The sequence below is a fragment of the Scardinius erythrophthalmus genome (genome assembly GCF_964197995.2).
Source record: "Scardinius erythrophthalmus genome assembly, chromosome: 1".
NCBI lineage: Eukaryota > Metazoa > Chordata > Actinopteri > Cypriniformes > Leuciscidae > Scardinius > Scardinius erythrophthalmus.
In genome coordinates this window covers 36869346-36941434 of record NC_138221.1, presented here as the reverse complement: position 1 = coordinate 36941434, position 72089 = coordinate 36869346, and positions in this window count along the sequence as shown.

Genomic DNA, 72089 nt, shown 5'->3' with positions numbered 1-72089 from the left:
AACAACCAAAAAAAAAACATGCTTTGCTTTTGCCTGATGTTTATAAGGTAGTTCACTCATGGCGTTGTGAAATGAACTGTCCTAAGCATGTCAGTCAGCCAGGAGATGATCTTTGTGGTCGTAATCAATTTAAGGTTAATCCCGGCATGACACCTATTTGGCCTCGGCTGTGCCAATGCAGCAACTGACAGCATTAGCAGCATTGGCACTGCTGCCAGGCTCTTTTCCAGGGCATCAGGGCAATGTGAAGTGTGACCGTAAACAGCACCTTCCCAGGGGCTCACAATACCAAGTCACCAAGCCACCCAGCCACCCGAGTGGGGAAGTAATCGCCTCCATTATGCTCTAGGTGCTTCGGAAAAAAAGCGAAAGAGGAAAAAAGGCAAACAGCCCTGCAGTTGTGTTGCCGCGGATCAGAATCCAATTAAACACTGTTTAGTTCTACATAAGCCGCCAGTCATAGCCTGTTGACTCATGAAATTAATGCATTATTGTGGCACAAAAGAAACCAGTGCACTAGAATGCACAGCATTTCCTCAGGCTGCATTTCAGACAAATTGACATAGCGTACATACCTGGCAGATGTTCACACCAAAGTGCACACAAAAACAAAAAAACATTGTTTGTCACAATGACAATAAACAACACCAGGATATCGATAATCCTAATCACGTGGCAGAATTGACTTTTTCTTTCTCATTTTTTTGTCCCTCAATTGTCTAGTCCTCTACAAAAGAAGGTCAGTATGCTTACTGGTTCTTTTTTTTATGTTTGATGGAATCCATCCCACTATGTTGGGATGCATCCCTGTGCTCCTTCCACACTGCAGCCTGTCAATGTAAATAATGACCACTGCAGTGCCCCTGTGCATCTTGAAGGCAATTTATGAATGCGTAAAAACTATTAAAGGTTAAGGGTTGCAAACTTCTACGGTTGTTCCTATAATGGACATGGGAGATGCCCTGCGGAGGTGACAAATGAAGGTCCTAAAGTTAAACGCACTGTGAAATCACAAAAAGGAAAGCTTTAAATGAGTAAACAGCATTCATGAACCTCGTCTTCTTAACAACAGTAGATAAAATTCCAATGCAAGGCCTATTTTCTTTTCTACAAACTCATTTCCTGAGAACGTGAAAAATTTATAACAAAGAATAGAAGAATAGTGCAGTAAATGATAAAACTATTTGTCAAGTCAAGGCGTCACCTTTTTAGTGCTTTATACAATACAGATTGTTTCAAAGCAGCTTTATAGTGATAACAGGAAAATTATGCAAACAGTGGCAGTTCTCTTCTGGCCAACGAACAAACAACGTTGTGATTATGATTCATTCATGAAATTCACAGGGCTGTGTTGTAGTTGTGTCTAGGCGCAGGCCTACCATCTACAGGCTGACTATGATATCCTCGGGATAAGGATGAGACAGACAGACTAATATTAACGTAGATGCCATTCTTCTTACAATGTACCAAGTAAATTGTGTGTTATGGAAAGTGTTCCCAGTTCCAGTTGACCCAATTTATGCAATTTATAACAACATCAAGCAGCATAACAGATAAGCGGATGGCGCCCGCGCTTGCGTTAAAAATAAGGTGGATAAACCAAGATTTGTTGGGTAGCATTAGCAGTTCGCCCATGCTGGTAGATGTTGTATTTATAATTATGGGGCAAAAGTAGTTTTTCCATGGAAAATGCTGGAGACCGGAAATGCAAGCTCATGTAAAGAAGTTTTGCCAGATGGTCTTATTTCTGCGAGATACGAGGGTCCGTGCCTCTACCATTGGAAATAAGCATAATGACTAACATGGATCATGTGTGCCTTGATATACAGCCTTAACGTCACTGAATTTCATTCAGAGTTGTGCGACAGCCAATCACTGTTTGCGGATACCATAGAAATGAATGAAAAGTGCCGTAAACCGAATCACACCTGTTGCGCAATTTTCCGTGACTTCTCTTAAACAGAATTTTTTTCAATCCAGAACGAATTTTTAAGAGCAAACATGTTTAAGATTAGCCGATGGGATGTCGATTTATTAAATGATAAGCTACTTCCTCACAAAAGCGGTTTATTCAGCATAGTGAAGCCTCTCCTCCATTGACATCCATTAAAAAAACAGACTCTTGTCTCCTTCCCTGTGTAGCAGGCGTTACGCTTTTTTCGGCTTAAGTTGCAGGCTTGCCTTCAAGTGGCTTTGGTTTTGCATTTCGGCGCATTCCAGTGTTTAAGTTTTGTGAAATCTGACCTGTGTATTCATATTTTATGTTTAGGGGTGGACCTTCATGCTTACTTTTTTTTTTTTCTAAAAATTGTCTGTTCTTATGATTCACATTGTACGAATCCATGCAAAATTGCCACCTTGTAACATAGTTACGGTTTCTCTCATATGTATGCTGAAATGTGAATTTCTATGATTACTGTTGGTTTACATCACATGACATTAATTTGAAACTTTTCTAAGTACATAAAAATTTCGGAACCAAAATGAACACATTGTTTTTACACTAGATTGGGTCTCCTGTTGCTAATGCAACTACCATTGAGATAAATAGGAATGCTAACAGATAGCTCTCTCCAGAACTCCTTGGTAAACATGCTTCTCCTTCTCCATAACTCACTAAACCGTGTCCCAAGGGTCAGTGTTTTAGGATTGAGGCTTCTTTTTGCTGTTGCATGGGGCACTTTTGCAAATCCAGCTAAGCAGGTGCTCAGTTTCAGTAGCCTAATGTGTGTTGAGTGTCTGAATGCCACACCGGAGCTCAGGCAGCCCTGTCTGAATCACTTTGGATCAAATTAATTCAACCAGGTGTGCCCCCACACTGCTGGGGTGCAGGTGACACCTGCTACATTCCTTTAATTAGAGGTAAAACAGCTGTTTCTGGATAGACCTATGGAATAAACCCCATCCACCCGCGCTCCCATCGGAACATCTCCTTTGAATCAAGATGCAAAGAGTATAAGCGACATTTGACTCGCCATCGTGAGAGGGACACGCGCAGGACGTAGAGGAGACTCATGCATAATAAGGGAAGATCTAGGACATTTCCAAGTGGTAAATGTTTTCACTGTTCAGGAGACTTGGGTTCTCAGTTCTACTGAAGTCTCAGTTGTCATATCAGATGTGTCAGGTTTTGAAATAGGCTACTTCAGAGAAGGACAATGATTCAGATGATTCGGCTCTGAATAAACGTGGAGATTGAGAGTGATAGTTTGACAGCTTGTATCTGTAGCAGTTGCTGACTGCATAGAGAAATTCACGAATAGCCACTGACTCAGAGTTACTGGACTGTGGCCAGTCCTAATGGCAGAGCAACAGGGGGATTTCATTCACACTCCGAGTAACAGCAGGGGAAATCCCATGAGACACTGGGGGGAAGGAATGGTTTAAGAGAGCTTGGATGGTGTTTCGCAGTGACAGAGTGCTCTCTGTATGGAGTCCAGGTCTCTTGTGAGGGTCAGTAAGCTTTAATGGGCGACTTAAGGCCTGTTCACACCAAAACAAATGTTTGGTGTGAAAATTCGGGGTGATAAACATTTTCATTTGAATGAACGGTTGTTGATGTGTCTTTTTTTTAAAGTAGAAATGTTCTATTTTATTTTCCATTGCCCTGCGAATAAAGCTGGCCAACTTAACATTTCATGATTTAGGTCACATGGACAGACCGCTGTTACTATATGACTTGGTGGCGTTCAAGAACATTATTTTGCTAAGCGACTGAATATCAGAGGGAAGGGCTCTATTTTGTCCCTCCTCTTGTATTTGGTGTTGTTTGATAAACACCATAGCGAATGCAAATATCTGAATGCAGAGGGGCAAAATTAAAACCATAATTATGACCGCCGCTAGCGTAGCTAGCAAAAGCGGTCATATAGGGATTGTCAAAGTTTTTTTTTTTTTTTTTTTTCGTCAATCTACTGAATTTTCCATCAACGATACCAGGGACACCAAAACACTGGGGAACATAAAATTTGGTGGGCATGTAGCCCCACTAGACTTTTATGGAAAAATTTCGTTTGGTCCCCGGGGGCCACTCCCCCCCCGCGCTGGGCCCCCCCAAACCCCAAAAATGAAGTTTTTCCTAAATAACTACTTGAACCGTGGAACCGAGGATGAAGAAATTTTTATGGTATGTTGGTCTTAAGGGCCCACATCAACCTAGCCCATAATCACTCATTTGTGATTTGCGCCCCTCCCATAAAAAATGAAAATGCAATATTATTCTGCTTTAATCGCCCCTATCTTCAGTGGAGATGTTCAGAACTGCACCATATTTCATGTGTATGATTAACTTGACATCCTCTGGGGGTATCCTCTGCTAAGTTTCGTAGAATTTCATCCATGGGGGGGGGTAAAAAAATAAGGGCACATTTAGTGACTGTACACTCATCGGCCTGTAGATGGTGCTGTTGAGCGAAGGGTTGCTGGTTTAGGATGATACTGTCACACACACACATGCAGGAATACAAACAAACGCAAGCATGCACACACACTGACATCCACACGCACAGACACACACCCATACACACACATACAAATCCACATGCACAGACACACACACACAAACACACATGCGCACACACAAACACACACACACACACACACACACACACACACACACACACACACACACACACACACACACACACACACGCACATACTACTACTTTTTTTAGGTATATAGGCTACATAAACATGCAATACAGCCAAATTGCTCCACGTCATTTATTTTTGTGGAAAGCCAGTGCAGGCCTGAGCGGCGGTCATATTTTGTACCGCCATGCGGTACATCTAGTTCACTCTCTGACAGTATTTGGCGGTATTTGAAAACATCCTTTTTTTTACAGTCTATGGTAAATAATACGGTTTGAATGAATTTTTTCTCAGTGTAAAGCAGGTGTCAGAAATAGAAAATTGTGCAGCGTGTACCGGGGGAAACAAGTTATTTTTGCTTTTATTTTTGTAAGCGCCACCTGCTGTCAGAGAGTGAAAATGCATTTGAAATTGTGACAAATTGCATGTGAAAATCGGACCGAACTTTTGTGTTGGTGTCAACAGGCCTTAGTTTAGACAGTAGAACTGGGTAGTTTATAGGGCATCACCGAGCTGTTACTTGCCATTATTGTGGTTAGAATGAGTTTTAAGCTTTGAACTCTTCTTCTATCATTATGTAGCCTACCAGCCAGTTATGGGACCTAATATGCTCTCTCTAGAAATTAATTGTCTTCAGCAGCACAGCTACATGCACTGTTATTTCCTAGCAGTGAGATTACAATAGGCTACAGCCTGTTTCTAATAAGTCAGTTATTTTTCCTGTTTTCAATTTTGGTGGGAATGTAATGATCTGCTTTCATTTTCATTGTGGTAAATGAACTGATTCTTTGCTGTGGAATGCAATATGATATCAATAATGAGAAACAAAAACAAAGCTGTTCTGATTTTTTTCTCTTTTTTTTTCAAAGGGTGGATTTAGGACAAAACTGTTAATGGAGTTTGGTGCAACTCTCAACACGATACACACACGTGACCAGCAGAGGGCAGTAGTGTGGCAGCTATGCCACCAGACCCTGTGGCTCAGCACTGCATTAGCAAATGTGAGCAGAATGGAAAATGATCTCCCATTTTACCCACATGCTCATGGCTTGTAGGTCCTTATCATCTTTACATGTATGAAGTCTATTTTCAAATATTTAATTTCTTGTCACACTGAATCCTGTGACACTGAACATCACCCACTGATTTATACTAGCTTTGCCACGTAAAAATACAAAATGGCATGTGAGGTTCAATAAGCCTCTTTCAATAGAATAACTTAGAGAAATTCAGACAAAACATGGCAAAATAAAATTGCATAGGATATGTGTAGCGACCTGAAAATGAACATCTTCTCTCTTAGAACAACATCACTACAACTAATATGTCATTCCATGTATTTCCAAACAATCAAAATGGTTGTATATAATGCATTGCACATTATATCACAAAACAATATACAGCATTATTTGTTCTTTGCTATTGTGTCCATCTATCTGTCGTGAATGCAAACATATGGTTAGCACGATTAACACGCAACACAATCTATCACGTTTTCCATGCATCTTTTTTCCTTCTACTCGATCAGAACATACTGTACATGAAATCGACTACAAAATCTGACAGCAGACTGATCACATGACCTCCACTTCGCTAGCTGCTGCATCACGTCGCTCCACATTTGCTTAACGTTTTTAAATTTGCATAAACTTTTCTAAACTTTAGTTGCCAGCTCTCGATAAAATGAGCATGCTTAGGGCGTTCTGTCCCTGCCTTGTGAACGAGTCTTTATGCTGTAGTTTTCTCTGCACATTAAGCTGCAAAAGATGTAACATAATATAACATAGAAAAAAACGACATGTGATTGTTAAAGTCGGCATGAATCGGAAGTTGCTATCGACTTTTTTCCCTTTTGTAGCATATATCTGAGTGAAACGGCTTTTTGAACAAAAAAAAAAAAAAAAAAAATGGCGGGACTTGATTTTATCCATGGGGAATTGATTGGATGGTTGTGGTTTGCTACTGCTGTGATGTCATGTGAGTGACAGGTTGTCCTGCCCTCACGCCAGTAAAAAACGTCATCAGAGAAGAGAAGCAATGTCGCTGCAAGACGGAGAGGGAAGTTATTCTGGTGAAAGATTACATTAAGGGGTGGAGATGGGTAGGTTTAGGTATATGTAAGGTGGATTTCATGTTCCGCAGTGAGGACCATCTCATTTTATCTCTACTTCCGAAGCATGAAGTTAAAATAATGATGTGCAATAAAAACTGCAGTATTAAGAATTGTCAATTTTGATCTTACAGTGACTTTAACAGAGACATTATTAACAGAGGGTATTAGCGTAGTGCGTCACACCGTTGCTCCACTTCAGTTCAACAGAATTCACAAATGACGGCAACATTCATTATACGTGCATATGTCCCACAAGGCTTTGTTATGTAACTCCGACTGAGCCAGCATTGCCTACGTTCCCTCACAGAGAACTCCCTTTCTAGTGAACACCTGGCATAAGGGCTGCTAAAGATGGCTTGTGGCAGTTTGCGAACAAACAAAACCTTTTGGGTGTGTGGGCGTATGACCTTGGGACAAATGCCCATTTTCCAACTGGGTCAGCAGTTACCTTCACTCTTCAGCGCAAGAATCACATGCCCTGGGTGGATGCCTTTCCCGTCTTCAGGCTGCACGTGGGAGGGGAAGCGTTTGTGCTTGTTTGCCGTGGGAGTGAGAGATTGATAATTCTTCTGGCACCTGTGACCTGCCTCGCTTTCTGCCGCTGCCAGCTGCCTGGTCACATCACGGCCACATGAGGAAGATTCTCTGTGACAGAACAGTCAAGTTTTACAGCAAACACTGTTCTAGGCCACTTATTCTACTCAGTGTTTCTGAAAACCTCTTCAGTCGTGCGACGTTATTGTGTACGTAGGTGCAATTCCGGCTGTCATGAGTTCTGCCGGATGAAGCCGAGTCTCGTTTGGACCCCAAGCGCAGTTGAATCTTATTAGTTGTGCTTGACTCATGTGTCAGAAGACTGCGGAATAATGGCGCTGAATCCCACTAGATCATTTGAATGCTGCTCATAGTGTCGTACGCCCAAGTACGCCTCTCTGTATCATGTTCTCATTTGAGTATATCTAGAACAAGGATTAGCATGGTTGGTTGATTGATTGATTTGATTGATTGCACACAGTGGTATAGTTGTTTGAATCACATTACAGGCTTTGTGTTGTGCGGAATTGTAATGTTCAATGTGTAACTTTCATTCAAACATGGTTTAAAATTTTATGATGTCAAAAAAAGTAGTTGATATTGATGAGTATTGTAGTACTTATTCACTGATTCTCTTTCTAGAATGGGGAAGCTAAACCCCAACAAGTGAAGGTAGGCTAACTCAGATGAGCAGTGTTTTTGAGGAAACTGATTGCCTTAAGTAGAATAATTTCACAGATCTCATAAGTATTGTTTTTTAAACTTAAATGGTTTGGCTTCTGGAGGGCACATAGGTCTGAAGTAGGTATAGGGGTGCAGAGCCAGTGGTTGCTCTGTAGGCAAACATCAGTGCCTTGAATTTGATGCGAGCAGCGATTGGCAAGAACCCCTAAGGGGACATAAAAAAAAAAAAAGGAAATCATTAATACAAACAGTTGCATTTAAAAAAATCTTTTTAAATGTTACATACAAAACAAAGTAACAATATATTGCTTTTAAGTATAATTTCAACCTGCTATAAGCAAAATGCTGAGGAGATATGGATTTTAACAAATCAAAACGACCATTAATGATAATGCAAACATTAGCCATTAAATACTTTATTAATAACTAATTGGTACAGCAAACAAGTGTCTCTGGAACTGTGTATAATGGATTATGAGCATGCACATTGAAAAATCAAATGCATGACTGATAAAAAAATAATATAATTGCAACTAAAAATAATATTGTTATGTGGTTGAAGGATGAACCCAATCGCAGACAGATTGCAGGACACACAAGGTTTATTTCATACAAATAACGGGGAAAACAAAGCCCACGAGGGGGCAAAACAAGACAAGACAGGACTACGAGTGACTAAACTGAACTATGACTTGACAAAACTTGACTACAAATAAACAGCTAATACAGAAACAGAACTCTCTCTTGACAGGGTACTCACAGTGAACAAAGTCTCATAATGAATGATAGTAGATAACATGAAACACTCAGGTTGGAATCACAATGATTAACAATGAACCGGCCCGGGACAGCAAACACAAGGGGATTAAATAGGGAGAAACTAATGAGGGAAACAGGTGACAAGGGTAAAGCAATGATGACAAAACGAGGATAACAAGGGGGCGGGGTACATGACGAGACAACGCAAGCACATGGCCAAACAAATGGCCATGTGCTGCACATGAAACATGGGCCTGTCATGATTCTGCCGCAAGACAAGAGAAAATCAAAGACAAGAAGGCAGAATCATGACAAATATAGGTCTTAACAAGTCTTTATAAATATATTTACAGAATAGTAATACTTACTTATAAATAAGTATAAATGGAGCTAAAATTATAAGCATGGTCTTAGAAAGTGTTACCAAAAAGGGTTCTGAAAGTGATTCCAATGATTTCTGTGTTGTTATCATTATAGCTTTAGACTTCACTGTTCTCATAAAATGTAGTTATAATTATCGTTATAGTTGTGTTCCTTGTTGTGTATGGGCCTTTAAAGTTAAAATAGACTGGGGAAAAATTGCAATCAATTCCATTAGCAAATTGCCCAGGTTTTGCCAATATACAAATTCCATCTTATTTAGTAGTAAACTGCTCCACTGTTCTTGATATTCATGAACTGACAAACAGTTGCAGTTTTGATTGCTTAAATAAAACTCAAAATAGTAGACAGATTTTTCTGGGGCAAGTTTTGAATTGGATCATTTACATTCTATAGAATCACAATAAAACTAAAACTAACTATTTTTTGGGATTAGATTATATGAACAAGTCTGAAGGTGAAAGTGATTCATTTATAATGATTTTAACCATACATATATTTATATTTAGTAGTTTTATAAATGTAGTATGTTAATTTTGTGGTAATTATATGCTAATGTATAAGCTACAAATGTGAATACCTTGAGCTTTGCACAGGGACAGACACATACATTTGACGCTTCAGTCTTTTTTTAACAACCATAACTGCTTGTGTACTAGTGTTTTGAATCCCAGAAGCATTGTGCCGATAGATCATTTATTCTGAACTAACATTCGCGGGCATTGGGTGTCTTTATGCTTGAAGTCCACTGCAAGCAGTCAAACTTTTCTACTTCTACAAATACCATTGTGTTTCAGGCTATGGGAATAAGGGAAAGTCAGAAATTAAGCTGAAGAACTATAAGTGAACTGGCTGAAGGATCACATTTCCCCATAAGCTTCTTTATACCTTCAACCTCACAGCTCTGGCATTTAATTGTTTTCTATTATCTGCTGAGGAAAGTTCCCATGGGCACTGTGTGCTGTCAGTCAATGGAATAGTTTAGCTGATTGATTCTTTGACATCACTGGTGTGACAGATTTATTCTTTCTTTCATGCTAATAGTGTGTTTTAAGATCTAAAATGATGGAATTGCTTAAGTTTAAACTGAACTATTTTTTCTCCTGGAAACACGGGAATGGTCTTAAATGTCAGCTAGCTCATGGATCAGACCAGTTTAGAGTGTGTTCGTGATCCCCTTATAGTTAATTGGTATTCGTATGTAAAGTGTGGTTTTAGCACACATACGTACATTTTTCAAATACGTTTGCAAAACATACACCATTAACATACTGACATCTAAAATGTAAGCATTTTATGTAAGAAAATCTTTAGATGTTTTCAAATCCCTTTAGGTTCATATTACATTCATGGAATTAATGTGTAGATTTTATTGGGCTTAATTAATAAGATGATTTAAATGTGTTATTTAACATATTTACAGTTATTTAACGTGTTTAAAAAGTTTTAAAGATTGAACTTTAAAATGTTAAAAATGTATTCAAGACATAATCATCTGGATGCATAAACCAGTGTTATTTCCGTTCACTAAAATAAAAACCATGAAAACATTTTCATTACTTGAAATAACTTAAACATTGACTGAAATAAATTAAAACGGTTTTATTTTATCTTGACAAAATGTCAATGTTTTGTTTCGTCTAAACTGAAATACTAAAATAACAGAAAATAAAAAAATAAAACTTAATCAAAATGATATAGTCATATTTTTAAAAGAAATTATAGAAATTACTCAAAACTACCAAAACTAATTTTAAAAACTATATATATATTTTTTTTCAGTCAGCGTATAATTATTTCAAATAACAGAAATAATACTGGTTTATACATCCAGATGATTGTGTCATTGTGTTTCCTCTAGCTCCAACAGTAGAGTGCTGGTGCTTGCAGTGCCATGGTCATGGGTTTGATTCCCAGGGAAAGCAAGAACTGATAAGAAAAATGTGTACTTTAAAAAATACAATGTAAGGTGCTTTGGATAAAAACATCTGCCAAATGCATAAATGTAAATGTAAAACCGAATTCAAAATATGAACAAAAACTACAATAGTAGGCTATATCGATGGTACTAAAATAAGACCGGTATAAACAACATTCACTGCACATTTATACACTCCATAAAAGTAATGCCTCACCAGCCACGTCATCTCAAGTGAACCGGTTTTTGATGATGCATGAACCTTGTCATTTCTCCCATTGTCGATATACTGTTAAACTGGAACATGAGCCTGAAAACTGTCACGATCAAACCCCTCCAGCTATTCTGAATGCAGACAATGTCTTTTACTTTCGACAGCTACTGAAAACAAAACAGCAGTGCTTTACAATGCTCTACTTGGACAGTTACTATCATCTGGATCTACAGCCGCCGTCTCAGTGCGTGCCAAAGACTATTGTCTTTAAACCTCGACGACAGCACATCTCAAAAAGAAAGATGACTCCATTCTGTCTTTGCAAGCACATCAAAGACACTTATCAAAGGAACTCTTGCGCACCTTCTCAGAGAAACAATGGAAATTAGGCAACAGGCACCAGGAGAATTACAGCGAATACTTAAGAATCTGTGTCAGTCCCCCCCATAAATAGGAGAGGAAGCAGTTAAATTTGCAAATGACTGTCTTTTTTTATTACAACATCAATTCAATTCTGGCAAAGACGCAAATAATATTATATTACTGATTAATAATTCTTGTTCGTTGCGAAGTGCATTTGGCTTGTCAGATGTTTTTCTGTACAGTAATGCCGCATTAAAACCGATTCAATTCCACAGTGGATGAACTCCATGTTCCCATTTCACACCCTGTTTGACGGTGCTAATGGCAGACTAGGTTTCCTGAACTTTGTGTACCATCTCATCTTGTCCTCAGGCATCAGAATGCCGTCACACACTCAGGGACACGATAACTGCCCTACCTGTGCAATGGAGACGCTTCCTTAGTGGCTGACTCTCCCTTCTTGCCTTCATTAAAGCACAGTCATACATCTTCCACGCGCATCTGTGGTGTACAGGGAGCTATGCCTTCATCCAGAGAAGCTCTCTGACATATACACTGTATCATCTATGGCAAGCTATCAGCACTGGGCTAACCTTTCTAATGCTGATTTAGAGGGAGATGTAAGGGGCTGGGGAAAGGTGTGGATGATGCGTCCCCCTGCTGAACAAAAGAGCCCGTTGAGATCCCTTGTTCTCTGTGAGATGCACTGCGAACCGTCAATGACAAGACTCCTCCACCTTCCCTGCACTGTTGCCATAAGAAATCCAGCCTCTAAGGGCCTTGATCAATTAGTCAATTTATCAACTGTGCCCTGCAATTAGTGCCGTGATTCTCTATGCTGCTGCTTACTGTCAGGATATGCTTATGTAATGGTTCAAAGTAGAGGAATCATCAAAGTAATGCGTTCATTTACTTGTATTTTATATAAAAATATATAAACCCCATAACGTTTTCATGAGATATTGGTTTATAAAATACAATTTGAAAAGTAGTCAGATTTAAATTATAATTACAATACATTATCATATTTCCATAAGAGTGCTTCATTTGATCACTAAATTAATGTCAGACATTTTTTAAAGACCAAGGAGAAGTTGTTTTCATGGTGAAACCTCCAAACATTTGGTATCTCTGAAAAGTCCTGAATGGGCTCTTTATAGGACACCCAGGTTGTGACATGTGACATGTATGGTGTCAGAGAAATTCACTAAGATATAATGTCCACTACAGTGGACAAAAGTCTATTCCTGGGTCCCAGGAGGATGTATATTGCAAATGAATGAATATATTTGGAATAGAAATGTTAATGCATCCTTACTAAATAAAGATAAAAAAGGACTGACCCCAAGCTTTTGAATGGTAGAGTATACCCAAAATTTGAACAAAATGCACATTTAATTAAAATGTCCAAGCAGTACACATATGATGACTTCATTAGAAATGTCCAGATAAAACTAAAGCTCCTGCTTATTTTATTTGCCATAAAAATAAATGCATTTCAGTGTGTATGTGTTTAAATCCAATTGAAGGTTACAAAAATGTAAAAGTCAACATCTTGAGGCTTTAAGATATCCATACTTATCTTCTAGCAGTCCATTCCATGCCTATGAAGTTGAAAATAAGAGCAAATCTATTTAGCAAATTCGGATTTATGTGTAGCTCCCTGGCTTAAAAAAAGGTGGACTCTTCGACTGACGATTCATAATAAACTTTAATTAAACATCCGTCACCATGGATTTGCTGTGAGACATCATGAATCATTGTAAGAGCTTGTATAAAAGAAAAACAAAACACCACGTAAATAAACCTTGAAACAAACATACATCAAATCAATTACAAATTAATAAAGATGCATCAACGATTTAACACACCTAACATCACACAAAATTGCAACAAAAAAATAAGCATATCTTATTACATGAAGAAACACATCCAAACAATACAGATAACAAAGTCAGTATTTTTCCTTGTTCTCCATTTAAACCAGGAGTTAAATCCTTGAAGTTCTCTTTGACCATAAAACCTTGAATGAACTGATCATGTGATGTAGGTTAAGATGTAGGTGATGTGCAGATCTTGGTGAATCGATTTCAATATACATTTGAGAGGATGTCCCAACCGCACAAATCGGTGCTTATGGACAGACGTTTGATCTAAGGAAAATCTGAGAGTCTTGACTGAGTCTGAGGAGAATCTTGGTTCAAACAGAATGGTGTAGGAAAGTGTTGGCCCACAGTGTTCTGGTGCCACATGTTGCTTCCCAAATCCCTTTCTAGTGCATGGATGCACTCGGTATCTGGGGGGATTTCAGTACGTGAGGATTGAGGTAACTGAAGCAATCTTGTTCCCACGGCCTGCGATGGACGGGGGTTCCTGGGCTGGCAGTGTGTTTGAGGTCAGAGCTCAGGCTGGATATCTTCTGTTTCTTTGAGCCCTATTATAGAACTGCAGGCCTCTGTCTGATGAGCTGAAGTCCTGGTCTGGTTGACTCTTGGTCTACTTGAGATTCCACTACTATCATGAGAAAACCTCTCTCAAATCGACAATGCTCTTTCAACATTATTTCATCGTAGAAATTAAGTCATGTAGATTCAATACTCTCTGTCAATGGTTGGACTGGGAATCAATGGAGTATTTTTGATGAGCATTTTTAGCAATGACATGTCAAAATCAAAACCACAGTGAATCTTGATACAGTAATACATCACAGTTTTCACTAAGGATGTAATTTGGAAGTCTTTGGGATCCAGGTAACTTCCTAGTTTGCTAGTTACCTCTACTAAAGTTTAAGGGGTTAGTTCACCCAAAAATTAAAATTCTGTCATTAATTACTCACCCTTGTGTCGTTCCACATCCGTAAGAACTTCGTTCATCTTCGGAACACAAATGAAGATATTTTTATGAAATCCAAGAGCTTTCTGTCCTTCCATAGAGATCCAATGCAACTACTGATTTCAAGGCCCAGAACAATAGGAAAGACATCGTTAAAGTACTCCATGACTTCAGTGGTTTAACCTCAATTTTATGAAGCAACGCAAGTGCTTAGCGTGCATACCGTTCTGGACCTTGAATGTGCAATGTTGGATCTCTAGAGGGACAGAAACCTCTCAGATTTCATTAAAATATCTTCATTTGTATTCCAAACATGAACAAAGTTCTTACGGATGCCTAATTAATAACATATTTTTTTAAATTATTTTTGGGTGAACTAATACTTTAAACAAATGTTTCCCCGTTTGCATTACAAGCACAGACTTTTTTTGCGACCTCTGAAAACAGAAAAACTTTAAAAATCTTAAAATCGTTAACCTCTGCACATCATTTACATTTATTAATTTGTCTTGCTTAGATTTAAAATAAACACAAGTCAATGTTAAGTTTCACTGCTGTGGAAAAAGAAAAACAAACAAATGTCTTCATTTTCTTTCAGCATTGTTTTTTTTTTCTTGAAGAATAAGGATTTTAGGCCTACTTGTTCTGTTATTTTCTGTGTTGCCAAAAATACCTATCAATCAGATAGGGTCCAACAGGGCTAAAGGCATATCTTAAGAAAAATATGCTTTTCACTACTCTCATAGTGTATGATTGCAGAAAAATATATATAGCCTATATACAGTATGGTTTTATTGAACATTGATGGAGCAACAGATTTTGTGTGAAAATAAATCATAAAAGTGGTTTATTTAGTTTAAAAAGTCTAATAAATGAGGTGCGCTTATTTCAGCTCAAGTATAAATAATGTGTGCCTTTTACCCCGTGTATGGGGTAAAAGGCACACATTATTTTTACTTGAGCTGAAATAATGTTTTGCATAAGGTCTATGTTAATACGTGTTCAAAACAATCACTTTAGCAAAGTTTGTAGTATTTTCTGTTTATTTTGATAAATAAAAGAATTAATTTTGTTCAATGAATATACGGTCATTAAAGAGGTCCTATTATGCCCTTTTACGAAGTCTTTATTTTGTTTTTATGATGTACTAGAATGTACTTTTCATGCTTGATTGTTAAAAAAAAAAAAACATTATTTTTCACATACATTATTACAGCTCCTCTCTCCCCAGTCTGCATAGTTTTCGAAGAAGCCCCTCCTTCTGAAATATGAAATGTGTTGTGATTGGTTAGCTGGCCCAGTGTGTTGTGATTGGCAGCGCTTAGTGTGTTCGGGAAATGTCACGCCGCTTTATAACCTCCAGCTTTAATCAGATGTAAATATTAATGATGGCGTCAATTTGAAACCTTACAAAAGCAAGAGCTTACAAAAGCTAAAGTAAACCACATCAATACTGTAATGTTAGCAGGCTAGCGGAGGCAAAGCTTTGCCCTTCAATTACATAACAGCAATCATAGCAACTAAATAAAGCTTTTAATTGGAACTGTTAATAGAAAACACAACTACAAATACAGTAATAAGACATACTTTGTGATCTATAAACAACAGATTGTCCCGACTACATCTTTCAGGAGAAGCTTTTGTGCGTATAGCAAGCATTGTACTCTCATCTGGAAGCTATTCTCCGTAAAATGTGTGTTTTTTGTTGTTGCTTCAATTCAAAGTTTGTAATGTGCACCATGTAGCTGGTTGCATTGGTTCATTGTAAATCTTTAACAAAGACTTTTAAAAATCCCTGTGTGAAAGTGAATGGAAAAAAATATTCTGGAACCCAGACTGCTGAAAAAGTGAACTTGTAGCACTCTATAGCCCATCAGTGATTGTGTTATGTATGAGTGCTGCATCATTTAAAATCTATACCTGTTGTGACCAGCAGGAGCTGAAACTAGAGACTGTCAGTGCACAGTATTTTCATAGTAAACCTTGACTTTGAAGCCTAGTTAAACCTTCCACTCTTTCGCACACAGTGAATCTGAACTTGCTCAGTCTGTCACTCTGATCATGCTTGTCCCCCAAAGGTGCTTCTTCTCTTTAATATATGATTCTGTATCCCCAGCATTTTCATATACAATTATAGTAGCTGAACGAAACTACCTCGATAAACTTCTTTCAAACGTTTTTCACCTAACATATTACTTGTTTAAAAGTACCTCTCTGCTCAGGGTTTAAGTGTCTTTTTGTCACCCATATTAGAATATGGTGTTAGCGTAAGGCCTTCCTCCAGTGCATTGTCTGATAATCCTTAACCTGCCAGTGTCTATCTGATTTAAATTGCCATGGATAATGTGATCATCTTGTCAGGGAGAAATCAGGCATTCAGCACTCCAGAGCAGAGGAGTAGGAGTGAGCACGGGGGAAGGGAAACGTCAGGCAGGTCTCAGGTGATCTCCGCAGAAGTGTTAACTCATGTAATAGAACAGGGCCATGCTCCTTCAGCCGTAACGCAGCATACATAAATGGCCACATAAATCCTGCATTCATCAGAGTCAATGGACTCCCATCAAAGAGGCTTGGGCAGATGCATTACATTTTCCGGCTCATTTAAACATTTTGCTCTTTTTTTTTTCCCCTTTCCGAATTAGACATGCTTTGTTGCCGGAGACACGTCCACATAGGAGGACTAAGTGTGATGGGTCTAATTTGAGCTGCTGAGATAGGTGTGATCATGTTGTGAAACAGTCCATCTGTCTCCCTCTGTATACTCATTGATTGTTTTGGGGAGGAAGTGCTTCATTATAGTGTTGCGGCTAATGCTGTCCATGAGTTTGGTGGGGAAAAGTTAATAAATATAATGCTTCTACCCCTCCCCCCTAAAAAAAGTTCAGTTTAAGAGACCGTTAAATATGATTTGCCCCTGCTTGCCATAAATGAATTGCTGAGCCATAAACAGAAATCCAAACCATTATCTTGCCTCAATGACAATTGAAGGAGGCTTCCTCATCAAAGCTTTTTAATTGGATCAAATTACGGGCAGTGAGAGCCTGAGCCCTTCTTGAGTTCATGAAGCCTAACTTTCAAATCACTTCTAATAAGACCTCCGTCCTGCTTGACAAAGGCAAAATACAGTGACTTTGCCAACACTGGAACTGAGAAAATGAATTCAAAGATTTGATGTCAATATTTGTTCCAGGTTTTATCCAAATCTGAACATAGTTGATCACAAGACAGATTATAGTCTACAGCTACATTCAGAGGGGACTGGTTTTAAATGGGGAGGTGGAGTATGCAATAATTACCAGAGTTTCTCTGTGTGTTCTTCAAGACCCTGCGTTCCCTTACTCGTAAAGATCGCAGTGTCTTCCTTCACCTGTAAAACGCAATACTGCTCCTGTGTGAATTTACTTTGCCATTAATAAATGCAAAGTACTCAAAATATATTATGTTTTTTTTCTTTCTATCAAGGCACTTAAGGTTTTGGTTTTCTTTCCCTGCACCCAAATCCATTGTGTGTTACCATAAAGTTGCAATGAAACTGAAATAGTGACAGATCTTTTATTATTATTATAATTTGTTTTACTGTGCCACAGAAGAAAGAGTCATACAGGTTTGAAACAACATGAGGGTGAGAAAATGACATGACTTCACTCATAACTCAATTTTGACAAAATGTAGTTACTTTTGCAAGGCTAGCACATGCTTGAATAAACAGCATAACTGCGAAATCCACTGGAGGCGAGATGTAGAGAACCCAAATGCAACTTTAATTATCAAACATAAAACAAAGGCTGGAAACTGGTAACTCAAACCAAGAACAAGTACCTGAACAAGAAACATTCATAACTTGAAACATTAATACAATACTCAACAAAGACACAGGGCAAACATGAGGGCTTAAATACACAGACTAATTACTAGACAAGGGACACCTGTGAACAATGAACCAGACGATTAACCAATGACAAGACACATGACAGGATCACATGACAAACAGGGAATCACATGACAAGACACGCAAACATGACAATGACAAGAACAAGAAAACAAAACCCAAACCGTGACAGTAACAGAGTAAAAAACAAGTTGCATGAGTTAAAATATGTGGCGTGTTTGACCCATGTAAAGTCCTAAACTTCCACATATGGGTAACGGCGGGAGTATTGCTGCAGATGGTGTAGTGCTTTGTCATTCAGAATAAAAAACTGCACGTGTGGCGACATGCTGTCATTGGATCTGTGCTGCTTTTGTGGTGAGCAATGGTACAGGGAGTTGAAAAGGAAGCCAGCATCCAAATGAGGCCAGTGCTCTGGTATCTCAGAGCTCAGCGGAGGGGACAGAGCCAGGGGTGAAGGAGATGTTCCTAAGCCGAGCGCCGCTGTGGTCATCATTCACACTTACCCTGCTGACAGTACACCACGGCAGGGCTACTTATCTCGTCCTTGCCACAGAGAGAAAGCGCGCTCTGCTAATGTCCTGCACAATTATCACATGCCACAAGTATTAAGGATGCGCTTTTCTTGCCAGTCCTTTGGGTGTAATTGCTGTTTAAAACCGGCAGTCACGTATCTGTTTATGCTGAAGTGCCTTAAATGTGCTGTCTTTTTTCTTCATTTAAGCGTTTGGTTTAGAGATGATGATTAGGAAGTAATCTGCCTATGCAAAATGCAAGGAAGACCCATGCTGAGGTTGCTTCAAAAGCCTTGCCAATGGATCTGTGGAAGGGATGAAGTCCTCCATCTGTACTGGGAAGATATATCTGGAGTGACATTAGGCCTCTCCCAGAAAACCCTGGGATGCCTTCTTAACTGAATTGCCTGGTGCTACTCGACTCACTCGACGCAGCATGTATTATAATGAAAGCCAAGACACTGCACTTCCCATCTCGGGTAATGAAATTCAAAGGTTTCCATGGTTCTGTCTGGTGCCTTTCAATACGCTCCTACGACTTTTTCCCGCATCAGTCAGGGAGCATTTACGTAAGTCTCTGAAATATTAATTTCTGATATAACTTTAATGATAATGATTGGATAAAGATGGCAAATGGGAAGAAGAATTTTGGGACTCACTTGCAGAAGTGTTAAAGAGAGGGCAGTGCAGTCTGCTGCTATACAGTACACCCGGCCTCTGTGGGATCTGAAGACAATCAAGGAGAGCTGGAAGACTAGCTTCATTGTAATATTAATGAAAACCCATAGACAGTGGGCTGTCATCAATTATAAATCATCGGGCTCATTCAACTTGGTAGTTTGGAGAGGCGGAGTTAGTAGAAATGAAAGAGAATGCACTTAATCATTTCTTCCCCAGCCCATTACATAGCATGAGCGCATTGCCGAAAGTTATTAGTGCACTGACACAAAGATATGCTCTGTTTATGGAAGACGAGTCACTGCATTTTATATCATAAAGTCCATTCTCCCAGCTGTGCCGTGGATTTGAGTGTTTCAAAACGCTCATCTAGCGTGAAGGGTCATTCCAGTGATATTAGAAGAAAGCTTATTACATTCCCACTGTTCTGAGCCATACAAATATAATTGTTAGATCAATCAAGAAGGGGAAAGTTGTAGTCCATGCATACAATTTTACAGCCTATATAGCCAGCGTGACTTGAATTAATTCTTTAATTGAATTGATTTTTTTTTTTTTTCTGGAAACACTATATTCCTCTTCCAATACAATCTCTGCTGAACACATCAGGAGCAATTTCACCATGTATATTTACTTTCTGTGAGGAAAAACCAACGGAGTGAAATTGGATATTTGACCTCCCCTTCTTACAGCTGCTCCGAGGAAACAAATCAATTCCTGTCATTTTCTTTCGTCACTCAGTCATTTGGTAATAGTTGATCAAACAGCAGGTTTGAAATTCAGAGACTAAAGTGTACTTACAGTATTTGGAGAGAACAGATGATGTGTGCGGCTAGTGTGACCTTTGAAATCGGTTTCATTAGTGCTAACAAGACATTGGAGCAGTCTAGGGTAAGCAGGGTAATCCGTTTGGCCCTTATTCGCCACCTCTGCTCTGAATCTCAGGGTTTGTTCCAATGAACTTTTGATTCCCCGCAGTCAGAATGTGTCTGTGAAAATAGATTTACATTCACACCAGCCGACCATAAGCAGAGTTTGTCAGCTTTGTTCAAGGAAAGCTGTTATTTCGCCGGCAAAGAGCTCTGAAACAAAAGGGGAACAGCAGGCTGGTGAGAGCTACTGGTTTCAATCCATGAAATGAACAGGTCACGTTGTGTTCTGCTGCTGAAATTCAGCTTGTCAGTGTGATCCTTGATCCTTCGGTGCCATAAACATGTTGGAGTGCCGCTGTTGGTCTTTCATATGCAGTAACTGTTATCCCATTGACAAAATGAGCATAGGCAGTTAGCCGCAGGAACAAAGTCCTGTAATGCTCAAAAGCACGGTCTGTAATCTCTGTAAAATAGAAGAGAGAACAACACACATAATGCAAATAATTATAAACAGCAAATTAACCCATGCTGAGCGTGCTCTTTTTAAAATTATGCATCAATTAAGAAAAAATAAAATGGAAAATTCTGCAAAAAAAATAAATAAAAATAAATAAATAAAAATCCCAATAATTAGGGTTTGCAACAATTGTTCTTTTTTCCCCCAGAACAAAACCTCAGCAATACAAATATAGAGCTCTGGTAAGCTTGTTGTTGTGTTGCAGTTCAAAAAGAGAAGCAGGCGATATTCAAACTCTTTAGGGGGATGGGAGGGGGGTGCACTGAGACTTTCAGCGGCTTTGAAGTTGCAAAGCAAACGCTCACATGTTTATTGTTGACACTCACCGCATAGCAGTTCTGTGCAGTAGCTACAGGTCATGCGTCTACCCAAACAACAAGCGTGAATAATAACACAGAGCACCATCTGGGGCACTTCAAAGCATGCTTTTCAGATAGACGTTAACAATGGAGGTGTTTTGGGGTCACCTGTTGACGTTTTGTCTCAGTGAATTAACTGCCATATATCCAGGTGTGGAATTGTGCTTTTGATCGAAGGAAACTTGCGTCCCTGTATTGGTACAAGTGTGTGTAGCCACCGATGTGTCATCTTGGTGTGATTTGCAACAGTTATTCTATTTTCCTGCAATGCTCTTTTGTATGCTGCAGACGAGCATTGCTTTGTGCCCTCGGTGGAATGAGAAGACATAAGGTGGCTTGCATTAGTATGATCTAGGCACTGACACATTCTGTTCCCACCGACTCTACCTGGGGGCTGATGCTCTCCTAGAGGCGAGCAAGTGACTGGTAAGCTCTCCAGTCAAAGTTGCCCCGTCTTGTGATTGTGAAAGCACAAAGTATCCCTTAGAAACCATCTTGCTTGCTGCTGCTTCAGGGAAAGGCAGACTTTGGAGGTGGCTGTTGTTACAAGTGCAGACAAGTGCTGTCTTTCTGAGTCGCGGTGTCCTTGAGAGCAAGGTTTGTTCTTCTGCTGCCTTCATTGGCATGAATAGAGAATATAGAAATTTGGAAAAAGAAGTTTTTAAGTAGAAATGTGGTTCCAAACATTCAGTATCTCATGCCTCTTTGTGTTTTAAAGCTTGATATACTGTGTCATTTTTTATTGTAGAAAAAAATGTTATTGTGTAAGAAATGTGTTGGGGATTGTTACTTTTTAAAGTAATGCATTAAAATATCCCGTAGCACATTAAAAATAGTATTATTTTTGTATTATTTTGTCTGCTGCACCAGAAAACTCTTCCTTTGTTAGTATTTTCCAGGTATTAAAGGGATAGTTCACCCAAAAATGTGAATTTATTCACCCTCATGTCGTTCCAAACCCGTAAAACTTGATCTTTTACCTCCGTAGACAGCTACACAGCTGAAACTTTGACACTTCAAAAAGTTCATAAAGAGATCATAAAACTAATCCATATAAATTGAGTGGTTTAGTTAAAATATTTTTAAAGGGGTCATCGGATGCAAAATTCACTTTTATATGGTGTTTGCATATAAATGTGTCTTTGCAGTGTGTGGACACAACCACCATACAATAATAATAATAAAAAACATTCACTCCTTTTTTTTAATCCTCAAAAAGCCTAATCATATTGCTCATGCTCCGCCCCCAACCACTGACGGACTGACCCGTATTAGCATATTTCGGCCCTCAGCCATTTGTATACTGTCAGCCAAGGCATCACTTTACGTGTCTTGTGTCAACACGCCCCACGGAAGAGAGGGGTGGGGGTGAGCAGTTGCTCATTATCATTTAAAGAGACATGCATCGAAACGGGTCACTGTGAACAGAGCTGTTTTTGAGGAGCTAAAAGGGTGTTGCTTTACACAAGAATTTTAACCAAAGTATGTTACAAACTTTACACGAAGACCATAAAGAATCATACCAACTTGTGGAAAATGGGCATCCGATGACCCCTTTAAGGGACTTGATCACTTTATATGATGAACAGATTTCATTTAGGCTTTTATTCACAAGTAAACATTGTTAAGCGAACATAAACAGAAGCTCAACTGAATCTGCTTGATGCACGAGAACAAACCTCTTGCGGAAACTCAAACTTGCTGCGTAACACGAGAATGAACCTCAGTGGTTCTTGTAGAAGCTCAAACATGCATGCGTAACACAAGAGAATGAACCTCATTGGATGTCACACGCCAAGCAAACATGCTTTTACAACAACTGATGTGTGAGTTGATGTTTATACGTGAATAAAATACTAAATTCTATCTGTTCATCATATAAAGCGATCAGAAAATCTCTTCAGAATTTTTTTAACTAAACCACTCAATTCATATGGATTAGTTTTACGATCTCTTTATGAACTTTTTGAAGGGTCAAAGTATCAGTTGCGTAGCCATCTACGGAGGGACAGAAAGCTCTCAGATTTTATTAAAAAGACCTTAATTTGTGTTCCGAAGATGAAACGACAAGTTGGAGAGCATGATGCAATTTTCATTTTTGGGTGAACCATCCTTTAAGACTTGTTTCCAGAGAATACATCTTGAATTAAGTTTATTTTTCCTACCCCACTGGCATATTTTTCCATTTTTAAGCATAACTTAAGTAGATTTTGCAAGATTTATACTCAAAACAAGAAGCACTCTAATTTATTTTCACCATCAGAAGTATTTAGTTTAGTTTTATGAAAGGTTTTATGGATTTTTTTATGCTTGTGTGTGTTTTAAAAAGTCTAGTACACATTTTGCCTCATTTGTTAGTAAAACTATCTAAACAAAGGAAGACACATACATTTATATGGGAAGAAAAAAATCATTAAATCTTAAGACTTGTTTTCAGAGAACATATCTAATTAAGGCAAGACACTGCAGGTCAGTTTTGAGAATTTGGGCTATTTGACTATAGCACTTCATCTGTTTATCACTTTATTCTAGTTTTTTTTTTTCTCATTCTGAGACAGAAATCTCTTCTGCACCTTTCCAGTTTTATTCCTTTCTAAGGTTTTTACAGTGGGGTTTGTTCATATAGCATTCACCTGATTTTATTTCATTCCTAAAAACATGGCAAATAAAATATATATTTTTAACCTGGCTCTAGTCAATGTTCAGATTTCTGTTCTGTAAAAATTATGCAAATTAGTGCAAATTTAATCAAATCCACATTTGCATATTTAAACATAACATTCCTGAAAACTTGTAATACACATTTTTTTTGCAATTCTTAATATAATCAATCAACTGGGGGAGTGGTAATATCTATTCATTTAAAAAAATAAAAAAATAAATCCAATTCACATGGGGTGTTTTGCCTTAATCGTATCTTAATCGTAACCTCATTGGGAAATAGATTTTTTTTCATGTTTAAAGCATTAGCTTCACTTTATTTTGCTAGATTTATGCTTATGACAAGAAAAACAAAACAATATGCCAAAAGGGTAAGAAAAATGCATGTTCTGGCTTTTTTCATGTAGCATTTAAGGAATCACAAATTCACAAGCACAAATGTAACACATACTTGAATGTTTCAATTTTTACAGAAAATGAAACTGCTTAAACTACAACATTGAAAGTACAACTGAATTCCACTGAAGCCCTCTGATTTATTTTCAACACCAGCATAAATCTTAAAGGAATAGTTCACTTTAAAATGAAAATTCTGTCATCATATACTCACCCTCATGTTGTTTCAAACCTGTATGAATTTCTTTCTTCTGCTGAACAGAAAGGAAGATATTTAGAAGAATATCAGTAGCCAGACAGTTTCTGGGTCCCATTGACTTCCATAGTATATATTTTTTTCCTACTATGGAAGTCAATGGGACCCAGAAACTGTCTGGTTACTGATATTCTTCTAAATATCTTCCTTTCTGTTCAGCAGAAGAAAGAAATTCATACAGGTTTGAAACAACATGAGGGTGAGTATATGATGACAGAATTTTCATTTTAAAGTGAACTACTCCTTTAAGGCCTAAACGGATAGTTCACCCAAAAATGAAAATACCGTCATCGTCACACATGCTCCTAACAGAAAAGGGGACAGACACTATACAACATATTTACTATATTTTTCCAGTATGCACACTGGGGAACAACAAGTGCACTATTCTGGTACAGACATGACAAAACAAACATAAAATATCAAAGTAGTTTTATGGTCAAAGATTGTCAAACATTTTCTGTTTCAGGACATGACTGGACCTTTTTCCGTGTAGCTTTCTTCACATCAACTGTTGGTGAATTTATTCAAAGTTCCCATTTTTCCAGGATGAAAAGGGTCAAAGGAAAAAAAAAATATAATTTTGTGCCAATATGTAGAGGAGATTTGGTACATGCCTTGGCCGTGCTTGCAGAGGACAGACTACTCTTGAAGCAAAACTGCTGTCGGGAGAGAATAATGCAAACTTAATTACCGCCAGCTAATAACTTCAGGCAATCAAAACCTACTCAGCTCTGAGACTCCATCTAATTGTCATGACAACTAAAACCTTTTGTCTTCCATTTAGTCTGAGGCTAAGCAGGACCTCCAGCCCTGTAAATTTCTTCTAACTGGTGTGACTCGTGTGATAAGAGTGGCTGTGATGACTGTGGCTCAGTGGCTTTATTCTGCTGCCTGTCTGTTCAGAATGACTAATTGCGGTGGAATGTGAACACGCTGGAGATGAAATGTGTATGGCTAATCCAATCATTTCCAGTAAAGCTGCAGGAAAATGAGGGCTGAAGAGACACTCAGCGGCGGAAAAAGAAGGCACGCATGTGCCTTGGATCATTTCTTATAGAAAAACTCATTTTTTATCATTAGACTTACCTACTCATTTGCAAGGCATTAGCCTGCTCTTTAAATGCTCAGCAGGAATGACTCACCGCATGCTGCAGATGTTTAATGATGCCGTTGTTGAACTTCAGACTTTGCATCACTGGGCATTTATGGCACGTTGATCAACTTCCTGCTCTTTTTAAGAGTCTTCTCAATACTTCTCACTTAAGTTTTGGCTGGTTAGCTTTGGCAGTCAGTCAGCCCTATATATATGCCAGAGATATGACGTTGAACGTGACCGACTGAAAGGGAAGTGGATTTACTTATTGTATCGTTAATGAAAGTTATCATGAGCATTGTAATGTTCGATGCGGATGTCATAACTAATGTCAGTAGTCCAGGAAGATTTTAAAACGAGAGGTTCGTTCATAAATCTGTAAGATCTTATCTTCAAACCGGTAGACGGAACACAACGAAGAGGCTACATAAGGTCTATATGGCAGAACAGCCATTATGTGAAAAAAAAAAAAAAAAAATCTTTCTCCATTAATGTTTATTCAAAATTAGCCATGGATTCATAAATAAATAAACTTTTATTTTTTAAATTGCTAACATTTTAATATATTATAGTAGATGTAAGGTAACTTGTTCCTGAGAGCTTGTTCCTGCCATGGAATAAAAATATAAAAAGGTAATTGCGAATTTTTATCTCATAATTCTGATCACCCATAATTGTGAGAAATAAAGATGAATTTTGAAATAAAAACTCTCAACAAGCTTTCATAGAAATTGACTTTTATACAAAACAATACAATACAATACAATATAATATCAGCCAATTAACATTTTTTTCTGCAGTTCCAGAGTGGTTTGTCTTTCTTACTCATCAAATGCATTTTTGCAAATTTAACCTTTTTTATTTTTGACTTTCTGTTACATTTGATTTTTACACTTAAAAAAGCTACATGCATTCGTTACTCCTGGAAAACGATACATTACATTACATTTAATAATTTAGCAGACGCTTTTATCCAAAGCGACTTACAAATGAAGAGAGCAATAGAAACAGTCAAGTCAACAATAAATACAATAGGGCAACAATATGCAAATGTCGTGACCAGTCTCAGCTAGACCAGCGTAGCAAGGATTTAAAAAAAAAAAAGTAATAGAAAATAGTAAGTGTTAGTATTATTGAGTAAAATGTTGGCGAAAGAGATGCGTCTTTAATTCATTCTTGAAGATGGAGCTCAGGTTGAGATATGTCGGGACCCAATCAATGAGAGGAAAATCATTTCACAACTGTATCCATCATCCTCTGTTAGAAGCATCTGTTGAAGGTGCGGATTTCAACATGGCCATTTTGTTTTGCCGTTGCAGACATGTCAGACTCTACCTAGAAAAAAGTTCAAAGTATTAGGCAGTTTCTGAAAGCTTTGAGACATGAGGCTCTAAAGACAAAAGGGGATCAGAAACCACTTTAAAAAATGATGTCAGAAAAAAAAATCAATACTTAGTGCAAAGAAACACAAACGTTGCTACATGGCAAAGCGAATGACCGCACAACCCTTTATACACTTCAAGCAACATGAAGCAGTGACCCAACATCATCATTAACTGTGAACAAATGTTTCGGACGACGTTCCCAATTTGAAGCATAAGGCAAAATATATTGCCCATTTAATTACAAAGGAAAATATTTAATTTGCCCTCAAAAAGAATTACATATGATCGTCTGTGCTCATTTTAATAAAGCTTAATCACGGCAGATTAGATGTGGTGTAGAAGGAAAATTTAATTTGTTCTCATCAACATTCATATCTGTGATAATATAATCATCTGAATTAAATATTACTGTGAATACTTATTAATGCTTTATAATAAGGTGGGCTGGTTTGATTTTACACTACTACTAGAAATGCCTTCAGACATCCGTGTATCAATATCTCTGTTTCTTTGATTTTATGTTATCATACAGAAACATGTACTTCCTAACTCTATTTTCTTTGGTCCAAATCACCCTATCCACAATTACAGCTTGTACTTTTAACTGGAAAATGATATGTCTTACATGTGCGTGAACAAAGGGTTCCTTAATATGAAACTTTCAGGTTTTAATTTCAATTATTGATGAAGATATAACCAATTTATTTGAACACTATTTGAAATATTACAGTGCACATAAATAACTTATTTTTGGCTTCAGGACATAGAAAACAAACAAATCAAGGACAGATGAGAGAAAAAAAAAAAAAAGAAAAAAAAAAGAGCTTTTTGGCAGCAAACACTTAATAAGGGTTTGGTTCATACAGGGATAAAAAAGTACCCCATGTGTAAAATGAAACACTCTGCTGTATCTTTAATGCTGTGGGCCTAATTTTCTGCCAGAGGTCCTGGACATCTTGTTCAGAGACATGGCATCATGGATTCGATCAAATACCAACAGATAAAAAATCAAAACCTGACAGCCTGTGCTAGAAATCGCGGGCCATGTTTGGATCTTCCAACAGGACAGTGATCCAAAAACAAACATCAAAATGGGTCACTGCACAAAACCAAGCATCTGCAATGGCCATCCCAGTCCCTGACCTGAACCCTTTAGAAAATGAGTGGGCTGAACTGAGGAGAAGAAGCACCAACATGGATCTGGGAATCTGAAGGATCTGGAGAGATTCTGTATGGAGGAATGGTCTCTGATCTCTTGTCAGGTGTTCTCCAAACTCATCAGGCATTATAGGAGAAGACTCAGAGCTGTTATCTTAGGAAAAGGAGGTTGCAAAAAGTATTTAATAAAAGGAGGCAAATAATTGTTCCCAATGTGTTTTGGATAAAACATTTATTTCATAATGTGATTCCCCCCCCCCCCACTTTAAATTCTTTTACTTCAATAAAAGGTTCGTTTTAGAATTTTTTTAAATAAAATATCAACAGGATAAACAATGCAGACTTATTTTTTACAGCCATCTTTAATTATATTTACCAAGGGGGCAAATAATTCTGACCAGCACTGTAAATGGACACTTTACTATCCCATGAGGCCACAGGAAAGGATTTGTGAATGGCTGTGAAGTGACGCAACTGATAGGTCACATGATAATGACAACATGGCGAATATACTGTAGTATGTCCGGATTGCATTCATACTGCACACATTCATACTATATACTGTAGAACATACTTTCTTAGCAGTTGTGAAGTAATTATTCAAAATAAGTACCTACTCAAGAGAGTATATGATTTCGGACAAAGACTCCACTGGAGGGATTGATTATGAGTAAATAACTTTTTAATCATTTTACTTCTTACTTATGATTTCAGGTTGACTCATATAAGGTTGTTGTGTGTCTTCAGAAAAAAATGGAATCAATTGCACAAATCACTAATTTTATTATGTTTTGGCATCCTTTTTTAAAGGATCATTCTAGCTGCGTGGAAAAGAGCAAACAGCACATTATTAAAAAATTCTCCTTTTGCGTTCCACAGAATACACAAGGTAATGCAGGTTGGGAAACTACATGATGACAGAAATATCATTTTCATGTGAACTATTCCCATAACCTCACAACCTGACCTCATTTAAAGACATTATATCCTCAGCCGAGTTTGTTGATGCACTGAGGACTAGACGCACATCCCATTATCACCAATACCATCACCCTACAGGACGATCCCTTTATTGATAAAGAAAGTTATACTCAGTTTTTCATCAACACAGCCTCCATCAGTGAACTCCATTTAGGTGTGGTGTGAGATGATTGGGTCCCCCTGATGGGAGGTCACTGCTCTCTGTATAACTGCACTACGGAGAACTTACACAGTGGGGGGGAAAATATATAGTGGCGCCATTTATTTGCCATCCCCAGAAAAGGGCACCAGCGATCTGTGAAATCACTTTGTTCGTTTGAGATGGTTGCACATTCTGTCCATTTAGGTCTGATAATGACTTAGATTATATGCCTCCCTCTCTGGCTGCCTCTTTTTGGCATCTGCAGTTATTCAGACTGGAGCATCTCCACACCCTCCCATCTACATTTAATTCAGCTCCTGCCAAAAACCCTAACAGCCTCTGCCCCATACTAATCAAGAGAATGCATTAAAGATGGAAGTCAAGTCATTCCTTTGGTTGCGAAAGCGGACGTTTGTTTCCCGTGATCCATGCAGTAATCTACCAGTCGAGATGTTGTTCCTCTGATTTGCATTTGACTTCTGTTTTAACGAGCGTTGGTTTCTACACGGTGATTTTTAGTGTGATTCTTAGGTTTTGTAGTATGCTTTACATTTGTGGTTCGTCTATCTAGGGATTCCTAAGGTTTGAATAATCATCACTCTGCTATCACATCACCAAAATAGCTACCATCGCTCAGAGTTGTCTTCCGATGGTAAACACCATATGCATATTAGTGCCAGTGTCATTTAACACAGCACCTCAAGGTAAATCAACACTTCTTTAAGGAGATATTATAGGTTTTCGCTATAGAATGTCATTTAGAATGTTGTCTCTTTTTGAGAGGCTTTTGCAAGTACCTCTAGTAATGGGATACCTGTAGTTCACCAAAAAAAACTGAAATTCTGTCATCGGCCACACACAAACTGCTGCTAAATTTGGTTGCCATTTCACTTTTTAGTGCTTACTCCAGTGAAATTACAGTAGTGACAACTGCATTAACTCAGGCAGTGACAGCCACATTTACAAAAATTCTACAGTGTGTGTATGGAACCGAACTGGACAAGTTGTTAATTACATATTTAAACGCACATCAGAAATGTATCTCTCTTCTGTATGAGTGCGTTGCAAGAAAATCACAGGGTAGAGGCAAAGTCTCTGTAAGAGGTACGAGCATTGACTCATTTGTGTTGCCAGATCTTCCTAGAAAAAAACAGCGAACAAGAGCAATCCCAAAGAGAAATCCAAATGCTTTGTATTGCAAACAAGACCAAAATATCATGACCTGCATCTGCCTACATTATTAAAGGGGGGGTGAAATGCTCATTTTCACTCAATCTCCTGTTAATCTTGAGTACCTATAGAGTAATATTGCATCCTTCATATCTCCAAAAAGTCTTTTGTTTTATTATATTTTTAATTGAAAGATTGGCTGTACCGAGTCTTTCCGGAAAAAAACGAGCGGCCGTGTGGGCCCGCGATCTTACCGGAGAAGTGCCCTTAGGACCCATATAAGGAAATTCCGCCCTCTCTTACGTAAGACAGAGCCATACTCGAAAAAAACTTTCCGAAACTTGTGACAAACCGGAAGGACAATTTTTGGAACAAAAATACTCCTTCAAACGTACAACTTAACTTTTGAAACTTTGACCATGTTTAGCATGGGAATCCAACTCTTTAACAGTGTAAAAAACTCAGTATGCATGAAACAGTAATTCACCCCCCCTTTAACTCCATAAACGGATCACTTTATAAGCCAAGCTCAAACGACAAGCTCAAAAAAGTTTATAATAAATAGACATGGCAAATCTTGAAGTGCGAGCTCTGCGAAGCAGCCTTGCAAATGGCTGACATGACATCCCTTTAGACAGTGGTTTAGTTAAAATTGCAGAAAATAATGAGTATGTGTTCGTTGTATTAATTTGGACAAAACTAGCAGATACCAAACACGTGAGACGCCAGAATGTGGCAATGGTTAACACGCTGTCTATCATCACAATTTCAGGAATGATTGTTATTTAAATGTGCTTGTCACTCCTGAAACTTTACAGTGTGTAAGTCGCCATCTTTTAATCAACGTCATGTCATTACGAACCTGTATGACTGCTTTCTGTGAAACACAAAGGAAAATAGCAGAATGTCAAAGCTGCTCGTATATAGAGTGAAAGTGGTGCTATTCAGTTTCATTGTATGGAGTAGTAGCATGGTCATTCTGCTAGACAACTAGTTTTGTGTTCCAAACACAAGAAAGTCTTATAATATTTGATTAGAATTTGCATCAGATGCAATTTCCTGTTTTGTTACTGGGTTGTTGAAGTGTAAAATATGAATGAAGAAGTGTCTGTGTGCCATGAATAGGTGTGCTGAGGACGAGGTGCAACTATCTGTAATATGAGCCATCATTGCAAAGTGACAAATCTGGATTTCCATTGCTCAAAGACTTATTTCAGATTACACTTTGAAATCATTTGGAGAGTGCCTGTTGAATGCTTTATGCAGATTTGATGATTTGAGCACACCCAATCATTTCAGGCTTCAGGACACTATATAACATATGAAAGGTCTCTCTTCATTTCTGCCCATCCATCTGTTTTTGCTTTGGATTGTTTGTGGCAGGAAATAACTTCAAATTGGTGGTCCACATACTGTAGTTGTTTTTACATCAAACAATGGTAATTTGTCAGGCTGGATCACATGGATTACTATGCTTAGCAAGTTCCTAGAATACATAAAATGCTTCTGGATAGACTCCCTGAGACCTGTAAAATGTTGCGACAAAACAAGATCGGAAAGGGGCTGATACTTAAAAACCGCATAGAGTAATGTCTTAAAGTTTTTACAAGAAGATTTCAAAGTGCCATTCCTTAAGGGTCTCTGCTCAGATAAGCCCCTGCTTCTGTGTACTCGCACAGAGAAATAATGAAGTCCAAAAATGGTCGAAATGGCCTTCAACAAGCAGTTTTACTTTCAGGGTTGAGTATCTGACACTGCTTTGAACCTACATGGAATATTAAGGCATGCATCTGGAACTGACAAATACACATTTGAATTCCACACTTGGATAACAACTTCAGCTCACAATAAGGGGATTTTTCCTGCTCCCTTTTTGTTCTCTTTGGCAAAAGCTGAGACGAACCCAATTAACCCATGTTAGAGAGAGAGCAACTAGCAGCGGTGCCCTTATCCAACACTCAGGAGATCAGTCTTTACTACTGAATACACTAGGATGCCTCACGCTTTCCTAATTGAAACCTTTGGGACTGGCTTTTTAAGTTTTGAGAAAACCATGAATAACTGTAAGCACTGAGCATGTACAACCAAAGGTTTCCTTCTACTTGAAACGTACACACAAAAAATGTGTTTTTCTTTTTTCTCTTGTTATGAAATGGCAAGTTATGTCAAGAGCCAAACAACATGTTTTGCACCTCTTTATTAACTTGTAAAGAATCTACACATTATGTTTATTAACCTGTATTTATTGTGGATTATTTGTGTTTTCTTTCACTTTGTCTAGTTTTTTTCATGGTTTTTGAGGATGAGGATGTCACACAAGCTGGCAATACACACAACTACCATTCAAAAGTAAGGTTTATTTTGAAAGAAATTAACTTTTTTATTTAGCAAGGATGCATTATGCATTTTGATCAACTTAAAGACATTTATAATGTTTCAAAAGATGTCTATTTCAAATAAGTGCTTCTATTCACCAAAAAATCCTTAAAAAGTGTCACTGTTTGCACAAAAAAATTAAGCAGCACATCTGTTTTAAACATTGATTTAATGACATTATTATTCAATTACATAACATTGAATAATAAGAAAATCGATAATAAGAAGAAATTTACTGGAGTAATGACTGCTGAAATTCAGCTTTTCTATTACAGGAATAAATTGCACTTTATAATAATTTATCCATTTTTTTTAAATATAAGAAAAAAATGTTAATAATAGGACAACATCATACTACTACTATAATAAGGACATTTCAGTGTTTAAAAAAATTAAATAAATAAATACTCTTGACTTTCAAGGCACCACATCCCACACATTTGATCTGTTCACCCACGGCCATGAAACTGTTGTATTAGTACATGAAACAGGTGCATTTACGCCAAAGGGGCTTCTTTGTTCTTAAGATGAGGCCTAAGGGTGTAAGTTTGACTTGAAAGTCGATATAGAGACATATTGCAAGGAGGCAGAAGACAATCCAGAGATTATAATTTTTAGTGCTTAAAGCAGTGAGTCACAGGACCTTGATGATCATATTCAAATTGTTGGTGTTAAGAAAATGCCATTGCGTGGATGTCTGCAGTCAAAATAACAATATTTCCTCATATCACAATTCTCATTTTAAATTGCTTTGTCTGCACCACAATGTTAAATATGATTCATATCACCTAATATATCTCCCTTAAATTTTGTCTTTAAAAACAGTATTCATTACATTTGATTTGTTCCTGTCGTCTGTGGCAGACCCGCTCATAGGCTCTTTTGGCATGATATAGTGCAGTGTTGGTTTTGGGTTTTCTGTAATTCGTGTCCCTACCATCCCTATGATTATGCCCATAGCAGTAAATTGAAGGGCTTGCAGATTTTTGGAAGATTGGCTAGATCAATGACCCAACTCATTATGAACGCAGCACACTTTAAGAAAGACCCCCAAAAAATCCATTAAGGCACTGTGGGATTAAGAGAAAGAACATTTGTCAAATTAAGTGCAACCTGTGCTATTGATTCCTGCTAACCAAGGTAAATGAAAGGGAATTAATTAAAGCGGATTAAGGGATAAACGAGGGCACGGCAGAGGCATTTCCTTAGGCGCTTTTAATGACCCACAGGGCAGATGAAAGGACTTTTGGTTCACTTTATTTGTGTCTGCTGGATAATACTCCACAGAAAGTGTTTCATTGTTGTTATGTATGACAGGCCGTTGGAAAGTTGGCATGAAAAGAATAGTGAGTGGAGAGCAATGTCTGCATTTTTAAATTCAGGTCAAGTGTTTTGGGTGAGAAGAGTAGCGATCGGCACAGCTGTAATTGCACTTCTCTGGGGCTGGGGTCATTTGTCCGCTGACAATGGATTACTGGTCCTTACTGTTTGTGATTAAGCCTACGAAAAGCCAGGCGATTCCGCTTGGGGCTCCTGGCTCCAGCCTCCTTAGAGGAAACAGCTGTTCGGTCCTTCTGTCTTCAGGAGGAATATGAATCATTGTATCCCTTAACAAGTTCCCTTTGTCACTTAAGCTACCACAAATTATTTTTTAAACACCGCTACTCCAGAGTCCATGTGTTCAAGTGTCAATGTCAATCACAGCATATACACATAACTTCTCATTACAGGTAGGGGAGAGCAAGGTAATATTTGTCAGTGGGTAAGCTGTGTACTTTACAAATCGATTGTGATTAGTATGCTTTAGATCCAAATCCAGGAAATACAATGACATTGATCACATCAAGCTTTTTGAATTTGATGGGGCACCAAAAGAAAATTTGAACACTGTTGTCATGTATTTTCCTAAAAAGTTGTGTACTGAAGAAGGAACGATCGATTGATCGATAGATATATTACCATGTGAATATTAAACTTTTTCCTGACTGGTTTAATATTTTTACGAATATGCAAGAAGATGTGAGCAATATGAAGTAAACTAATCCTTTTGAATAGGACAATGCATAATCAATTATTTAATTAAATTTGAGTGTTAATATTTGTCTTATAAACAACGTGTATGTTCATATAAAAAAAAAAAAGAATTAGCAAGAATGACAAGAATGCATAAATTCAACAAAAGTCACAGTAAAGACTTTAACTTCGCTACAAAATGTATTTCAAATAAATGCTGTTCTTTTGAATATTCTGTACATCAAGCATCCTGATAAAAGTGTCATGGTTTCCACAAAATATTAAGCAGCACAACTGATTTCAATGTTGATAAAAATCAGAAATGTTTCTTAAGTATAAACTCAGCATATTAGAATGATTTCTGAAGGATCATGTGACACTGAACACTGGAGTAATGATGATTAAAATTCAGCTTTACACTCACAGGAATAAATTACATTTCAAAATATATAAACATAGAACACAGTTATTTTCAGTTTTCATATAAGTTCTGTTTTTACTGTTTTTTGATCAAATTAATGCAGCCTTAGTGAGACCATAAGAGGCTTCTTTAAAAAAAAAAAAAAATTCTTACCAACCCAAACTTTTCAAAGGTAGTATATATCCAGTACATATCTATGTATTAGTTTCTCTTTCTCATTTTTTCTTGACTACAGGATAAATTAAGTAAAAAAGAGGCACAGCTTACCCCACTCTCCACTACTGTCAAGACTGTGAGTAACTGTTCAGCTTGAAGTCTTCAAGAGAGTGTAACTTCACCAGTGATAGTCCGAAATGGGAGTACCAGCGATGTTTTATTATCATACAGGTTCACTCCCTTAAATGCGCACTAGAGAGAGACAGCACTATGACCCAATAAAGCTCTCAGCACTGGTGCAACTGCTTGAAAAACAATATCTGTTCTCCTTTTTTAAAGCAACTGAAGTGCCCACAAATCATTTCCCAATGTGTGGAGAAAAAAAAAATCAATGAAGATTTCTGCAAATTGAGTTTGCAGCCTGCTTGACAAACTTTATGCTCAGCATCCATTGGAGCAAAAAATCTAAATCGAGTTGTCAACAGGCGTTCTATCATGGTGGAATGCGGGTTTGAGAGCGTTTTAAAAATTCTCTGTAATCGCTCCTAATACACAGCAGATGTGAAGAAGAGGGTATGGACGTGAACTTAAAATCTTCACTTCTCCCAGGAAATAGTCCATATTCCACTTTATGGTGCCAGAAGCATCAAGACATCCCAGTTTTCATACATACCCTTTTTATTGCACACTGACTGAAAGCTATCGGCCTGCAGAGGGAAAACACAGCCTGTTGTATTGGCTGTCATCTGAGATCTCGAAATTAAACTCAGAGTGTGAGTGCAAAAAAATATGGTTTTATAGGTTTTATAGGGAATTAAGCAACCTGAGAGAGTCTGTGCAGATTAACTGTCTTATTTGGCAGCAAGAAACATGGTTCCTGGGCATTCCCCCATTTTCAATTTGTCAACTCGAATGCAGGATGTTCCTCCAGAGCTTGTTGTATCTCCATAAATTTGCAACTCATTTGCACTTGCCGATTTTGACAGAGACCCCTGGACAGCGACACTTAAACCGGTCATTATTTATTTGATCTCATTTGGTGTGATTTAAGGCCGGACCTGGCCAGTAATTAAGCTGTGTCAGCGTGGAGACGTGTAGTCGGTATGGGTGCTCATTGATTTACAGTAGATTACCATCTTTAGGGGAGGATCGGGTGAGAGCCATGATTCACTCGCATTTTCTCTTTTGCCTCAGGCAGTATACGTCAGTCGGCCTTCCACGACTGACCCTTCTCTTTGTCAGCCGCTCTTTATTGCTACACGCATCGGATGTGCTTACGGTGCCGTCCACGTATCAGTGTGTTGCAGAGTTCTATTTGCATAACTCATTTCCAGGAATGCGGTTGTCCATTGCTGTGCTTGACAAAAAGGCAATATGAAAGAAGGGCGGCGACAAAATATTAATAAAGTAGATGAGGCAAACTACATTGTGGCAGAAGTCAAGTGTCATTTAACGATGAACAATGACATATTCTCTCGCTCACTGCTCCGAAGGGAATAACAAAACATTGCTGAATGTACTCCTGAACAGGAGGATGGGGAGGGAGGAGAATTCGTGCAGTGAGAGTCAAACATTACATGACGCACTTGTCTGTCTGTAAGCAGCTTTTTTTCCCCTGTGTAAGTCAGAGAGACCGTCTACATATTTAACCTGTAAGTCAGAGAGACCGTATACATATTTAACCCAACCCTAACAGCTGACGATTTTGCCACATTCTTCATAAATTAAACAACCACCATCAGTGACCAATTTACAAATCCACAAACTGACACACATGTTACCAGCTAACACACACATTCTACCCTCCTTCTCTCTGCTTTTAGAGGCAGAAGTCTCCAAACTCCTTTTTTCCAATCGCCCTACTACCTGTCTGCTTGATCCTATTCCCACTAATCTACTTCAAGCCATTTCTTCCTCAGTTGTACCCAAACTCACGCACATCATCAACACCTCTCTTTACACTGGTACTTTTCCCACAGCATATAAGCAGGCTCGGGTAACCCCACTGCTTAAGAAATCCACTCTGAATCCAGCACATCTGGAAACTTACAGACCACTTACAGAAATTACAAAACACTTGAATGAGTTGTTTTCAATCAGATCTCTTCCTTTCTTATATAGAACAACCTCCTGGACAACAGCCAGTCTGGTTTCAAAAGCGGACACTCAACTGAAACTGCCCTGCTCTTAGTAATTGAAGCTCTGAGACTGGCAAGAGCAGCTTCCAAATCCTCAGTTCTCATCCTTTTGGATCTGTCTGCTGCCTTTGACACATTTAACCACCAGATCCTCCTGTCAATCCTACAGATGAAGGGCATCTTGGGAACCACACTCCAAAGGTTCAAGTCTTACCTCTCAGGTAGGTCCTTTAGGGTGTCGTGGAGGAGTGAGGTGTCTAAGACGCAACATCTAGCTACTGGAGTGCCTCAGGGCTCAGTGCTTAGACCACTTCTCTTCTCCATCTACATGACATCACTAGGATCTGTGATTAAGAAACATGGCTTTTCCTATCACTGCTACGCTGATGACACACAACTCTACCTCTCATTTCAACACTTCACACTCCAACCCAACACTTCATCATGCTCTCCTGGCTGTTCTTTCAGCTTGCACTGTCAAACCTCTGCAACTGATCAAAAATGATCGTTCTTTAACAAGCCGAAGAGAGCACACGTCACTCCTCTCCTCACAAAATTACTCTAATTTGCCAGTTGCTGCTCGCAGCAAATTCAAGTCACTAACATTTGCCTACAGAACAACCAGTGGCTCTGTTCCCTTTTACCCAAACTCATTACTTCAGACTTATATGCCATCCAGAAACTTGCGCTCTGCAAGTGAACATCGTCTTGTGGTGCCATCTCAAAGAGGCACAAAATCTCTTTCTCTGACCTTTACCTGGTCTGTTCCCTGATGGTGGAATGACCTGCCTAACTCTACCAGAGCTGTAGTCCATAGCCATTTTCAAGAAACGGCTGAAGACGCATCTTTTTTGGCAGCACTTGATCCAGTAATACTAACATTTTCTCTTCCATTCTATTTATAAAAAAATAAAAAATAAAAATAAAAATTGACATGTACTGTGTTAGATTCAACTGAGAAGGGTCATAGCACTTGCATATTGTTGTCCTATTATTAGTTTAACTGCTTCTATTGTTTTCATTTGTAAGTCGCTTTGGATAAAAGCATCTGCTAATTGAATAAATGCAAATGTAAATGTAAACCAGGGCTTACAAAATATTGTTTTTAGAAAAATATACTGTATATAAAATGTAAACAGGGTACAATGGGGCTAAAGGAACACCAGGGTAAAAGACGCATTTGACTTTATTCTCTTTTAAACCACTAGATGGCAAACAAATTCAGCTCAGCACTTTTCTTAAAGGGGTCTTATAATGCCCTTTTCACAAGACGTGAAATAATGCTCTGATATCCCTAGAATGTGTATGTGAATTCCTCACAGATATTTTTTGATAGCATGTTAAAATTGTCACTTTTTGAGGGTGAGAAAAAATTTGCCGTTTTTGTGTGTGTCCCTTTAAATGCAAATAATCTGCTGCTGCTCCCGGCACATGGGTGGAGCTCTTGTGTTAGCATCTTTGATTACCTCACACAGACACACACTGAAAATGTAAAAAACTTTGAGCCTTTTATGTTCAAACCAGAGTCGGGAAAAGATGGAGAGACCCAAGAAGAAGTGACAACATGTGGAATGCAACAGGACATTTCTGAATGGTTAGTTGATGAAAATGTGGAAATTGGGCTGATCCTTGACGTGACTGAAACGCAAAGTCGATTCTGTGCTAATTTGATTAATATTGTTCTGTAAAATGTGTCGATAAAATCAATAAAATGAATGTCTATATTTTGAGACAAATGCCTTGTTAATGATTTTCAGGTTTATTCAAGGTAGTTAAAGCAACAGTTTTTCTATAACGTGAGAATATGTAAAAGTATGGTCTTTGGTGTAAAAGGTGCCATGTTGGGTCGAAAGGCACAATAATTGACATTATTTGACATGACATGGTTAGATTCAGATGGCAAATTAATTCTTTTATTTATCAAAATAAACTAATAATAGTACAACTTTGCTAAAGTGATTGTTTTGAACAAGTATTAAGTTAGACATTAAGTCTTTTTATCAATAATGTTTTTTCACCCTGTGTTGCCACCTGGCCCACCTTATATTTATAGTGTAGCCTATGTTTTGTTTATATATTATATTATAAATTTTTTATTAGTAATACAATTATTGACATATTAATGATATATAATCTCTGAACAAAATGCCCCTATTATAATATAATGTGCTTTTTGTGTTATAATTTGTATAAAATTATTATATCAGAATACAGTTTTTCAGAAGTCTTTTATGCTCAACAAAATGCCTCGGTTACGACTGTAACCTCGGTTCCCTGAAGAGGAACCAGGTAAGTGCCAGGTGAGATGGTGACCCGTCCACAGGCACCGAGCGACCATCCATGATTGCTCCCCAGCCTGTGAGGGAAGCATCCGTCGTAAGCGTTAAGCAACGACAATGCACTCCCAGCACAGGACCCTGGGATAAGAACCAAGACTTCTTCCACATAACTAGGGCACCGCGTGACCCTGATCATGCAAAAGGGGTTGCCCCTTGAGGAAAACCCTTTGGTCCTGAGCCACCACTGCAAGGGTCTCATGTACTCATGTCTCATGAAACGATTTCACAGTGAGTGACTGGCCTAGCTTTATTCTTTTCACAGCCGACAGGATATACTCTATGCGTGCAGATGAGAGGTATGCCTGCATCGACATTGAGTCCCAAACCACGCCTAGAAAAGTGGTCCTCTGTATTGGAGAAAGCACACTCTTTTTGGCGTTTAGCCATAACCCCAACTCTTTCATGTGGTCGTGAACGACATCTCGATGCCGAAACCACCAACTGATGCGACTGATTCAGATGTAGCCAATCGTCGATGTAGTTCATGGTGCAAATACCCTGCAGGCGCCAGAGCTGCATCTACACATTTCATGATAGTGCGAGATGATAGTGCTAGTCCGAATGGAAGAACTCGATATTGGTCTGATTTGCCCCTGAAAGTAAACCTCAGGAACTTCCTGTCATATGGAAGGATGGATATATGGAAGTATGCATCCTTGAGATCTATTGTGACAAACTAGTCCTCGGATCTGATCTGTGACATGATTTGTCTCAAGGTTAACATTTAGAACTTGTTAAGCACTCACAGATCCAAAATGGGACGCAACCCCCCATCCTTGATTGGAACCATGAAATACCGACTGTAGAACCTGGTTTTCCTGTTGGAGGGGGTTACATGTTCTATGGCCTCTTTCTCCAGCAGGGTTTTCACTTCTTCACAATGCCTGAACTTTGTATTTTGAGCAATTCTTGTTATTTCTTGCCTCTTCACGATGACTCGCTTAATTTAGTCCTAATTTGTAAGTCGCTTTGGACAAAAGCGTCTGCTAAATGACTAAATGTAAACATGTAAATGTAATTGTTAATGTAGAAATATGAAATGATTGAAAAAAAAATGAAATAAGTCTACTTTTTAAAGGGGTCATGGACTGGATTATTTTATAATGTTTCCTGTTGTGCCCTTATAATGTTAGTATGATTTTAACATAAAAAATTTCATAATTTATAAATAAAAAGCATTTTTCCTAGCCTGATTTTAGCAAACTACTCCGTGAGCGCGGAAAGACGTGTGCACTCTAGTGTATTTGATTTTGTTTTCAAGCTCTGTCTCCCCAGGTCCGGCGCTTAGTTCTGATGGTCTTGAGTGTGTCAGCACCAACAGACCTGAGGAGTCGGGCTTGAGTGTGGCGGGTTAGTAGGATGGAGAAGTATGGAGGGGCGAGGTTGTTAAGTGCTTTGTATGAGAGGAGAAGTATTTTGAAGTTGATCCTGTGTTTGACTGGGAGCCAGTGGAGGTTGTAGAGAACAGGGGTGATATGATCACGGCGGCGGGTGGAGGTGAGAAGGCGGGCAGCTGAGTTCTGTACATATTGAAGTTTATCGAGGATTTTGTTTGGTAGTCCGTAAAGAATGCTGTTGCAATAGTCCAATTTGGAGGTGATAAGGGCATGGATGAGTGTTTTAGCTGCAATGGGAGACAGAGAGGGACGGAGCCGTGCAATGTTACGAAGGTGAAAGAAGGCAATTTTGGTGACGTGGTTGACATGCGTTACAAAGGAGAGGGTAGGATTGAAGATGGTTCCAAGGTTGCGGATGCAGGTGGAAGTGGTGACATTGGAGCCATCAATGTTGAGGGAAAAGGCATGTCGGGTGAGGGAGTTAGGAACAATTATGAGAATCTCTGATTTATTGCAGTTGAGTTGGAGGAAGTTTTCTTGCATCCATGATTTAATGTCAGTGAGGCAGGTTGTAAGGGTTGAGTGGGTGGAGGCTGTGATGGTCTTTGAGGAGAGTTAGAGTTGGGTGTCATCAGCATAGCAGTGGAAGTGGAGGCCATGTTGGCGGATGATCTGTCCAAGGGGGAGCATGTACAGGATGAAGAGGAGTGGGCCAAGAACTGAACCCTGGGGGACACCATGAGTGACTGTAGTGGTAGAAGGCGTGCAGTTGTTTATAGAGATATAATGGTGTCTGTCAGAAAGATAGGAGTTGAACCAGGTTAGGACGGAGCCAGTTATTCCAATTTGGTGCTGAAGGCGTGAAAGGAGGATGGAGTGTTTGATGGTGTCAAAGGCTGCACTGAGGTCTAGGAGGATGAGGATGGTGAAGAGACCAGAGTCGGCAGCAAGCAGAATGTCGTTGGTGATTTTGAGGAGGGCAGTTTCGGTGCTGTGTTTTAGAGCGGAAGCCAGATTGGAATGGTTCATATAGATTATTACAGTTGAGGTGTGTTTGAAGTTGAGTAGCAACAGCGCATGCCAGGATTTTGGACAGAAATGGGAGGTTTGAGATGGGATGGTAACTGTTGGGAATATCTGGGCCCAAACCAGGTTTTTTCAATATGGGGGTGATGGCAGAAAGCTTGAGAGGTGAGGGGACAATATCAGAGGCCAGAGAGGAGTTGATTATGAGGGCTTCATGCTATGGGCTAGTTGAGTATGGATGTTGTTGATCTTGGTTTTGAAGAAGGAAAGGATAGTTGCAATGACCAGGGGTTTAGTGCCAGACAGTTTGAATGATAAGTGCTCAAATGAAGCAGGAGTGGGGATGGGTACTGTGGTCGTATTGATATCATGTTTGTGTATTATTGCAATTCCGCCACCACGCCCCTCATGTCGTGGTTTGTCTATGTATGTAAATCCAGTTGGTGTAGTTTGGTTGAGAGAGAAGTATTCAAGTGGTTTTTGCCAAGTTTCGGTTAAGCAGAGGAAATCCAGATTATTGTCCAAAATAAATTCACTGAGGATGGAGCCTTTGTTGCTAAGAGAGCGGGTGTTAAAAAGGGCTAATCTGAGGAGTGGTTGGTTTTGTATAGTCTGATCGGATTTGACTAGTGTTTGTAGGCAGGCAGAGCACACGTGCTGTTTGTTGTGATGACGTAAGCAGGAAGCGAAAGGGCGAGCGTTGGACCAGATGGACGGAATGTTGTGGTTGAACCAGGAGTAGACAATCTTTCTACGGGAGCTTCGATGGATGTAGCGGGGGTGACGTAGAAGACCGAGCTTTTTGATGATGGAAATACAGAATGGAGATATAGGGGTATTCAGCTTGTATAGTTGTAATATAGAGTATGTAAATGACATAATTAGCTGGAAAGGGTGAAGACTACAGTCACACGTTAGCTGATGGGAAGGTTTCGACACGACAGGTCAGTCGGCAAAACTGACTGAAAGCCACGGTGGACGAAGCTTGGTGAACGTGGATGATGAGCAGAGGAGACAGGGATTGAGAGGTCGACAGTGTCAGCCACTGTCAAGTAGCCGAAGCTGCCGAAGCCAAAACTATCATTCGGTAGCTAGCCGCCTACTGACTTGGTAGCGGCTAGCAGATGCTAACTGGAAGCAGTAGTCCCAGGCAACAAATCCTAACTGCACCTGGACAGCAGCAGACTGTCCAGGGGTCTACCTCGCAGTAGCAGTGCTGGAGAAGAAGATGAAGTGGTGAGGAAATCCAGGTTGTAAGCATCAGGCAAGCAGCGGGCGATTTAAAATGTCGACGGATAGCTGAGCCAGCTAGCGTTTCCCGTTGAGAAGGGCAAAACGTTTGTGGAGTTACCCAGAGATGAGCTGCCGGTGGTGGTGATATTACCGCAGAGAAATCCGGATGGCAGCAACGCGAGAGCTGGTGGTGTTGGTCAAGGGTAGAAGCCGTCGAAGCCGCCGTAGGATGAAAGTGATGGCAGGTAAGTTGACATCCAAATGGATATAATCCATGTACAGATGGAGAGGTACTGGATTACAGCTGACAATCGTGGTCAGTAGAGTTGAAACGATAATGCCAGTTAGCAGAGGGATAGACTTTGGATGGAGAAGCGGCGAACAAACAACGCCAGCGTTCTCTCACATCCGGGTATCACATGTCCAGACAATGGAAATACGGCTAATAATTTCTGGATATCTGGCATACAAGTTAAATGAACAAAACAAATGAATGAAAACGGGTAAGGGAGGGGGCCCCCTACTGTGCGGGGCCCATGGGCTGCAGCCCAGTCAAGCCCAATGGTAAGTCCGGCCATGCAGACCTGTGATCTGCGCGCTGCCATGGCAAACGTGAGATCCGGGCCAAATAATCTTTATTGACTTTCTTCCCTCTAGAAGAAAGCCAACAGGAGCAGAACTAAAACTCTCGATAGTGCATATGTAACACGTCGGGAATTTATGATGTAAGGGTGGATTCCTGCAGTGGTTCAAGCTGCAAGACTGCCGAATGACTAAAGAAACGTTATTAGCAAGATGGTAGAAAACTGCACATTTCTTGTCTATTCCACCCACTGCCACTTATACCAACGACGGAAATAAGCGCAGTTACAATAGCTTAATATGTGGGAGAGCATTCCTATAGAGAGTGACAATATTATATTACAATAGGTAGCACTTCTAAGTCAATACAAAATCAAAACTAGTTAGCACATTAGTTGTAATTGAAAAGGTTTAATGACAAAATATGGTTATGGTTACACTTAAAATAGTTACAAAATAGATGTATGAGATGATGATAACTTATATTAGTAATTGTACCCAGAATATATGAAAAATGTTACCTGAGAAAGAGAGAGTGAGAGAGAGAGAGAGAGAGAGAGAGAGAGAGAGAGAGAGAGAGAGAGAGAGAGAGAGAGAGAGAGAGAGTTTGTACCCCAAACTACAAACATGTTGGCCTACAGGCCTAGATCACTATCAGAAAACTCTGTGCCTTTTGGAACTCCAAATGGTCCTTGTGGTGGAAAGAGGGGGTGGAAACAGTAAAGCAAATGTCTTTGTTCATTTCAAATATCTTGGATTATTTTCAATCCTACAATGAATAAACACTCTCAGTCCCCTTTTAACTAGAGCTGAACGTGCATGTTCTAGCCTACTCCCAAACAAACAACACTTAAATCGCGTGTATCCCCACTCGTAATGAAGCGAGGGCAGGGAGGAACACACAATCCAAAATGCTGTTTGCTTGCCATTATATTCCTGTCTAGATAAATAATATGCTTGTGGACAAACAACAATAAATAGACAGAGACCGTTTCACACAGAGCACTTGCTGAAGACACAGAAGCTGACAATGTTTGGTTTGGGTGCGCACTTTATAGCTTCCTGCCATGACGTCACCCACCTATACGCCTTTCACAAGTGCTTTACGACAATCATGCAGAGCGTTCCCACAGCGTCATCTCGACGCAACGCGAGTTCCCCTGAATTTATTTCATAAAAAGTACAGTAAAACAAAAATATTGTGAAATGTTATTGCAAATGTTCAATCTATCTATCTATCTATCTATCTATCTATCTATCTATCTATCTATCTATCTATCTATCTATCTATCTATCTATCTATCTATCTATCTATCTATCTATCTATCTATCTATCTATCTATCTATCTATCTATCTATCTACAAAAAAATATAAAATTCCTGTGATCAAAGCTGAATTTTCAGCATTATCACTTCAGTCTTCAGTGTTACTTTCCTTCAGATCCTTCAGAAATCATTCTAATATGCTGATTTGATGCTCAAGAAACATTTCTGATTATTATCAATGTTGAAAACAGTTGTGCTTCTTTATACAGTATATTTGTGGAAACAGTGATTTGTTTTATTTTTTATTCTATCTATTGTAACATTGTAAATGCCTTTACTTTCAATCTTAAACAATTTAATGCATCCCTTCTGAATAAAAGTATTAAAACAATCTTACTGACGCCAAACTTTTATACAGCAGTGTTTTTTTAATGGACAAATATGCTTTTTACAGACTGATGTTGCAGTTACAGCATCTACCAGCAGGGGCTAACAAGGCCATGCTAACCAGCCAAATCTCAAACCTTTGTTCGATTTAATGAATGATCTGGCTATACAGTAAGTAATATAGCTAATATATATATGTAGGAACATGACCATGAAGTTAGAATAAGAAGATCTTTAATAAATAATGAATAACACAAGCAACGTGATTCCTAGCTCTACCTCCATAAATGATTACCCAGTTGTTGTTGTGAAAATAAAATAATGGTTTGAGATACAGAGAAACCATTTTTGTGTGCTGCGCATGAATGCATCTGTTTATCTTCTAGTCATTTGGAGACCCGTCAATTGCTCCGCTATTTGTAGCTTTCTCTCAGTTAATAGTCTTGGCCGCCAACGCCCATGCACCACACAAAGACGTCAATACATCGATGCATGGAGGATCTGCTGAAAAAGTTCGTTGTTTCTCTCTTTGTGCCTCCTCTGAGGTGTTTTGCACAGAGTCCAGCCCCTGCTCCCTCTGCACAGATGCCTGCCAAAACACTGTTTGCACCAAGTTTCATGCTTATGGTCTGCTGCTCCCTGCCTGCTGCAGCTTGCTCTAGGGTGGTTCATTCTTTTTTTGTTGAAAATCTGTCCTCTCCATCCCTGCTAATGTGGTTGCAGTCCAAGACGTTTTTATTTGCTGGGAGTGAGTCTAAGAGACGTAGCGGCAGCACCAGGAGGGAGGGGTGGCCTCGGTTCTCCAGAGGCCCTGCTGATGATGTTTGTGTTGTCTTGTCGGTTGCTGTCTCTTTCTTCCCCTCAAGCTGTAAGATGTAAGAATACTGCTTTTATCTGAAAATTGAGGCTACGTCTACACTAATCTGGATACATTTGAAAACACATATTTTTTCTATGCTTTGGTCTTCCGCTTTGGCTTTCCCAAGTGGATAAATTTGAAAACGGCATTTTCATGTTGTAGTGTGGACTGTGAAACCTGAGGTAATCTAAAACAATGATGCTTGTTGAGTCAAAATCTGCTAAGGGGTAATTAAATGTAACAAATCATGGAAAAATATTTTATTGGGAAATTAAAAAACATTTTATCGAACTTTGAAAATCGCCTTAATCTTTTAAACAACTGAGAAGTTTATAATGTATATTACATTAGCAAATGAGAGACTAATTAGATGACTACAGGGACTCATCTCCAGATCACTCATTTAACAGTTCATCTGTTGCCAAAATTATGAAAAAAAATATGTCAAGAGTGGAAAATTATTGAAAATATTTAAATCAAGAATCTCAGAATCAGAAGGCGTAGTTTGTGCATAAAAAATGTCTGTCAAAACCAAAACATGTTGAACGACGCTCCACCAACCCAGCAATGTTTTTTAATCAGATTGCGTTTATTCTTTTTTTGTGTGTAGCGTGAAGTATTTCACTCAGTTCCGAACATGCCGATTCAATTTCAGCGAGTGAGGAACAAATTTATTCTCGCGTACGTTATGTATTATGCGTGTTATCGCCTCTGACAGACAGCATGTTGAAGCCGCTCAGGCTGCCATTTTCCCCCTCTTCTCGTAAGGTGATGATGCATTAAAAACATCCGGTAGTGTGGGTTTTCCAGGAAATGCGTGTACTCGCTGGACCTCTGCTTCTCGTAAATACTACTGTGTATTGTGCATGTTATTTTTTGACAGAAATCGATGTCTGATATTTAAATGATGTGGATTTGAAAACAGATGGGCTGAAAGGTAATAAATATTTATTAAAATTGCTGTCTTGCGGAAAAATATGAGGGCGAAAGCATTTTAGACCAGACATGGAATGGCGATTTGAAATGTGTGACCAGGACGAACCAGTAAGTATATAATGACTGAATAATGACTGTTTATGCTTGTGTGTTTTTTAGAGCTGCTTTACAACAGAGTAGGCGCATTATTTGTTTGCATCAACGAATCTGTATTTTCCTGTTTATCCCCATATAGTTGCTTTGAAACAGTCTGTTCTGTATAAAGCACTATATAAATAAAGGTGACTTGACTTGACTAAGTGGTGGGAAATCTTGCTAATAAAACATACCAGAAGAATAGCATAAGAACTTTATTTATCAGTATCATCTCAATGAGTTATGATGTTATTATGTTTTATGCATGCACAGTAAGATGATTTAAGCATTTGCCGACGTTTCAGTATGGACAAGAAACTTTTTGGAAATGTACACCGTAACACGTATGATTAACCAGACCTCAATATATCCTTATTTTACCGGAGTTACTGGTTTGGGATTCACATTGGTTACGTGCTAGAAATTACTCAGAGGGATTTGTTTTGCATGTCAGTTTGGCAGGATATCCGCTGACCGGGGGGGATTTATTTAGTTAATAATGCGGAGCCAGATATAAACTACCGAGTGCAACGAGTTCTTTAATGGTCACTTTGGTTGAGTTTAACAACTCATCGTAAAGGCAATCTCTCCGATGGCACCTGTCTCCCATTACCTCGCATAGAAATGGCCAGACTGCTTCGGTTTCCCAGACAGCATTTTAAGAAGCCTTTGCTGAATCTGCACGGGTCCTGCAAGCAGGCGGCTTTAAGCTTTCGTCATGCCACCAGACAAGTGTCAGGGATGCTATGATAGCTGGCAGGTTGTCTATGAGGCTTGAGTGGATGCGCATCTCATTCGGCTATATGGCTTTTCAGCCCTTTCTCTTCTCAAACCCGTAAATCCATCACAGCGCGCAATCCAGTAAACACTGTTCTTCCCTCTGCCTCCACGCTCTCTCTCAACGATTCACCCCGGGGAATTGTCTTCAGATTTGTGTCAATCATTCTGTCTGTCTAAGCTGGCCAGTTAATCCTAACGCTTCACGACAACAAAATCCATTCTTCAGAGTCTCTCCACAAGTTGCTCTGTTGTGATTTACTTCTCTCGCACGTGCAGTTAGATTATCTGATGGTTCGGACAAAGAATTCATGCCAAAACATTATTATTAACTATTCATTTCCATTCAAAATCTGATTCTCTGGCCCGTTTTCACAGACAGGGCTTAGATTAAGCCAGGATTAGGCCTTAGTTCAATTAGGACATTCAAGTAGCTTTTATAAACCTGCCTTAGAAAAAAACAGTACTGGTGTTTATCGTGAGACAAAACAATGGCACTGACATACACTGAAATAAAATTCACTGATGCATATTAGATGGAAATGATGATGCATTTATTTATTTGAAAAACTTTGCAGTTAATTCACTTCAAGTTTTGTTAAAATAATGCAATTGACAAACCTATTTTTTATTTAACTGTACCCCTTTAGAATTAAAATCTCTGCATTAAATTACTATTATTTTAAAAGCTATTTCAATCAAGCAATCTATAAAACACATGTATACACATGGCATGGTATCCATGGGACTGCCAGCAGACAAAAGCTAATCCAAACATAAGTTCACCCCCAAAATCTGAAGTTTGATGAAGTTTACGTACAGTATATTTTAATTTGACATTTGTGATATATTTTTGCAACATGGATTTGAGCAGCATTTCATGATTGGCTATTTACAATCTTAGGTTGCTCATTAAATGTGAGACTTTGTCAGGATATGATTAATTATGCCACAACACAAGACTTCTGTTTGTGTCAAGTTGATGTATACTCTGTTTTTCTTCCCTAATGAACAAGGGAAGCGGAAGCTCTGCACGAGCATTACTGCATTACTGCTTTTAATCTGGCATCAAGCCCTTTCCAAATAAAAACACAAAACTGTCTGAATCTCTAAATAAATGTCTGGAGAAAAACAATCGCTGCCCACGCAACGACTCAAGATTTTATTAACACTAATGGAAAACTTAATACCCGTAGATCAGTGTAGCCAATACTGAAAGCCTCTGTGACAAATATACATGCTGTAGTAGTTTCTTTCAAGCTGTTAAAGTTACATCTTGTTTGATTTATACTGCACGGTTTATTACAGTATATCCCAGAGTGAAATAAGGGAGCAGTATATAGTACTGTAAAGGTAACTCCCCACAGAGAGGGGAGAGAAAACTATTTTGTGGCCGTTCTTTCAGCTCACACCTGACTGTGTTCCTATTTGTCTGATGGACAGTGCTGCAGATTTTTCTGGCCGTCTTTAACTTCTGCAACTGTACTGTAAATAAAGCGATGGTTAAAAAAATTGCTGTTTTGACCCTGGAGGAATGAAAGTGCTACTTTGGGAACAGCATATAGTGCTTCCATTTTTCAAGCCTCGCCATCTAACTGTCAGAGCAAAACGGCCCATTTTACCCCCCAAATCCCTCAAATCTACATTCAACTCATGGATTCTCATAGCTGTATTTAAAATACTACAACTTCTAATTGACATTTGCAAAATTTTATGATTGCAATACAGATAACCACAATTTCCGGAAAAGTCGCACCTGGTCAAAATTGCATTGACAGAAAAAAACAAAAAACAAAAAAAACCCCCACACAAATAAGTTGCATCAGTGTACAAGTCACATTTAATTATTACATTCAGAAATAATGCATTTTAGTTCCCCTCACTCCACAACATATACTTTAGATCAAAATTTTACTGTATACATTATGGCATACATTATAGTGGCATTCATTATTAACAACATTTATAATAAACGGCAAGTTTAAAAATTAATTAATCTGAAGCAAAAAAAAAAACAAACAAAAAAAAACAAACAAAAAACAACTGTGTGAGCGGAGTGCACTGTTCTCTTACGAGAGTTCTCTCGTACTGCGTTTTGCTAAAACGCAATGGGAAAAGTCTCTTTTCACGAAAACACTGAAGCAAAAAATTATCCTTAATTTTCATATATGTAAAACGCGTTGCGGCAGCAGCAGACAGCTGAAGCAAGACGGCTTGTCTGCTCATTGGCTGCTCTGCGGCAACTGCATAAGCCTATCGAGCGCAGGCTGATGCAACATCAGGCCAATGAGGGCGCTTCGCCTCCTGCCCAAAAGCCCTCGGTGAGAGCCAGCATCGAGACGGAGCTCATGCGGATACTCGTGCTGGCCGCGGCGAGCCTCGGCCTCGAGTGGTCTGCACCGGAGCCCCCCTCTCGCACCCGGCTAGATGGTAGCTTCCTCCCCGGTGAGCGCTCTTCTCCGGAATCAAAGCCCGCTCCCTTTCTTCCTGAGTTACATGAAGAAGTTGCGAAGGCCTGGAACGCGCCCTACTCTGCGCGGACGCGCTCATCTGTGTCGCCTGCATTTTCCTCGCTGGATAATGCTAAAGACCGAGGCTACCTCTCTCTGCCGCCGGTGGAACAGGCGATAGCGACACATCTTTGCCCGCCCTCTGCTGGACGGCGGACTAAACCGGTGCTGCCTTCGAAAGCCTGCCGCATGACGTCATCACTGCTCGCGAGAATTTTCTCCTCTGCTGGGCAAGCAGCGTCAGCGTTACACACCATGGCGACTTTACAGATCTTCCAGGGAGATCTCCTCCGTAAGTTGGATGAGATGGGACCTGATGCTGTCTGTTTGGCGGATCTAAGGAGTGCTTCGGACCTTACGCTCCGAGCTACCAAGGCTGCCGCGCAAGCAATGGGACGGTGCATGGCTTCCGCTACTGTCGCTGAAAGGCACTTGTGGCTAACGCTCACGGAGATGGCTGATTCCGAGCGCACAGCGTTTCTCGACGCCCCGCTGTCTTCCGCTGGCCTCTTTGGTTCTTCTCTCTCCGAGTTCGTGGAGAGATTTACCGAAGCCCAGAAAGCGTCCCAAGCCTTCAAGCACTTCCTTCCGAAGCGTTCTGGTTCTGTGGCGAGTCGTGGAAAACGGACCCCGCGGAGCTCTCAGCCTCAGCCCCCGCCTTCGGCCTCATCTTCACAGCAACCGCAACAGCGCAGCTCGAGGCCCCGTTCTCGATCAGCCGCCCGGCGCCCTGCGCAGGGGCCGCGACCGAGGATTGTGGTGAAACCTGAGGTTCCGAAGAAATCCTAGCACCGCTAGGAAAGCGCAGGTGTGTGAGTCCCGTTGCGGCCGGCCTCTCACCCAAGCGCCTCGCTGTTTCAGCCCCAAGATCCGCGGCTGTTCCAGTGCTATCTGCAAAGCGCAAGCCTGTTCTTCTGCCCGCTTGCCTGCACACAAAAGCCGTTTTCACGGCTACCCAGATATATCCCAAAATGAGTGTGATTTCTGGTGTCCCGGCCACGGCCGATGGTGCTATAAATGTAGTATCGATGCCCACCCCCCCGTGCCCATCGTTACACACAAGCACAGCCCTACATTTAGGGCTCGCGCGAATAAAATCGACTCTGGTCGATTGCGCTTCCAACATAGTAAAAGTGCCCACTGCCCAGTGCCCACGAACACTATGTCTATCAGATCACAGGCTCTCCGTAAAAGCGAGACCTGTGAGCGCGCGCGCTGCTCACACAGGCGGCGCGCCCAAATCAGTAAATGTGCCCGCTCTCAGCCCACATATACTTGCACACATGAGTCCCACGGGACTCTCGCAGCCCTCCCTCACTCAGCTAAACACTGTTGCGGGGTCGAGGGCGAGCGTTCCGCCCGCTGTATTAAGCGCGCCCCCTGCCTCAAATGCCACAGGTGAATCGCCTACGTTTGCGAGTCCCGTAGCACCTCTGTCGCACGGCGAACAGAGCGAGCTCTGTATCCGGCCCTTAGCCAACCATGCAGAAGCATGGGCAGCGCTTCCAGGGGTTTCGGACTGGGTCTTAGGCATTATAAAGAGAGGCTTCTCGCTACAGTTTTTTCGACGCCCTCCACGCTTTACAGCGCGCGTCGAAACTTCGGTGCCGTTGAAAGTAGCACACCTACTTCGCGCCGAAATATCAAAACTGATAAGCAAAGGGGCGATAGAACGTGTTCCCCGTGCGCAAAGCGAACAGGGGATGTACAGCAGATACTTTCTAGTCCCCAAAAAGGACGGTGGTATCAGACCCATTCTGGATCTAAGACGGCTGAACAGAGTGTTAGCGAAACGCAGTTTCAAAATGCTCTCAACCAGCAAAATTCTCGCGCAGGTTCGCCGAGAAGACTGGTTCATATCGATAGATCTGAAGGACGCGTATTTTCAAATACAAATAGCGTCGCACCACAGGCGATACTTGAGATTCGCCTTCGAGGGTCAGACATACCAGTATACAGTCCTGCCTTTCGGCTTGTCCCTGGCACCTCGTACGTTTACGAAGTGCATGGACGCAGCGCTCGCCCCTCTCAGAAACAGAGGCATGAGAGTGCTGAACTATTTGGACGACTGGTTAATCCTAGCCCAATCACGATCTCAGCTCATAGAGCACAGAGCCATCTTACTCGATCACCTCGAGAATCTTGGTATCACGGTCAATTGGGTGAAGAGTTCACTGATCCCCAGTCAAACGATTTCGTTTCTGGGGGTAGTTCTGGACTCACTATCTATGACAGCACAGCTGTCGCCGCAGCGCGTGCTGAGTGTTCAGAGCGCGGCGAAGTCTTTCCGCTGCGGCGCTTTAACCCCGCTCAGGAAGTTTCAAAGGATGCTGGGTCTTATGGCTTCAGCATCATCAGTTCTCCAGCTGGGCTTGCTCCGCATGCGCCCGCTGCAGTTCTGGTTGAAAGCGCGGGTACCACGCGGAGCATGGGTAACCGGTCGATTGCGCCTCAAGGTCAATCAGGACTGTGTCACAGCCCTGGTACCTTGGTTGGCGAACGACTGGTACCGGTCAGGTGTAAGCCTGGGGACTTCCTCGAAGGTAACGATGGTGTCGACAGACGCATCCACCTCGGGATGGGGAGCACTGCTCGAGGGCAGACCGTGCTTCGGCCTATGGTCGGAACGAGAAAAGCTCCAACACATAAACTGCCTGGAAATGATGGCAGTACACAACGCGCTGACGCGTTTTTGTCCCCACATCATGGACCAACATGTCATAGTCCGTTCGGACAATATGGCTGTGGTGTCCTATATAAATCGCCAGGGCGGTCTGAAATCAGCGTCCCTGTACAGGCTGGCGAAACGCCTCCTAATATGGGCTCAGCACAACTTACGTTCGCTGAGAGCAGTGCATGTGCCCGGACTTCGGAATGTGGGCCCGGACAGACTGTCCAGGAACAACATTCCCCCAGGAGAGTGGTCTCTACACCCACAAACAGTCCGGCTGTTGTGGGAGAGATTTGGCAGAGCGGAGGTGGACCTATTCGCGTCCCACGAAAACGCTCACTGCCCCGTGTTCTTTTCAAAGACCAGCAGCGCGCTGTCCCGAACGTGGCCGCGCTGCCCGCTATACGCGTTTCCCCCCGTCTCACTCCTGCCACAGGTGCTGGAACGGATCAGGGAAACAAAATGCCCAATACTGCTTGTGGCACCGTTCTGGGAAAACCAGGCGTGGTTTCCGGCTCTGATGCAGCTAGCAGACATCGCTCCATGGCCAGTGCCGGCGAGGAGAGACCTCCTCTCGCAAGCCTTGGGCTCGATTTGGCACCCACACCCGGAGTTGTGGTCCCTTCATGTGTGGGCACTCAACGGATATCCGTTGGTCTCACAGGGGGAGTCTTAAATACCATCACTGAGGCTAGAGCGCCGTCGACTCGGCGGCTCTATGCTTCGAAGTGGTCGGTTTTCTCCAGCTGGTGTATGGCTCTGAGTTTTTCACCCCTCGAATGTGAGGTAATGGAGGTTCTCTCCTTCTTACAAGAGCTGTTGGATAAGGGCAGATCCCCTTCCACACTTAAAGTGTACGTGGCGGCTATCTCAGCGTTCTCTGGTTCAGCGCTAGGTCAGTCACTGGGAAGGAATGATTTAGTCATCCGCTTCCTCAGGGGAGCCAGGAGACTGAATCCGCCCAGACCTCCTTCAGTCCCTATTTGGGACCTTTCTACAGTCCTGGCGGCTATGAAAAGTGCCCCTTTTGAGCCTATTCAGTCTATCAGCCTCAAACACTTATCTCTTAAAACAGTGTTTTTGATGGCTCTCGCTTCAGTGAAGCGCATAGGCGACCTGCACGCGCTCTCTGTGAGCCCGACGTGCTTGGAGTTTGGTCCTAATGACTCTAAGGTCATACTCAAACCTAAGCACGGCTATGTGCCGAAATCCCTCAACACGCCTTTTCGGGCTCAGGTTATTTCCCTGGCTGCCCTGCCGGCGTCGAGTGAGGAGGGGGACTCGAGTTTTCTTTGCCCAGTTAGGGCTTTAAGAACTTATGTATCCCGCTCTGCTGCCTTCAGACAGACAGAGCAGCTCTTTGTCTCGTTCAGCGGTCGTTCCAAAGGAACGGCTGTTTCGAAACAGAGTCTATCCAGATGGATAGTTGACGCCATAGCGCTGGCTTATGCTGCCAAAGGCATTCAATGCCCGTTGGGAGTTAGAGCGCACTCCACGAGAGGCGTTGCTTCCTCGTGGGCTTGGTCTAGCGGGATTCCCTTACAAGATATATGTATGGCGGCGGGCTGGGCCTCGCCTTCTACATTTATTAGGTTTTATAACCTAGAGGTTCCCGCCCTGCAGGCTAAGCTTTTGTCGGTGTAATCTGCTTACAGGCGCTATGCGCTGCCGATTTTACTGGGCAAACTACGTAAGACCCACGTTTTCCCGCATTAGTGCAGGCTCCTGGCCTTGGCTATGTGATGTATTCGTGTCTGAGGACATGTCTATATAAGGACGGGGGAAACCCCTTTCATCTTTAGACTTTCCCCGTGAGGTAATGTAACCCACGGACGCTACAGTTTAGGGAATTTAGGCTTCCTCCCTTATTCCCTGACTCTGTGTGAGTCTATCCGGTGATTATGCACTGTATGCCTGAACTAGCTTCCGGTGATTGGTGTTTTTGTCCCGGCACGCACGGCGTTTTGCAAGGGGTTCCCATAGCGTTTTTAGCAAAACGCAGTACGAGAGAACTCTCGTAAGAGAACGTACTCGGTTACTAACGTAACCTCGGTTCTCTCTAGAAGAGGGAACGAGTACTGCGTTCCCTGCCCTGCGTTTGGTTTGCTCTGGTTCGCTTCAGCGATCAAATTTGAGTGAATCAGCCTTTTCGAGCTCCTTTTATAGGGATAAGCCACGCCCGTTTCGGCGGGAAGTGGCGAGGAGGGCGCGAAGCGCCCTCATTGGCCTGATGTTGCATCAGCCTGCGCTCGATAGGCTTATGCAGTTGCCACAGAGCAGCCAATGAGCAGACAAGCCGTCTTGCTTCAGCTGTCTGCTGCTGCCGCAACGCGTTTTACATATATGAAAATTAAGGATAATTTTTTGCTTCAGTGTTTTCGTGAAAAGAGACTTTTCCCATAGCGTTTTAGCAAAACGCAGTACTCGTTCCCTCTTCTAGAGAGAACCGAGGTTACGTTAGTAACCGAGTACGTTCTCATTCGGCACAAATCTTTGTGCACTTTGCTCATTTTTACATACGTTAACCCTTTCACAAGTACGTTAAAAATATTCTGGCTGACCCCCCAGCGTGACCGTTATTTAGAACGTGTCACTTTATGGTTTCCATGGTGACGCGTCATTGCTTGTCACGTGACATACCGCAGCAACAACAGCGCTGAATGAATGATGATCTGCTTTTATGTCAGTTTTCCTTTTTAATTCAAAATATTCACAAATTTGTTTGCTATGGCATGAAATATCTGATAGTCCGATTTTCAAATATATGCAAGTGGAAGTGTTTTGTTGTTTAAACACCTTTCGATCGCGTTAGTTGAGCTGTATGCGCGATGGGCGCCGCCATGTTAGTTTGTGCCGCAGACGCAGTTCAGAGAATCGGATCTGTTGGATTTACAACACGTAAATTCATCCACTTCCCCCGAAATACATACAAGTAAGTGGCTGGTGAACTGGGAGAAGAATGAAGTAAACTTTAAAGTTACTTGCACAATGTGTATCTGATATATAAAACGTAATTATAACGGAAATTATTATTATTGCCTCTTCCATAGACATCAGTGTGTATTTTACAAACTCTAAATGTATTGTTTTTTTTAGTACTTATGTGAATTTATAAGTCTGAAACCTAAAATAAACATTATGTGGTTGAAAACACTGAAAAGGTGTGATATATGACAGCTCTGAGCGCGCCTGTCTCTGGCTCAGCGCCAGCCAACGAGCGAAAGCACATTTGAATTTAGCAGTTGATCACGTGATGCACTGACCGTTCTAATCACACCGGTGTGATCGTACGCTCCAGGGACCAGCCTAGACTGATCACACCGGTGTGATCGTATGTGCGAAAGGGTTAATTTCATTATATACAGCAATTACCATATGTTATTATGTTAAGTTAGGCTATATGTTATTTTATAAGTTGCCCAGGTTCCAAGTTCCATGGAAATGGCTTGACTGCAGTTTTCATTCCCGTATTTCCTATTCAAGTCAAGTCAAGTCAAGTCATCTTCATTTATATAGCGCTTTTAACAATGTAAAATTGTTTCAAAGCAGCTTTACAGAGATAAGCGTATAATTTAAGGTAACAGAGATTGTTTTGGCTCACTTTGTACTTTGAAACAGTACGTTTGGGGAGAACATCCAATATTTCTTTTTTTCTTGTGAAAATAGACAATAGACTTTAGTTGGTTTTCTACTTACTACTCAGTGGCAGGTGGTATCAAAGGGAGTGATTTCTCTAGAAAACATTTGATTGGACAGAAATCTATAGTGCAGGATGAGTCATCAATTTTCCAGGGGGAGAACAAAAAGTGTATTTCTGCTACAGGTTAACTGTGGTAACTTTTAGGAGTGCACTAGCATATGACCTCAAATATATCAAACATGGCCTACTTACAACAAATTTTCAAGAATTTTTAAAAACATAAATTCATACACTTTCATCACAAGTGGAGTACAGTTCCTCAGTATTTTTTAAAATGGTCACAGGTTAGTTCATTGCCTTTCGGATCCAAACTAAGTAGACAGTTTTCAGACTAGAGGAAGAGCACAAGTGAAAGAAAGTGGAAGGGGAGGAGGGAGAGCAAGGCCACAGAGAACATCCGTCTCTCACGAGGCCTGTGCTGTTGTAGCTGAACATGTCATTGTCCTCTTCTATAGAATGCTGGAAGGTATATGGCAGACATATACATGAGTAGGAAAATCTTCCCTAACCAACAGAAGATTGTGAAGATTTTACCTTAGAGACTTGTCTGAAGTTCATAAGGGGACAATATGGTGATTCTGAATAAATACATTTCTTCATAGAAAGAGCATTTTCTCTTATTGTATGTGGCTGAATATTTGAGCAGTTTTTTATATTGTATTTGGTTTTCAAAAACAGTTTTTCAGGAAATGTTTCATGTAGTTCTTTCAAATCCAAACTTATTGTTTTCCCAGTAGTGAATATAAGGTAAGTGTACCCATTAAGCCCATGTACCCTTTAAGCCCACTTTCAACTCTGAAGTCAAATTAAAAAAAGAGAAAATAATATTTTATGCTGCTTATTATTTTAACCAATACAGTGATTTGTTAATTCCCTGGCATTTTTAATTGGATACCAATTACATTTGTCAATGTTGAGTTAGCCCCACCCATGTGCATGCTGTCTCAGGGGACCTCACACAGAGTCACCCCAAAACTTTGGTGTTTCGGGACCCTTCAGAAATCAACACATTTCAGCAATTTTCAGCCATTTCTTTGGTAACTACATTGATATTATGTCAAATAAGAGATAAATGTATTGTTTTTTATGTATGAACAAATAATACTTTATCATTTTATATCATTTTTCTTTAAATGGAAAGATGAGTTTTATTAGCTTGCATTCAAAGCTAATCTCTAGGTCAGACCATTAGCCTTACAGAAAGATAGACTGCCAAAGAATTAAGCATGTGAACTGCAAACAATGAATGTTTTGTGATTCATTTTACATTAATTTACAAATAAATGCATCATAAATTGTTTTGTAGAGAAGATTATTTTTATAAATTAACTTTTTTTTTAAGATGGGCTTAAATGGTACAGCGCCACAAAACGCATGCAAACTAGAGCCAACACAAGCTAACCTTGAATGAAAAAAACTTAACATTTCTCAATGTGGGCACAATGAAAATTACTATGATACTTAGTCCACAGTATATTTAAGCTCTATGCATGTATTTGTAAACATATCTTAAATTTTTAAAGGAAAACATTGTCTTTTTTCACCATTACTCACTGTGTACCATTTAACCCTCCTATTACCTTTGGGGTCAATTTGACCCCATTCAGTGTTTAACGTCTCAAAATACATACTTTAAAAAAATTTTTTTGCTTCATATTTAAAGACTTTTCCTAATTTAATGGGGACAACTGGGTAAACATAAAATTAACATGATGATAGGTTTTCAATGTTCTGTACGTACTTTTGTAGCATCGGTGTTCTTTGGGGTCAATTTGACCCCAGGCTCATTTTGCTGTATAAAACATAAGAAATATCATTTTTTTTGTTGTTCACACATTGGTGATTAGGCACAAATCCCACATTTATTCTGGATGATATTGAGGTCATTATAAGTTGAGATTTTATGATCTTCAAAAACCTTCCCTCTGCTTTAGGGCCCTAACCTGACATTACCATATAGGCCTACTTGAAGTATTGCGAGAACCACTGATAGTTCACACGAAATAGTGGAGGGGGGAATCATAATTCTCACAAGAAATTAGATATTTCCAGTGCCAATTATATATTTCCAGGGAAGGGAAAACATAATTCTTGCAAGAACTTTGATATTTTGTTCCGTGGGGGAGGGGAAAACATAATATAGGGGAGGAGCAAATGTATGAAAGCTTCCACAGAAGCCTTATAAACCATTTCTCTTTGTGCTTTGTGAGCTCTCTCTTTATGCTCTTTCTCAATTGAAAATTACCTCTTAGCAAAGTTTTTTGGGTTTTTTTTTGGGTTCTATACGGACCTGTTCGCCAGCAAGACACCAGTCGACCCGCCCGAAATGCAGGACGACGCCATACCAGCAATCCCGTCAGTGTTGACCAGTGAGGTCAGGCATGCGATCCAGAACATCCAGAAAGACCGGCGCCAGGGCTGGACGGAATCGAGGCCGAGCTGCTCAAAGAGGGTGGACCGATGCTGTGGGCAGCATTGGCCAGCCGTTTCAGCCACTACATGGCGCAGAGAAGAACACCAGATCAATGGAAGACGGCCAAGACAGTGCTGTTGTACAAGAAGGGTGACCGCGAACAGCTGAGGAATTATCGGCCAATCTGGCTCCTGCCGACCGTGTACAAGGTCTTCACCAAGGTGCTGTACAACCGACTAGCCAGGCAGTTGGATGAACAACAGCCACCCGAACAGGCCGGCTTCCGGTCTGGCTACAGCACAATGGACCACATCCACGTGCTGAACCAACTGCTCGAATGCTGCCGGAAGTACAAGATGAGATTGGTACTGGCCCTTGGTACTGGCCTTCGTAGACTACGAGAAAGCCTTCGACAGCATAGAGATCAATGCCGTACTGCTCACCCTACAACAACTGGGCATCTCCTACGAGTACGTGGACCTTTTGCGGGAGCTGAACAGCGGATGCTCCACCAACATCACCTTGTTAGACCGGACACTTCCCACTTGAATGACAGGGTACAGCTGTACAGCTGTAGCCAAATTTGAAATTTTTGCTGCTTCAGTTGTTATGATGTTGATTCACATTTTTCTAGATTATTGTGCAGAGTGATCAGTGGCATTTTACATAATTTCAAAAAACTTTATCACAAAACCCCAAATTTTACTGTTTTTGTCCTTGGCACCAAATTACCAGCTAACATCATTTTACTAATCATATCATCAGCACATGATTGCTATAAGGAAGGAAGAAGTGCTTCCAATCATTGTGTTCTTCTGTTAGCAATGGTTTCCTCCAAAGAAAGATGGAGGATCATCTTTGCTTCAAAATGGCCTCCATTTACCAGATCATCAAGAGCTTCAAGAATAGAGTTTCGGCTGCAGTGAAGAAGGCTTTAGGATGTCCCAGAGTGTCCAGCAAGTACCAGGAACTTCTCCTCCTGAGGAATCAGCTAGGGAATCGTGTCACCACCAGTGCAGAACTGCTCAATATTGGCAGCAGGTGGGTGTGAGAGCATCTGCACACACAGCGAGGCCAAGACTTTTGGACAACGACCTGGTGTCAAGAAGGGCAGCAAAGAAGCCACTTCTCTCCAATAAAAACATCAAATATTGGCTGAAATTCTGCAGGAAGTACAAGAATTGGACAGCAGAAGACTGGTGCAAAGTTAATGTATCTGATTAGAACATCTGGAAAATCGATTGTCCAGAGAAGAAAAGGTGAACGCTACCATGAGTCCTGTGTCGTGCCAACAGTGAGGCATCCTGAGACTATCAATGGGAGTGTCATATTGACCCCAAACCTATCCTTGATAAAATATATTGTATAATCTAATAAATAAATAGCTATTAAAACACCAAAAATATATATAATTTTTGAATTTTAGATAAATCAGTGACATTTTATAGTGATTTGCTAATTTGTCCATAGTCGTGCAATAGGTATTCTGGATGTGTAAGGGGTGGGGGTGGGGGTGGGGGGTTGGTGGTGTTTTATTTAAAGGGCTATTTAAGTAGTCAACAAAGAAACATAAAGTACCTGACTTAAACCTTTGGGGAAAAAAATCTAATTGTGGGGGTTTAAATTGGTGGGGTCAAATTGACCCCAGTGGGTAAAAGATGTTGGTAGATTTGAGGGTAACAGGAGGGTTAAGCCCACCTTATGTGTTTCAATGAGGAATCCCTCTAATTGCAAACTTTGATACATTTTTTGAAAGTGTTTAATGATAACATACTTACTAAAACCTTTTAACCTTACCTTACTTACACACAAATTACAAACATTCATTCAAATGAGATAGAGCCCAGTTTGTCCTAAAGTCCTGTATGTATAACCGGGCATAATTCGGGAGCCAAGCTGAGTTAAGGCTTGAGATTCTGGGCATGGAGAGGTCCCAGAGGGACCCTATATTCTCCACAGTCCTGAGCCCCTGGGACCGTCCGGCTCTGAGATACCGCCACTTCCTGTCCAGCTTTGACCGGGCAAAACTTGGGGCCCAAGCCGAGTTGGGGCTCTGGACTCAGGGCATGGAGGGGTCACCCAGTGGGCCGCCTATGCCGGGAATATTGAGCCCTAATCGGTTTTCTTCCCGAGGTATGGTCACTTCCAGTGGAACTTTGATTGGGCATAACTCCAGAATCAAGCCGACCTAAGGCTGCATACTCCCGGTATGACCTGAGAGTCCCCAGAAACTCCAGAGTTTGGAGCCCCAACTCGGCTTCCTTCCCGAGATAAACCCGGTTAAACTTCCACCTTTGACCAGGCATAACTTGGGAGCTAAGCCAGCTTAAGGCTACAGACTCCCGGTGTGGGGGGCCCACTAGGAGCCCCTCCTAAGCTCAGAATATGGAGCCCCAACTCGGCTTGGCTCCCGAGATGCACCCGGTCTAACTTCCAGCTTGACTCCAGCTACAACTTCAGTCAAGCCAACTTAAAGCTCCAGACCACCGGCCACTAACACCTACCCAGGGCTTTAATCAAACATTAGCAAAAGTTTTTTTTTTATTCTTCCCTGTCACTGAATAAATATATTGATGTTTTACTTCTTTAAAATCAATAAAATAATATATATTTTTTGAATCAAAGATGATGTGGGCTTATTTGGAACACATGCGGGCTTAAATGGTGCCAAAGTACCAATTAAGCCCATGCCAGACTTCTGACTTTATTCCTAAATTATCTTAATTTTATATTCTAAAATGTACATCAACTAATTAATACATTTTCAAATGAGAGATAAATCTTGCATTTTAACAAATTATTTTTCTTATAAACTATGCCAATATTTATGAAAAAAACCTAGATTTAGATTTTGGTGGGCTTAATGGGTACACTTACCCTACTTCTTATTCAGATGACTCACCACCATCTCCCCATGCAAGCAGTACTCTAAGCACAAAAGCAAACGTATTTTTTTTAAAGGAATTTATTGTATTATTTTTACCTGCATACTAATCTATATAATTTACAGTAGCATTAAGATTGCAATGTTCCTTTGATAGAAGACATTACTGTTGTTGTAGCTAGTAGCCATAGTTATACTGTGTTTACATGTCTAAAAAAGTATGTCCAAAGTATGAATGTGTGTAGTATGAATGCAATCCGGACATACTACATTCAACATGTTGTCATTGTCATGTGACCTACAAGTGACATTTGCATTACTTCACTGCCATTCATAAATCCTCTTCCATTTCCTCATGGGATAGTAAAGTGTCCATCGTATGCACACTTCAGAATCTCTCCGGAAGTAGTAGGCCATCCGCATACTTTTTGCCTAATCTTTTATGAGTCCTGTAAATTCAGACATAGCCTACTTCTCGTCACTGTCATTTTCACCTATATAGTAGGGAAGTATGCGGTTTCAGATGATTTGTTGATAAAATCTTTTGGTTAAATAATATAATTTAGTTTTTAAATACACACACACACAAACAAAATGGATATGTGGTACTGTTCTTTTTACCCAAATATTTTTTGGAACACAATAAGTAATTGTGTTTATAAGTTACACACATATATTTATTTTACCACCATTGTATTGCGTTTAATTAACTTAACTTGTGTCATTTTCCACTATACTTAGGCCCTGTTTACACGAGAATGCTCGCGGGTGAAAACGTAAAAATATTTTATCAGATGTGCCTTTCGTTTAGACGGCGACGGCGTTTTCGGGGCTTAAAAACGCAAAAAAGTGAAACCACCCTCCAGAGTGGAAATCTTAAAAACGCTCCACCGTCGCGTTTCCGTCTAAAGGCCCTTTCACACCGGATGCGTAACGAAAAAGCGAATAGTTCGTGTGCGAATAGTTCGCGTCAAAACCCATCACATGAGCCGCGTAAACACGGCCTCTATCTCTATCTTTGACGATTAGCTTTCTATCCCAAATGTAGTTTAGCCTGCTAGCCTACACAGCACAGGACTATACAACAACTAAAACTATCACAAAACATACTCACAGTCGTGATAACCGAGTTGGTTGGCAATGCTACGCCACACAATCATTGTCCTTCTAGTATATGATTGGCTGAAGTCTTTTCTGTCGCCGCAAAAGGAAAAAAAAATCGACATCGAAACGAAAAAAAAAAAGTAGTTTTTTCGCCGCAGCACATTCGCGTTCGGTGTGAAAGCACTCATTACACAAACAGCTGATCAAAAAATAAAACCATCGCGCGAATTATTCGTGCGTAAAAATCGCGTGAAAGGGCCTTAAATGGTAAAAACGCAAAAGTTTGCTAGACAGTGAAGGCACCGATCAGTGCTTCACATTGCCACCTAGCCGCCTGGAGTGCATACTACAATTTCACACACTTTTGCGTCACCATATGCACGCAGATTTCCCCCCGATAACGCTCGTCTAAACGCAGAATAAAAAGTGATCACTTTTGCGTTTTCTCTTCAGATCGTTTCTGTGTAAACGTAGCCTTAATTATCAACAGTTAAACTAATGTAAAGGGTTTAATTTCGCGATTACAAAAAAAAACCAAAAACAGATCTGACGATTTCCAACGTATTGGATAAAGACCGTGTATGAAGAAGGTATCAGCCATCAGGTAAGAAAAAAAAAGTTAATCTAAAGGCAAAGTCTTTCATTTCTGTTAGTATTTCGGAAAGTCTTTTCTGGGATGCTTTTAACATAGAGTGTTTGGTTTTATTTTAAATGCTTGAAATGTGTTTTTGAGATTTTGTTGTTATTTTTTCAGAAATGTGTTTCAGGAAATGTCTTGGTGATTGAGGAAAACTGTAATATGGACACACACGTAGCTGGGACTGTGGAGTTTGACCATGGCAATGGGGGATAATGATGTCAGATGGAGCAACAAAGGGTCAGCGCAATCATGAGTAGCCGTGCTCAGTAAGCAGCCACTTCTGTCAGGCTCATTACCTTCAATGACCGCCGTCCAAAGGGGATATCAACTTTGTGTTATCCACCATTGCAATCATAAAGATGTGCAAGCATTTTGTCTGAAGAGTCTATATATGTTTGTGCCAGTGTTCTGACCCTTATAGTTGATTGTTTTACTTATTCATGCTCTGAATTTTACCTGCCTTTTGTGTTTAATGTGAGGAAAATTACAGCTCACCCTAATCATCAGTGGTTGACATTGAAAGCCTGGTACTCTATTCTCTACACAAACCTTTTATTAAACAACAGAATTATTGCAAAACATCAAATAAGAAAACAAAAAACAAAAAAAACAGCATTTCTCATATACCTTATTCCTTATTTTGGCCCCTGGCACATTTTTCTTCATATATAATGCATGGCTGAAATATATACAAGGCATATTTCATCTTTAAAATCATAACATGGTGAATCAAACTAAGCTGAACAAATGGAATGGATTTCACTGATAATGTAAGCACGGGAGGCCACAACTAATAGTAATGGTGGGAAACTAGGGTATTTGTCCTACCATCCCTGTTGACAGCAGCCTAATATTTGCAAAAGAACTCGAGCGAGATAGAAAAACATGGAGCATATTGTTTTAGTATTTGTCGGCATCAGTGTATAGCCTTTCCCTTCCATTAGTGCTTGCCATCATGGTTTCAAATCAGGAAATCTGGTCTGTTTTACTCTGAATTGTTAATATAATTGATTAAGCAAAATGCTATGAGATGCAAATCTCCATTTTAGTTGTCATTTGTTGTTTTACTTTAAGCAACAATTTTGTCTAGTCACACAACAATTTAGTTCTACTATCAAGCAGCAATTGGCGGTAACTCAATTAAAATGTTTTAGTAATTATACGAGCTGAATTATACGAGTTAAAGCAGACCTCAATTAGCCTTTGTGGTAAAACTAGACTATTTCTGTGAGTCGGAGACACATTAGAAACAGTTGCTTGCTCCAATCTGACCCAAAATCTGGCCAACATCAGCACTCGAATCTGTGCTACATCTCTGAGCAAGAAAAATGTTGGGTGACGCGGGGTCAGGGACTGACAGTTCCATTCGCTGGTTTACAGGTACCTAAACAACAAGGCGGCCGAGCCACAATAACACACCACAATATATTTTCCTGACATTCGGTCGCAACACATTTCCCAAGACTCCAAGAATATGAGAGGAAACCTGCACGAAAACACATCCTCAAAGCCGTTCCCTCTCCATTTGTTTCCTTGTAAATAAGCGAGAGATTGTATGCCTCTTATGCAGAAACGGACAAAAAAGCCAAGCAGGCGTTCAGAGAGGTATTGACATGAGGAGAAATGAGAGAGTGACTGTGGACGCAGAGCATCATTTAACAGTGCCTGGGGCGCTGGCTTGTCTTGCTTCTTCCTGTGGAAGGCCTCTGCCACTGCTCTGGATGCTTGCTGTTTCATTATGATGAGGCTATGGGCTAAATGTAGCCAAGCATATCAAATTTCCTCGAAGCTTGTACTAAATAAATCATTTTATTCATTCCATTACTGGTATGGAAGATGTGTTTGCCCAGTAAAGCATCATGGGACAGAAGCAAACAAGAAGCTTTGGCGCTTCTCTTAAAAGACATACGTGCTCAGACCAAATGGGGACATAAACCATCGGTCAACCTTATGTGATGCATCCAGGGCCTGACGTTAAAGGATTAGTTCTCTTCAGATGTAAAATTTCCTGATAATTTACTCACCTCCACGCCATCCAAGATATTCATGTCTTTCTTTCTTCAGTCGAAAAGAAATTAAGGTTTTTGAGGAAAACGTTCCAAGATTTTTCTTCATATAGTGGACTTCAACGGGAACCAGTGGGTTAAAGGTCCAAATTACAGTTTCACTGCAGCTTCAAAGGGCTCTTCATGATCCCAGCTGAGGAATAAGGGTCTTATTTATTGAAATGATCTGTCATTTTCTAAAAAAAAAAATTATATATATATATATATATATATATATATATATATACTTTTTTTATCACAAATGCTCGTCTTGCACGTCCATGACTTCACGCATTATGTAATCAAGTTGGAAAGGTCAGGTGGTAACCTGACGTCGGCGTAAAATGTAGGGTAGGGCGAAAAACTTCAAAATCATCAGACATGGATTTTTTTTTTGTAAAGGCCGTTTGACTAAGTCTTTGCACATTCGCTTTGTAAACACTAGGTCTGCCAGCATGACCTTTCAACATGATTACGTAATGTGTGGCGCATCACAGCTAGTGCAAGACGAGCATTTGTGGTTAAAAAGGATATAAATGTTTGTTTGTTTTTGTAGAAAATGACAGATCATTTTGCTAAATAAGACCCTTATTCCTCGGCTGGGATCGTGTAGAGCCCTTTGAATTTGCATTGAAACTGCAATTTGGACCTTAAACCTGTTGATAACCATTGAAGTCCACTATATTGAGAAAAATCCTGGAATGTTTTACTCAAAAACCTTTTTTTCAACTGAAGAAAGAGAGACATGAATATCTTGGCTGACGTGGGGGTGAGTATATTATAAGGAAATTTTAATTCTGAAGTGAACTAATCCTTTAACACTCGACAACCCACCAAATGCGGGTGGATTTCAACAGTGGCGTGTAACACAGTCACTCCTACTAGCCACTTTTGCGGGTTGAATTTTAATTTATTTTATATACATTTTTTTAATTGTAGTCTTTTAAAAAAGCATCTGAAATAATAAACTAAGTGCAATGTAGTGTTGACAAAAAGAAAGATTTTTCGATACATATCGACACTGAAATATCGGTAACACTTCCAAAACTCATTTTCCGCAGAATAGATACACGATACCAGCTGCGCTTTCTCACTCTCTCATCTCTCTGAAAGCAAGTTGACACACAAACCCGTCTCCCCTCACTTGTTTCATTTGCTTCGGATGAATATTGTTGGTGTTATAGGGCTTGAATTTTCAGCACGGGATTGCACATATCGTGCATCATTTTACTCATTACTATAGATTTTTGATTTTGATATGGCATGTGTAACAGTATAATGGATCCATGCGTCAGGTCTTAAAGTGACAGCAGCCTAATATACCTGCTGCCAAATTATGAGATAGTATCGATGTCAAAATTGTGGCCAGTGAAAATGTTGAGTGGCTAGTAAATTTGGAAAATCACTAGCCACAGTGGCTGGTGAGAAAAAAAGTTAATGTCAAGTCCTGGATGCATCTCATTTTGATGTAGTGCGGTTGATAATTACATTTCAGAAAATAACAGACTAAGTGCAAAGCAGCACGTCTTAAAATCAATGCCGATACTTTTAACTCCTGTTTTCAGCAAATTTCTTCCTGTGTGAGCCTTAGGCAGCCAAAATGATTATTATTAGTGCAATCATGTTGATTTGAAACTGTCCTGCTAAGATAATTCCTCTAAATAAGACAATATGTTTCAAAATCAGTTCACAGAGTGAAAGAGGAAGGCATTATGATGTTTTGTTTGACGCTTGTGGCTGAATTTACTGGAGCTCAGGTGGTGTTTCTCAGCGCACTGTATTTTGTGAACCTGTAGTAATGTGGGACTTGTCTGGTGAATTTCTAGTCATCGGTTTATAGTTCCCTTGCCCGCATCCACAGTAGCTGTAAACCGATTTTTTCTTTATGCTATTTTAGAGATTTCAATCAATATTTCTGACACACAAGCACAGGGAGAGAGATGCTTTTTCAGGAGTCTCTAAAATAATTTGAGTCTCATTTGGAAGAAAATCTCTCTAGAACGTGAACTTTTGTCACATAAACATCTGGTATTTTAGCAGATTTCACAAACACGTAGGCGTGATGCAGTTTGTTAGTGGGCTAAGGGTGTATTTACCAGACAACGACAGACTTTCTTGCTAGAACAATCTGAAAGAAGACTGTCTTCTTGGGGAAATCTGGATAGGGAGAGGAAAAGCGCTGGGAGGTTCGAAGGCCTCGTCTCTGGGACTGACAGCTTGAATCAGTGTCTGCTAAGGGAAAATATCACAGGGCTCTTTTCTCAAAAGATAATTTGCTTTTGTTGAGGAACTAAACCCATCTTACTACCCCTGTGTGTTCGATGGTGAAAATTGAATAGTTTTATATTTCTTCTGATCAAAGAAACAAAGCTCCACTAGGGCCGATGACAACATGCGATGGAAATTGCTTTCTCAGTTTAAGTTGTGTATCCCTATCCTTTCCCTGGAGATTATGAGAAGAGCCCTCTTAAGTAAAGATTGTCTCTCTCTCCTACGAAATTACCCTCTTTCCCACTTACAGTAACAAAAAATAAAAAATAAACATTTCTAGGGGAAATCAATAGTAACAATCAAACCAGACTGCTTCGTCGTTTATCTTCATTTTAAAATCAATTTACACTTCACAGAGACAACACCCAACTGTGAAACTCTGCATCAGGCATGTTTTGAGGTCAATAATGCGTTTAAACAAGGATAAGGTAGAATTAGGCTTATTAAAATGAGTGGTATCAGGATTTAATTGTTGAATTCATTTACACCTCATAATTTGTGTTTTTAGTGCATGTGTAAAAACAGGAGAGGATGACTGTGAGAAGCAGTTCTACACCTTGTCACTGTGAAATTTAATGGGTCTCTGATCTGCGACTTACAAGACATTTAGCAAGTGGGTAGTTAATTTATAAGTATTATAAGGATTCAGCATGACTGAGTGTATGGTGTATTGACAAGGTCAATGAGAAAATTGACCTTTACAATAGTCAAGTCACCTTCCAAAGCAGCTTTACTGCAATAATAGGAAATTAATGCAACACAGATTGTTTTGGCTGTACAGCAGCTCTAGAAGAAAGTCATTGTCAAGGAAGTTTTTAATTGATTAATTTCCGTTGTAAAAATCATCATGCTGACACTTCAGGGCTGCGCTGTGGTTGTGTCTTGGCGCAGGTACTTCATCTGATCTGGATACGGCCCGGATCCGGCTGAGTAAACCTCAGGATAAACAGAGAGACTATTATTAGCATAGATGCCATTCTTCTTATGATGTAACGAGTACATCAGGTGTTAGTGTTCCCGGTTCCGGCTGACCTAATTTATGCAGCCTAATAATCAGTTTACATGATTTGAATTATAGAAATTGATAATGTTGTAGCAGGTTTTTCTGGGGTGCCAACTTATAAGTACAATTTTTAAATCTTTAAGTCATTCCTACAGAGGATTCAGCTTGTTACTTTTTAAAGGATGAACCCCGTTGAACAAAAGGCAATAATATAACAGATAACAATAAACCAATTTGCATTGCATGAATGTTTTGTATTAATTTCACTCTCCTGCCTTAACACACACAAAGAAAAACAAAACAAAAAAACAATTCAAACAACAATTTAATAAGAAAATAATTCACAATCAGAAAAATAATATATATTCAAATTCCTTGTGACGTCAGTTCAAATAGTTTAACCCAAAATACTTTAACACTTTTTCTAGAGCTACCTCTCCTACACCTGATTCATTCAGCCAAGTTTTTACTGACCATTAAACAATATGACTGGTATAACACACTTGTTGCACAACACAGTATTATGCAAACCAGTGGCGGCTGCTGGGCTTTCAAAGAGGGGAAGCTCATTTTCGGCCTACATCATAAAAATTATTCATTTATTTACGTAAATTCTACGTTCCTTTTCAAGAAAATGCTCTGTGAAAATGAATATAATAATATAATAAAGGTATAAATAATAATATAATAAAGAATAATAATAATGCTACTAATAATAAGATATTTTTAAAATTATTTTAATAATTATTTTTGAATTATTACTAATAATAATATAAAAATATAATAAGTAATAATATAATAAAGGTATAAATGTATAATTGTGTGAAATGTATTATAAAAATTGGCTAGCAATTTCGACAAGCAAATACCAAGAAATAGGTTGCAGCAGTTTGTCTTTGAAAAATCCGCGATGGGACTGAGCTCGAACAGGTTCAACATCAGCGACTTTTTATTGTATGAAATCGCTGTCAATCAAAAGGAGACGCAGCCTTTCGTCAGACCTTCCAATCATCACGCGGAAGCCCGGAGTCCAGGCCAGCCCACTCCCCGTTCACCCCCAGAGAAGCTGAGCTTCCATGGGCGGGACATAATCGCAGCATTTATCCAATGACCGTCTAGTTTCGAAGCGCTGAAAAAAAACGTTTGAAGCAGCCCCATTGAAGACAATGGAAGCTGGGCTTCAACAGGGAAATGCACTGTCTGTGTCGCTACGGGAATGTATGAGAAGGAAATCGAGTCAGCCGACCTGCTGTATGTAGCGGATTCTGAACGAACTCGTCTTTGAGACGAACGTTTTCTAACGCATTTTAGTCAATACAATGTTAATACAATAGTACATATTTGACCATTCATTTTTTGACATTATAGGGGAAGCCGAGCTTCCCTTGCAGTCTTAAAGAAATCGCCACTGATGCAAACCCATTTTTATAACCAATTTAGTTCAAACACTCCTGTGGGAGGGCCAAGCCAGTGCAGGGGAACAAGACCAGTGGCCTTAACAAGGGACCTACTGCCCTCCCCCACCAAAATATTCTTGGGCGGAGCTATGGGGTCATGGCCTGGAGCAGATCTTGAATCTGTCATGCTCTGGCGTGGCGGCCATGACGTAAAGAGGCTCCGGCTCTGGCTCGGCAGCCGAAGACTCTGGCTTGGCGGGCTCACGGGCTGGAGCCAATGTGTGTGCTGCCCACACACTCAAAATAGCCATGGCTATGATAATCAGTGCTGCATCGTCCATAGCTGACTCAGGCATGGTAGCCATTTTGGCAGAGGGCTCTGGAACAGCGGCCATCTTGGCAGAGGGGTCTGGAACGGCGGCCATCTTGGGACGAGGCTCTTGACGTGAAGAAGCTCAGACTTGGCAGACATGACGTGAAGAGACTCAGACAAATAATAGTCCTCTGCCTCTCCCCCACTGTGAAACTTGAACCACATAGAAACAAAAGAAAGTCAATATACTGACATAGTGTACAAGGGTGTTCTACAGAGGGCATGAGTTCAGCAAGATCATTGTCCAGTCCATAACGAAAACATGTTTTATTTGAATCTCGTCCCAGGGCAGATAATCCATGAAACACAAAAAATACTTGACATAATAGCTCTTCCTACTTGACGAAGTTGAAGCAAACAAACTGCTGGGTTCATGGTTGGTCAAGTATTCTGTAACAAATCCACTGAAGGTGAGTTGCAGAACCCAAGTGCAGTTTACTGTATGTACATCCAAACATGATCAAAATACAAAACAAAGACTTGACTAAGCATCACTTGACTTGACATAAACACTCACCACACAGTGGTTACACAAACAATACTTGACAAGGATACTGTACATTGCTAACATGAGGGCTTAAATACACACAATGACTAATGACTAACAAGACACACCTGAAAGCAATGAACACAA